Source organism: Leucopleurus acutus (assembly GCF_964270905.1).
Source record: "Leucopleurus acutus genome assembly, chromosome: 13".
In the NCBI taxonomy this organism is placed as follows: Eukaryota; Metazoa; Chordata; class Mammalia; order Artiodactyla; family Delphinidae; genus Leucopleurus; species Leucopleurus acutus.
This window is the reverse complement of record NC_139155.1, coordinates 34105781-34177869: the sequence shown is the minus strand read 5'-3', so window position 1 is coordinate 34177869 and position 72089 is coordinate 34105781.

Genomic DNA, 72089 nt, shown 5'->3' with positions numbered 1-72089 from the left:
TTATTCCTCTCTCCAAAGTTTAATTAGTCACTAATTATAAACAACTCTCTTTTATTATGGATGCATTTGGCCAGGGCTGTAATTTTTTTTACGAAACATGTTCTCATCTCAAGCAAGTTGCAAATGCTAAGGTATCAATGTCAGAAACTGCAGTCAAGCACAACCTGTCCCCAGACCCCAGCCCCTTGAAACACCATGGCTCATTAATAACTTGAAAAGGATGATGACACTGATGCTATTTATAGGGCCTTGCCAGGCAGGTCTGCCAGCATTAAAGAAATTAACATGGAGAAATTGTCAACTGGAAAACATTAGTGTTTATCAACAGATCAATCAAACTTCAACAACTGTAAACCGTGCTTTTAGCTAAGTGAAACGTATTGACAATGACAGCCACTAACGCACCTTGCTGGGGAGTCCTATATCCCCATGTCGGTCCCCAACCAGGCAGACTGTCCCCTTGACACTGCAGCTATGACCCCACTCCTGCCTTTTAGGGAAGAGCCAGTCTGCCTGTGTCCCACATCCAGGAGCAAGCTGGAGTGACTGGGCGGTGGTCTCAGTTGTGTATTAATTAACTCTGACTGCCAGTTTGTAAAGTCTTAAGCAGACTATATTCAATACAAAAGTTAGTGGCTCCAGGAGCCAAATTCTAGATTTATGTGTACTTCATGAAAGGAAGACGCTGATTTAAGGAGTTTTTCTTGGTTCTCTCGTCCTTTTAAAAGCAGTGCTGGACTCTCATTGTTGTATATTTAGAGATGGTTCTATTTTCATTTCTGGGCTACATCGGCGATGATGACATGGCTTCGGAACCTGAACAAAGCTGGAGAGCTCTGATAGGCTGCTGGTGATGTCATCTCAGTGCCTCCAATGCCCTGGAAAAGCACTAGGGACTGACTGTCTTCCTGACTTTTCTTTTCTTTCTTTCTTCTTTTTTTTTTTCTTTTTCTTCCCCCCCACCCAATATGAAATCTCATTTTCACACTAACAGTACGTTTGGAGTTTCATATCCTAGCAACGTTATCACTAAAGTAACCAGTGACCGCTCTGCACAGACTGACACTGCTTGGCTTGAGACACAGTTTCAGCTCTCACGGAGAGGATTTTGTGCGGCATTACACTGAATATTGCTGCTCTGTAATTTCTTGTCATTATAGCAAACCCTTTCATGTGCTCTCTTTCTGTAACCCAGATAATGAACACCTGTCAAATTTGCCTGCTCACACAAATCCTAACCAAAGGAGCCTAACAGTGGTAGAAGGGCTTGAAAACCAACAAAGAGAAAATATGGCCAGGGCACCTAACTTCAAAATTACTATTGCCCCAGCTCATCCCACAGGATGCTTCTTATGTACCGTAAAGCCTCACCAACTGCCACCTTTTGTTCTTCTTATGCATATATTCCTAAAACTGCAGGATGGTTGAAATGATGTTTTCACTGGAGTTTGGGTGGGAAGACTTGGGGGCACCTGGAGTGAAATTAAAGGAGCTCGCTACATCCCTATTTCTAGGAGGGGTTTATTTTTGCATTCAATATATAACAAATTTCATATTCTTTTAAAACAAAACATCAATCCTGCAGTTTTAGTTCTGACATCCTAGACAACACCCTCTCTAAGTCCCAAGTTCTAATCTATTAAGTGAGACAAAAAGACACACCTGTCTGAAGAGTCTGAGCATTTGATGCACTACTGTGTCCACCATGCATGACAGGAGCAAAAAGAAGATCTGCTCCTGCCAATCAGATTCCATTCTTTGTGAAACAAACAAATAAAGATAACCAGGAAAGGTAAAAATGTAAATGAAAAAGAGAAAAGGAAAGTTGAAAACTGCTAAACAATCTCCCCAGCCAGCCAAGAAATCTTAGTCCATTCTCATCTCCAGAGTCCTTTCCTCTCCTTGTATCTCCCAACTGGTCTTCACCGAGGAGTAAAATCTACAGTGCTAGAATTTGAGGGGATGTGAAGGGATGCTAAAATTAAATGCTAAAATTAATTTAAAAAACAGAATTCAGGGGCTTCCCTGGTGTCACAGTGGTTCAGAATCTACCTGCCAATGCAGGGGACACAAGTTGAAGCCTTGGTCTGGGAAGATCCCACATGCCATGGAGCAACTAAGCCTGTGCACCACAACTGCTGAGCCTGTGCTCTAGAACCCACGAGCCACAACTACTGAGCCTGTGTGCCACAACTACTGAAGCTCGTGTGTCTAGAGACTGTGCTCTGCAACAAGAGAAGCCACCTCAATGAGAAGCCCACACACCGCAACAAAGATTAGCCCCCGCTCGCCACAACTAGAGGAAACTTGTGCTCTGAGATGAAGACCCAACGCAGCCAAAAACAAATAAATAAATAAATAATTTAATTTTAAAAAAAACAGAATTAAAAATTAAAAAATTAAATTCAGATGTGTCTCTACCTATAGCAAAAGAATGTGGAGGATTTGAAGCAAAATCCTCCCTATAGGACTTTTATGCAAGAAATTTAGCAGGAGGATCAAAAAAAAAAAGAGGAAACTAGCAGTTGTAAATGGATGTTCACAAAACACTACTGAATTCTGTGAAAATTACAAAGTAAATATCAATCATGGACATTGGCATCAAGACTTAGAATCCAATTTTGTGAAAAGCAAATGAAAATAATAGTTCAAAATGCAAATATGAGTTCAAGATAGCAAAAGAAGATATGTCAAAAGGCAGTGTGTGATTAAATGTCAGTTGCACTGTACATATCATTATTTTATAGGAATTCAAAGGAGAAAGATTTTACCTCTAAATGAAACGGCCAGGGAAGTTTGATAAAAAGATGTGAGCTGTCTTCTTGGCCACAGAAGGTGGGTTTGCTTTAGATAAAGAGTTGGAGGAGGGGGGTTGTTCAAGACAGGAAGAAAAGTGTGAGTGAAACCAGAGGAGAGGTACAGCCACCTTTAGGAAGTGGTGGAAAAACAGGATTTGTAAAAAGGTGTGGTGGGAAATAGGATTGGAAACTTCTGAGGGTTCCAGTTTGGGACAGAGAGCCCTAGAATGTAGCTCTGTGTTGTGTATTTAACATGGAAGACAGGCAGACATTTTCTCTTAAACTCACTTTTATTGCAGATCTGAAATATTCTGTCTGAACAGTGCACACACTGGTTCCTTGTTTTCTGTCCCCCACCACATCTTTGACAGTATACATCGTTACCAACACCCTTCCAGAGAGCAAGTTCTGGACCAGATTCCACTCAAAACTCATCCATTAATCATATATTAACACTGGCTTTGAATGTGTTGGATAATTACACATTCTAATATTCATAGATTGATATATTTTTTTCAGAATGAAAGATGTTGTCCTTGTATTGATTTATTTCAGTGTCCCATATCATTCTGATGTGAAAATATGTGATTTAAATATGGAAAATTTTGCTCAATGTACTATTTAATATGTATATATAATGTTGAAATAATGAACAAATTTTTTAATTGACTTGATTAGCAACTTCAGCATCATAATTCCTTTCATTTTGTACTCTCTTACATTCTTTTTCTAGTTAAATTTTACTTAGTACTTTATTTGAATGTAAGCTCACCTTTCCCATTAGAACAAAATAGAAAGGCCAAGTTATACAGGTTGCTAAAAAATCTAAGTGCAGCCCAAAGAATGATGGAAAACACTGGTGACCAGAATGAGTGGTATTGTACAGATGACAAAGTAGAACATATTCCTGCTTTGTTTACTTTTTGAAATTTTCTGACTCATTCTATAGTCTTCTCTGTTTGGACCAAGTCTAAGTTTTATTCTTTGTTGCTTTTTATCTTTACATTTTAGGTTTATCTGGCTCTTACAATTTCTCACTATCCACTTAGAGCAGTGAGGCACTTAGAAATCTCTTGGCTGTATAAATGAACAAGACACATGCCACTAGGAACAGCTACCCTGAATTGCAAACCCTGAGTGCAGTCTCACTCTCAAGGGAGCAATTGCTGACCCCCAAAATATATGCCTGGTCAGATAAGTTCTGTTTTAGATTGTCCTTGTCACATAGACAGGTGGTTTTGAATCAATATCTTTATTTCAGTATTAACTAAATATAATATTTTCACTGACACATTAAATGTTTTCAAGCAGAAATTTTCATATTCATTAGAGAAAAAATGCCATGATCTTGGGGACAGATAGTATCTTCAAGTGACCTTTCTTTCCTCCATATCACAAGCAGATAGCCCCTGGCTTGACAAGGAAGCAGCACATGTTAAAGTACCTACAAATCACAAAAACTATGTTGTTCTATAAATAAACTATATGTGTGACTGAAAGAGCCCTAAGTTTATCAAGAAAATTTACCCTTTTCAAGCCCAACTTCAAAAGTAGCCATCATACTAGTCATGAAGGTGTATCCATTCCTTCTTCTTTCTTAATTTTCTTGCTTCAGTATCTATTTATTGAGGTGCTAATATGTAGCAGGCACTGTTGGAAACTGGGGGAGTGCTCAGTGAATAAAAAAAACGTGCTTTGTTCTCCTGTATGGTGTTGCCAGAACAGAACAGTTACAGTGACAGAGAGAACAGGGAGGATGCCCAGTGATGACTAGTGATGCTCAGTGGTCAGGGGCCATCTCTAGGAAGAAGTGACATTGAACTTATTCATGAATGCAGAGAAGGAGCCGTTCCTGGAAAGAGCAGGGGGAAGAGTATGTGCAGAAACCCTGAATTAAAAAAGAATTTAGCAAGCATGTTCAAAGGAAGTCTGAGGGGCTGTAGTCCCTGAGTGAATGCGGGGCAGAGAGGCATGAGATGGGGTTGGAAAGGGAGGCAAGGACCTTGTGAGCCAAGGTAGGTAGGTAAAATATATTTCAAAGCAAAAGAGATAATGTTGAATAATTTTAAGTGGAGATGCAAAGTGATCATGCAACTAGTTAAAAAGATTATTCTGATTATCATACAGTAAATGGATTGGACAGGCTAAGAAAGTAAACAGGAGAATAGTTAGGAAAATTGCAGTAGTCTGAGTGAGAGATGATGGTGGTGGTTTGGAGTAGGGTGAGAGCTGTGGAGATGGGGAGGAATATATTTATCGAAATACACATAAGCTTATCCACACCAGGACATGCAGATGAATAGAGCTGGGTGATGAGAGAAGGAAGCAAATTGAGCAGATGGCTGAATGGTGGTAGCATTTTCTGATAAGGTTTGGGATCAAACAGTATTAGGAAAGAGGAAAATTGAAAATGCCATTTAAGTCCTTTTAATTTTGAGATGTCTGTGAGCCATCCAAGTGATGACATCAGGTAGGCAGTTGCTATGCAAATCGGGAGCTCAAAAGAGAGGCCAGGGTTGAGTCGAACTGTGGGAGTCATCAGCATATAGATGCTGCAGGGGAGGAAAAATTATTTTCCTTCTACCTTCCTAGGTTCTCCAGCTGGGACTCTGTAAATCTGAATGCCAAAGATGGATTAACAAGAGAACAGCAGACCTATTTATTTAATATAAATTTTCTGAGATATAGGAAACTTCATAAGTATCTGAAGCCCCAAAGTAATTATTGAACCTGAGTGTTTTTATACTAGGTTTGGTGAAGAGTGGGAAGTCATGGAAAAGTGTGACAGGAAAAAAGGTTATGAGCTAAGGGTAGTATTAATCTGGAGGAAAATTAACAAGATCTGTTTGTTCCAATTCCTCTTGGCATCCCTCCATTTTCTGATATAAGGATGCCTTTCCTCCAGGTATGGGGAGAGCACCGCTCAGATGACGGTCTCATGACCTACTTATGGGAAGGTGGGGGCTGTCAGAGAGTCCTTCTTGCACCTGCCATTTCTCAAATTTCTTTAGATTAAAATATTCAGTATGCCAAGGTACCACACTTTGGGGTAGCATGTCTTGAACTCCATCTATGTCATTTAATGGCATGGCAAGTGATGAATTCACCTAGGGAGGAATTGCAGAACAGAAGTGCCCAGGACTGATACTGAAGGGATTCAATATTTAGATGAGGGGAAAGAAGCAAGAAAGAGGCTGAGTAAAAATGGCCAGAGAAGTGGAAAGAAAATTAGGCATATGTAGCAACAGAAAAGGCAAAATATGGAATGTTTTGAGAAAGCAAGCAGTCAATTTGGGAGAATGATCTGTACAGTAACATAAGGTTAAAAAATCTGATGGTCATAGGCAGGGGCAGAGGCGTAAGTCCGCCCGAGGTTACTTGAGGCCCATAGGTGATATTATGTCTTCGTAGCATCTTAGATTCAAAGTCAAAATGAAAAATTCCCCCAAATATATGTCATTACTTTATGTGTGGTTATATAACATCCCACATAATTGGTCTGTTAATTAATTTTGTGACAAAAATTCACACTGGCTGTTTAATCAAACTTTTCAGTTATTTCTACTTGATAATTTCTTTGTGTGTCTAAATATATACACATCCACAGACTGGGGCCAATATACTCAGCAAACAGGCAAACAGAAACTACTCATTGAAGAGGAACAAAACATCCTGTTCCTAAAAGCAGAAGAAAGATTTGTATTTATTTATTTTATTTTTTCATTATTCTGTTTTTTGTATTTTTGTTGCTCAAATTCAGCAGATAATTAAGTCTTCACAAAAGTAATTCTGTGGAATCTCAGTGTGAAGTTGGCTATACAAAAATGTGCAAAATTTGAACTCCCAGAGAAAGTCCATCCTCTCATATCATCAGACTTCAAACATCCAACAGACTAGAGATTTACCTTTGTCTGTTGAACTTCTCACTATGTCAGTGAATCTACCGCTTCAACAAAATAAGCAGGTATCTGAAAGTTGAAATATTCATGGGCCACATAAGTTTGGAACATTTGAAACATAAAAGAAATTGAGTACCCCCAAAACACACACAAGCATACAGTGCATTATTCCCTAAGATGAGCCATCCAACTTCTAATAAAAAATATGGCCAACAAGCAAGCTATGAAAGCAATGCACATTGTCTGCATAACAGTCTTCTTTTGATGAGAAAATTACTATTAATGAGAACGTGTTCATTTCTGGCATCAGGCTTGAAGAGACACAGGTCATAAATCTCTTTGATCTTCTTGCTAAAGCTAGAATCAAGAAAAGGAGAAAGTTCATTCATTAAAAAAAAATGCTTTTGATTGAAATGATTCCATTTAGTTACAAGTAATCTATCATGTTTTTCTTTCCCTTCCCAGGTTCAGTTTGTTTTCCATTCTCTCACAGTTAAATCTTGGCTAAGTTTCCAGCTACATGTTACTTTAGGGTTTCTTATTTGATGGGGGTCAGGCAAAACTTCCAAGAGAAGTGTGTGTGAGGGGGTAGAGTTTGGGGGGATGAGACAAACAGCAATAAGAATTCATAAATTTTGAACAAAAAATGTCTCTCATAGTTCAGCCTGTAAGCCTCCAAGATGTGCTTTAGATGTGCCAACACTGCCCTCTCTTGCTTATTCACAGTCTACGTTGAAACCTTGATTTCAATGCACAGCCTTACAAATCCTTCTTCCCACAGCTCCATTGCAAATCACCAACAAAAACGAACACAGAGTTCTTATAAGGTTCTTTTCCAGTTGAATTTATTCACTTTTTTATTCAATGTATTTCCTTCTGTATTTCTGTTCCTTGCCTCCCTGGGTGCCTGCTCATGCCTTAATACAAAGTACCTTAGAGGAGCAAGCTCTCACTAGCAAAGTCCCTTTGGAGATGTATGTAATGCAAGCAGTCCTGGCAGGAAAACTGGTGTCTCTCCTTCCTGTAAGGAGGCTTAGTTCTATGTCCAATACCCTCTGAGAATGCCTTTACGGATTGCCATTTTAGATGCAAGGTGAAATTAGGAATCCTTTATTGATCATCTCAACCAAGCTTCCTTACAACCTGAGCCCTGAGCTTCCTTGGTGAAAAGAAAGATGGAAGCTAGAGGTTCACTGTGCAGTCACAGGAGTGTCTGTGTTCCTTTCACTACACAGAGAAGCAAGAAATTACCAAACACTCGTCTATGACCTCTCTTTAGTTTTCAACAAACAGAATTTGAAGGAAGAATTTTTCTTTCAACCTCTGAAAAATTCAGAGAAAATGGGAGGTATTAAGACTCGAGTCACTGATTGACACAGCTATCCCTTTCTCCACTGCTTAGCATTTTTATTTTGGTCGCATGAGTTAGAATAACAGGGCAAAAGAAGTATTAAAAACAAAATGCTCTTTTGAGTCACAGATTCTTAATTTTTTACATGTAAGATTTTGGATTCTCACTCATGGGTTGCAAGGTATTATTTTAGTGCTTCTGAATATACTAATCTGAGATGGACTAGAATGAGGATAAGAAAAGCAGAGTGAAGCTTACAACAGCTGCTGTCTTCTAGGCAGCATATGTGGTTTGATTTGGGTGGGGAAAGGGTTATGGAAAAGTCCCCTACCTGTCCCACCCACAAGATATTTGGATGAACAAGGATGTTAAATAGTTCTCATCTCTCATGTCTATTCTGATTAATTATTGGCTGCTTTTAAAAACATTGGACAGAGAAGGAATCTGGTACTGTGACTGAGCTCAATAAGGAAAAGAAGTTCTGGGATCTATTGATGATGCATGCCATTAAGAGTAAGAATAAGGACGATAAGTATCCAGGATGGGAATCAGCCATAGTAGGTTTAGATTTGGTATTTCTTCTTAGGATGCCAGCACAGGACCTGAAGACTATGCTTTGTATGTCATGTATGGAGTGAATTGGCTCATTTGTTTAGCAGAGGGCAAAAGAGAGCTTTGAGCAAGTGAGATTCAAGACTGGTAACTTCAAGGCAGAGGGTGGTGGGGTGAAATTTATCTCATTCACTTGAAGAGAGAGAAATAGGTCTGTAGGTTCCACAACAGCCAAGAAATAGCAAGAAGGTACACAAAAGCATCACTAAATGAGAAATGGCTGGAAAAAGGGTTAGAGGAGGGTAAGGCAGGTGTTCATTGGAGTAGAATGTTAAATCGAGACGTATGTTTTCAGTATTTCTGTTCCCATTTACTATCAACTTGCTTTCTTTGTTTGCTGCCATTCTCACATTTCAGTATCCAGTGGTTCTCTGCTTTCTCTCCTTGTATATCCAAATCTGCTCTTGGGGAAACCTCTCACATTGGCCATCCACCTGAGATATTTTGCTACTGTAATTGTCAAAATATACCTGTTTCACTTCTAGGCATTTGGAGATGGCAAGGGAAGAGAAAAACAATTTTGTCAAATGCCTATGATATTTTCCTGCTTAACTCCATAGTGTAGACTTTTAGAACCAGAAATGGCCAACAACGTTGTTGAATAGATATTATCAGCTTCTGCTTGCTTGTTGTAATGGAACAAATATGGAACTTGAAGTCAGAAGGTGTATATTCAAATCCTGTGATTCTGTTGCATGCAATCTGGGTGACCTTGGCCAAGTCACTTAACCTTTCTGCGTCTAGATTCCTGTTCTGTAAAATGAGAATAATAATTCCTGCCTTGCCAACTTCACAATATTGCTGTGAAGATCAGATGAGGTACTGTATGTGAAAGTTCTTTGAAACACTACAAAACACTACACAGATGCAAGCTATTGTTACAAAGCTGAATCTCGGTGGGTCCCTGTGGTTTTTGAGCCATACATGCGCATGCTGAGTCTGGTCTATCATTATTTCTAAATATGGCTGGTCTATTGGCTTCTGAAGTTTTCACATGAAATATAGCCTGGGTATTTGCTTGAAGCCTCTGCACCATGTCCTCAAATAATGGGCCATTAAGTATTACATTCGAAGCCAACAGAACCAGAATTTCTGACCTTGTACCTGTGACCTGCAGAAGTACTATTGTATCTCAGAGATAAACGTACCCGAACTGCAAGGTGCTTAAAAGATATATTTAGTGCGTAGGCATTTCATTTGTCACTGAGCAATTTTACAGTGTCTGATATAAGCTGGAGATTTTATGATCTATAATCAAAGGTTTTTGCAGACACTGCTCCTTAATTTGGATTTGTGACAGTATTAAAAAATGAAACTTTCATCTTTGGATCCATTTCACTTACTTCAATGAAACAACTATGTATGCTTTTAAGTGCAAGTCACTTAAAATTTCAGACTGTCCTTAGTAACACAAGAACTCCTGAAACAAACTTGTACTGTTGACTTAAGGGAAAAATATTCTATTTTCTGCCCCTTTTGATCACCCTGGAACTTTTCTTGCACCAGGCTATTTTCACCCTATTAGACTCAATGTGCTAAGGATCTAATAGACAAGGGTAGAGGGGGTTATTTCTCTTGTAATTGTATACAGAGGTTCTAGAACTGAAAGATACATGGCATGATGGAAACAGAACTCAGAATTTAGAACTATTTAAGAACTTTCAAAACACTTTTTTGGAGTCCCATTTTATTTATGTAAAAGCTGAGTCTCAAATAGATTTAAAGGTTTACCAAAAAACACTTTTCCACAAGTGGTGAAATAAGCACTACAATCAATATCTGGTAATGTATCCTTCTAAAGTACAAGAAAGAGCATTTTTATTATAATGATCTCTACAGATAATTTGAGCCATAGAATCTTGCTATATGGCATATGTCACCTTTTCTTGCCCTACTGTAAATGTCATGAAATAATGAGAAAAAGCATTCCTTCCTTCCACAAAGCTATGTGAAGAAGTTAAATCTATGTAAGAGCTCTACCATATATTTATCACCCATTATGTGAATAGATTCCATGCATATACAAACTAAGTAAAACCAAATGACCTCAATCACAAGAGCCATTCTTCCTTTTCTCTCACATTTTATTCATTTTCTTGAGCTAAAATGTAAAATCTTGTGGTATAATTAATTTTGTGTCCATCTCCCAGCTTTCTAGGACTCTGCTGCATGTTCTGAACCTCAGACAGGGCTAGAAATGTTCTTTCCATTTGGCCTCAGTAAAACAAAACAAACAAAAAAAATCACTCCTCCTCTTCACCATTTCATCTCCAGTGGCTCTGACCTTACTTTCTTGGTTATGAATCTGTTCTCTTAGTGTTGGCTTCCCACAACTAGAGAAAACAAAGGTCAACCATCAACAATCATCACCCCCAGCCACCTTCACACAATGTGGGAGGGTGCTTATCCAAATGTGCAAATACTAGGAAATGAGGATTATCAGGGACATTTTGGAGTTTAGTTACTACAACTAAAAGTTAAATACACACACACACACATATATATATATATATATATGTGTGTGTGTGTGTGTGTGTGTGTGTGTGTGTGTGTATACATAAACCCTTATTATATATATTAGCTTATATATATATGATATTACCATATATATGTGTATATATATATATATATATATATATATATATATGGATTGATAGAGTCAAGAAATATTTGAGACCAGAGACCTGAAAAATATTGTGCCTGGTTTTCAAACAAGTAGAGATGCTTGATATTACAAAGTCTGCACCATATTATGTTCTCAAATCCAGCCTAAAGTTTCTTTGGTTTAATGTTGCCCCTGGACTGTATCTGAACACACCTTGGATAGGGAAAGGTGGCAGGAAAAGGAAGAGAACAATAGTAGGCACACCAAGATCAGTCCTATACCAGGGTGAGCCCTGCAGGGCAGCTAGTGACAGACTACTTGTATGTGGAGTCGCAGCAGATAACCACCTCCAGGCCTTGACTTTCTACTTCCCAGACCAAGTTCTATCCACCACCATCAGTGCCTATGCTGTGTTCTCACTAGTTCTTGTGACAAGTGCTGGCTGTCCCTGAGCAGGGGCCAGCCTGAACCACACTCATGTCAAGAAACTGAGACACTATTTTCTCAGGGTTTTTCCATTGCCTCTTCATCTTAAGTCCCTCTGTAGCCTGGATCTTAATAATTAATCTATTAATACTGATTAGACAAATTTAGTAAGAGAATAATCTGGCTCTACGATGCCTCAGAAGCTAAACTCTATTTTCAGACACAATTTTATTAGCAACAGCATCTGAGTCACCTGGGTACAAGGGAGTTCTTCCCATGCCTTAGGCTTAAAATTGGATCTTGAGCCAGACTGTGACCAAGAACATAGTGTGTAGAGGTCAACAGCAAGAGAGGAAATGGCTGTTCTCCACAGGTGATCAAGGAAAATAAAACTAAGATGTGATTTGGCACAATTTCCCCCACACCTAAGCAACTGCTAAACATTTTAATAGAAAACTGAACATAATGGAAGATAGGATGTAAGGCACAAGGAGAAGCTCTCAGGTTACCCAGATTCTCTTAGAGGTATTTTGGAAGGTGAGTTGCTTAGAAGATAATTTCTTCCTGAAGAAATTCCTTAAGGATACCCAGGAGAATAGGTCCCCAGGTCCCTGAACTGGGGCCAAGCTGGGGTCAGAGTTCTTTAAAGAACAGGATTTCAGGAGGAGGAGTAGACACCTTAAATTAAAATTTGGTCTATTTTCAAGAGAGTGATTGGTGAGACTTAGGGGAGGTAATAGATTCTGGGTAAGCAGCCAATAATACCTAATCTTATCTCTGTTGTTATTAATGCAAATAATAACAAAATAAAAAGTTAATAACAAAATATTTTATTTTGGAGCAAAGTTTGATACTTATATAAAGATTTAGAATATTTATGCATTTTGCCACAATTCTACTTCTAGCAATCTACCCTACAGAAATACATGTGCAGACATTTAAGTTCAAGACTACATATTATTTTATTATTTGAAATAATAATAATACAAAAAGAGGATGCAACCTAAATTCACTCATCCATCAGACATCATTGATTACCTGTAATGTTCCAGGTGCTTTTCAAGGCTGTGAAGGCAGCTGTTAACAGTAGAATTACAATCCCTGCTTTCATGGAGTTTATATTCTAGTGAGCTCAATTATTGAAAGCATAATAAAATAGATTGGTGGGTAATGACTTAGAAGGACATCTATGATATTTTGATAAGTAATAATAGGTAAGTTGAAAAATATAATATGCTATAATTTTGGTGTTTAAATAAATAATGATATGTATCTAAAATATCTTTAAAATATGCATCACACTGCTAATTAATGGCTGTTGTACAATGATGAGAAAAGGGTAACCTTTCTCTTGTCCTTTACACACTCTATATTGGTTGACTTTTTTCAATAGGTAAGCACAAATTTAATAATTTTAAAGTCTCTAAAAGAAAAGAAAATATTTAATAAATCATATTTGTAGTGACTTTGGTATGGAGAATGTCAAAGTAGGAAGAAGCAGAAAGTGGGGGAGAGGGAGAGGAGGGAAGGGGGAGGGTAAGAGTTTGAATGTATAAATGTACAATGATCAGATCATATTTTAAAATAGAACTTTGACCAACATCTGCAGCAATCTGCACAGGAAAGCAACCCCCTTATGTACAACAAACAAGCCAGGAAGCCAGGCTGGTATAAGTGAGACTTGCAGGAAGCCAAATTTTTATCTTTATTGACAATCCAGGAAGCTAAATATTAACTTCTGTGATAATTGACCAAAAATGGCCAGGACTTGATTATTAACTTACAGATTTCTTAATTTTTATCCCTGCTTCCAACTAGAGAAAGTTAAATAGCCACTGCTAACCAATTACATATATGCCCCACTTCTAGCTTGCCTAATCACAGCTTTCTCATGCCAACAGGCTCTAATCAAGACATACCTGAAGTCATCCCTTTTTTCCACTCTGAAGTTTTGCCACTCCTCTGTCTGTCTTTGAGTCTGTGCCCAAATGGAAGTGAGATGGCTGACTCCCTTGACACAGAAGCTCAAATAGGTTTTGCTTTACTTATTTGCTGGTCTTCATTTATTTTCACAAAAACAAGAGGTAGATGTAAAAAGAGAAGGAGAAGAAGAGGAGGAAGAGAAGGAGGAAGAAGTCACAACACTTGATTTCACATAATTTGTAAATTTACTGAGATGACAACTCTATCAGACCTTGAAACAATGGGAAAAATATCAGAGAATAGACTCAAAGACTAAACAATTATATGACACAGATTGTAATGTCTTTGAAATTAGGAGAAAGTTCTATAGATTGTAACAACCATCAACCAAGTTAGGCATTTTTCTAAAAATAAAAAATGAAAACAAAAATAGTGCTTTCTCCTAGGGTTGATAGGACACTCCTATTTTGTATGTCCTTTTGGACACTCCATAATCAAGACCTGATATTCAACTCATTATCTACCAAAAAATAAAATGTTTGACTCCTGGTAATCGTCTTTCTCCTTTTTTTTTTTTTTTTTTTGTTACTAAGTCTGAATTTATTGAAAACTCCATTTATTCCTTGAGGGAAAGAGCTGAAAACAATAAAGTTCTGGAATGAAGGGGCTAACTAAAGATTAAAAGTATTTGTATTACTTTTTGTGTAAGCCTGAACTATGGGGTAGATGGGACTGAATTCATGTGTTCCAGTATATTATAATGATTCATTTTACTATCAACATTCAGAAGTGACACACTGTGGGAAAAAGTGGGGTCTTTGGGTTCAAACAGCTCATGGCTCCCTTGTCAAGAGCTCCTATCACAGAGCTCAGGGCAAGGACATTCCTCACAAGAACACTTACCCTGATGAGCCAACATGGTTGCTTGCTGGTTCACTTCTTGATTCTATAATATCCATGAGAGGAGGTGCCTCCTTGATCCTGCCCCCATTATGTCCATTGTAGATCACCAAACTGACCATGCTTTATCTTTACATATTTTTCAAACAAGTGATAACTTGAGTCAAATCCTCACTTCTATTTACTAGCTACAACCTTAGGAAAGATATTTTACTTTTTTAAAACTCAGTTTCATAATCTATAAGATAAATCTAAGAACACTCAGCTCAGGATTGTTGAGAGAATTAAATGAGGAAATATGAAGTGAATAGCGTATTAAATATTGCATCCTTTTCTCCTCAAGGAAGGGGTTACTTAGTATCATCTATTTCCATCTAAAAAGGGAAAAGGAAATAGATTTAAATCACTGAATTTGCACATGAAAAGTTCTTGCCATCAAGACAACAAACCAGTAATGTGTTATTGAGGAAAATTACAAAAATTTCTTAAAAAAAAAAAGAAAATGTATGAAAAGTTCTGGCATTTCAGGTCCAAAATTCTGATTTCAACTTGAGAAATCCTTCTGAAGTAGCAAGGATGGAAGAACTTTCTCAGACTTTTAGGCTACATAAAGCTAGTGACCATTTCTTATGCTAAAACTAGTAAAAAGTTAGTTAATGCTGGATAAATAAACACTCCTGAGAGTATTTACCACCTGCTTCCATCTGATCTCCAAAGCTGGAGGTGAATCTCTACAGAAATCTGCTTTTTCTTCTGTGAGCAGAGGGTTGGCAACTAAGTGATCTCGAATTACCAACTTGCTGTGACACTTCCTTATGATGTCACTTTGAACAAGGGTGAGGGAAGAGAAATAGAAACTTAATATTTACATAATTTATTTCAGTCTTTCCTCATAATTTTACATAGGAAGCATTCTCCTCATTTTTTGGAGAAGGATCCTGAGGTTTGTGGAGTGAGTTCCCAAGGCCACAGAGCAGACAAGGTAAGGAAGGTTTGACCCCATGTCTGTCCAACATAACCACCTTCCTCACCTAACTTTTCTTGAACAAAACTTCTCTGGCTCTCCTTTCCTTATCCGTTGAATAACGTTCTATAACTGAACACATGCTGTAATTATACTTACCCTGTAAAAAGAAAGTATTATTTTTCACTTGGAAAGCTATACATTTCAGAACTTTAGAGTCTAGGATAAATATCAATTATACTTGTGTTAACTAAACTCAGTAATTAACCCAACTATGAGACAATATCAAAAGGAATTTTAAAAATATGAACATGATTGAAATTCATTTATTCATTAATTCACTTATTAGCAAGTGTTTACTGAGTGTCTATTAGGAGCCAAGCAATATTCTAAGTAGTGAGATGGGGAAAATTGCTACAAGTGTGAGCTGTGGACCAACAGCATTGGCACCTCCTGGGAAGATATTAGAAATGCAAAAAAAACTAAGGAAACAATCCCATTTACCACTGCAACAACAAAAACAAAAATTACCTAGGAATAAACCTACCTAAGGAGGCAAAAGACCTGTACTCAGAAGACTATAAGATGCTGATGAAAGAAATCAAAGATGACACAAACAGATGGAGAGAGGTACCATGTTCTGGGAATGAATGAATCAATATTGTGAAAATGACTATACTATCCAAAGCAATCTACAGATTCAATGCAATCCCTATCAAAGTACCAATGCCATTTTTCATAACACTAGAACAGAAAATTTTACAATTTGTATGGAAACACAAAACATCCCAAACAGCCAAAGCAATCTTGAGAAAAAAAAACAGAGTCAGAGGAGTTAAGCTCCTTGATTTCAGACTATACTACAAAGCTACAGTAATCAAGACAGTATGGTACTGGCACAAAAACAGAAATATAGACCAATGGAACAGGATAGAAAGCCCAGAGATAAACCCATGAACATATGGTCACCTAATCTATTACAAAGGAGGCAAGAATATGCAGTGGAGAAGACACAGCCTCTTCAATAAGTGGTGCTGGCATAACTGGACAGCTACGTGTAAAAGAGTGAAATTAGAACACTCCTTAACATCATACACAAAAATAAGCTCAAAATGGATTAAGACCTGAATATAAGGCCAGACACTATAAAACTCTTGGAGGGAAACATAGGCAGAACACTCTCTGACAGAAATCACAGCAGGATCTTTTTTGACCCACCTCCTAGAGTAATGAAAATAAAAACAAAATAAACAAATGGGACCTAATGAAACTTCAAAGTTTTTGCACAGCAAAGGAAAACATAAACAAGAAAAAGGACAACCCTCAAATGGGAGAAAATATTTTCCAACAACAAACAAAGCAACTGATGAAGGATTAACCTCCAAAATATACAAACAGCTCATGCAGCTCAATATCAAAAATAAAAACCCTATCTAAAAATAGGCAGAAGACCTAAATAGGCATTTCTCCAGAGAAGACATACAGATGGCCAAGAGGCACATGAAAAGATGCTCAACATCACTAATTATTAGAGAAATGCAAATCAAAACTACCATGAGGTATCAACTCACTTGATGAAGACTGGCCATCATCAAAAAATCTAGAAACAATAAATGCTGGAGACGGTGTGGAGAAAAGAGAATTCTCTTGTACTGTTGGTGGAAATGTACATTGATATAGCCACTATGGAGAACAGTATGGAGATTCCTTAAAAACTTAAAAATAGAACTACCATATGACCCAGCAATCCCATTACTGGACATATACCCTGAGAAAACCATAATTCAAAAAGACACATGCACCCCAATGTTCATTGTAGCACTATTTACAATAGCCAGGACGTGGAAGCAAGCTAAGTGTCCATTGACAGATGAATGGATAAAGAAGATATGGTACATATATACAATGGAATATTATTCAGCTATAAAAAGGAACAAAATTGGGTCATTTGTAGAGACGTCGATTGACCTAGAGACTGTCATACAGAGTGAAGTAAGTCAGAAAGGGAAAAATAAATATTGTATATTGATGCATATATATGCATCAAGAATTCCATATAGATTCTATATGGAATCTAGAAAAGTGGTACAGATTAACTGGTTTGCAAGGCAGAAATAGAGACACAGGCACATAGCACAAACATATGGACACCAAGGGGGGAATGAATGAATGAGGGGGTGGGGTGAATTGGGAGATTGGGATTGACATATATACACTACTGATACTATGTATAAAATAGACGACTAATGAGAACCTACTGTATAGCTCAGGAAACCTACTCAATGCTCTGTGGTGACCTAAATGGGAAGGAAATCCAAAGAAAGAGGGTATATATGTATAAGTATAGCTGATTCACTTTGCTGTACAGTAGAAACTAACACAACATTGTAAAGCAACTATACTCCAATAAAAATTAATTATAAAAAATAACAACAAAAAAAGAAATGCAGAAACTAAGACCCTACCCAAATCAGAATGTGCATATTTAACAAGATCTCTAGTTGATTCATATGCACATTAAAGTCAGATAAGCTCTGTATGAGAAAACAAGACAATCACTAGCATTTAACTAAGAAAAAGATTAAGAACAAAATACCATAGAATTTTATTTAGATTATATAGAAAAAATATTCATTTGTATACTTATTAGCATATCATTATAATATGATCATATTATAACTGAGCTAATTCTTAACACTGGATTACCCTTTTGGGGGAAAATTGAGCTGTTGATTCTTTTACCATGAACATCCTAGATTCCTTTATTTATTCCAATTTATCTTTCAAAACATTTAATTACTTCTTGCATACAAAATATTTAAACTTTGGGGGAAAATGGTCCAAGGTAACATATATGGCATTTTAAACACCATGACTAACTTAACCAGGAAGACTTGCTGGAAAGCATTGCAAAGCTGTCAAAGTGCCAGCTAGGATGATGCCCAGGGAAGGTGTCTACCATTTCTTACTTAGAAAATATTTTCTTCTGGCTTACACAGATAACCTCAACTTTCCAAAAGTTTGTTTTATGCCACTTTACTTTAATGAAAGATCTACATTAATGCCTGTTTTTGCTAACCAAAATCCAAAGGGGTTTTTTGCTTTTGCAAAGAAAGAGGAAAAGTGAAAATAGCATTTGTTTTGCAGGGTCTGTTATAGAGGCAGTGCCCACCCCAAGCAGTGAGAAAGGCACCACTAAAGCCTCTTCTCCTGGAACTACACTCAGCATCATCAAGCCCTCAGAGCTTTGAGCTGTGTCTGTGAGCATCTGTGCTTCACCTCGATTTATTTTGTGCATCTGTTAGCAACATGTGTCCTAAGGTAACTGCTTCTTTGCTTTATGCTATTTTGGTTTACAAAATGTTTCATAGACATGCTTTACTTTCAGGTAGTGGGGGAAACCTATATACAATGAAGTAAAGCACCTCTTCTGGCTCTCCAAAATGAGGCTTTGGATAGTTGCAGATCCTGGAATACAGCTGGTTAAATGGAATATTCATTTTATCTTTCAAAATACAGACTGGAAATGTACCCAGTGCCCACTAGGAAATATCAAGGAAGTTAAATTGTTGGGAAAGACAGATTTCACCTTCTTCTCTTCTCTGGTCTCTATGCTTTCCAAATCTAAGCTCTCTTTTCCATTTTCTTCCTCTTTGGGAGCATTTTAAGAAGATAAATACAGATTTATCATTTTTAGCCCAAATGAATGTTTGCAAAATAAGTGGTCGTTCTATCTGCCAGCAGTAGGCACCCCTGTGTTCACTAGTAAAATTCTGCCAAACCCTCAGCTCTCATGGGCACCTTTACACTCTAATTGTCAAAACGTCAAGGAAAAAAAAAGCCTCACATCCAGTATGTGGCACCCAAGGGATAGAAAAGCAAAGATTATGCGTATGAACAGTAACATTTTTCAAAGGAGAAACATAATTTCCTGGAGTAGTGATAGGTGAACGGTTTTTTTCTACAGACACTGTCTCTAAAGTTTAGGCATTAATAGCATCACTTCCCAGGATAAAAACTTTCACACATGGGACCTCAAAATGACCTGGTGGTGACACCCAGATATCCACCCTAAGTTCAGAGCCTGGCCATGAATTAGGTGGTCCTGCAGGTTCCTTGCTGCCCAGCTCCGTTCACGTGGACTCTGATATGATTGGCACCCCGAGGCTGTGCAGCATGGCCACCTGGCACCTAAGATCCCTTCTCAGCAATAGTCTTGTCTTTCATCAGAAAATCACTAGCATCCCAGCATGACCTTTCACCTCCTCCCATCTTCACCACAGGTAGCTCTAAATTAGGTGAAATGATACAAAATTCATAATGTAACTCTTTTCTACTCATTCCTTCTTTTAGTCAGTGCCACCTAATTTGTACTTCTAATTGTTTTCTAAGCTGTCTCTCCTCTAGGACATCCAAAAAACAAAAAAGGAATTCTTAAGGACTTTGTTTTTTTTGAAATTCTGTAAAATAGTGGAATGATCAATGAATAAAAAGATGCATTGAGTAAACAATGTAAGTGACCCGGGATTTCTGCAAATCTCAGACCATGGAATACATTTGCAAACAAGACTGTCTTGCCACTTATAAATTTCATGTGGAAATTCCTGTAGTGTTTGGAGGACTCTGCTATCTGCCACAGACAAAGTTGTTTATCGAAGCTTTTTTCCCTACCCTGATTTGGGGATAGTTGCATTCAATACTGTAAATGTATTCTTTTAATTTTTATGTAGACTATATTGCTTTAAATATCTCATTTATGTGGATGTAGTACTCCACTTTCAATAAGCAGTGAGAATAGCTACTCAATGATATTTGAAGAACAAATAATCAAATGAAAGAATGAGTAAATGAGACTGTGAAACATGGTGATGGGGATTCGTTGGAGCAGGAGTTAAATGAAGGAAAATTTAAGACCAAGTTTTCATCATTGAGGAGTTTGACATTTATCTGAGGTTTCAGTACCATGTCAAGTTAAAATATAAGCTTATGCCAAGGTCCAAACAGATAGTAGACAGTAGACATAATGATGCTATAAGATTTCAAGGTGGAGATGCAGAAGTCATGGGAGCCTGATCGATCTGCAAGTTCCCCCCAGGAAGTGAAGTTTGAGCTACCCTTTGATTAATGTGTAAAATTTGCTGTAAACTGTGCTAATTTACACTTACCCATTTATAAAGATGGGTAGAGGGAGACACAAGAAGGAGGAGATATGGGGATATAAGTATATGTATAGTTGATTCACTTTGTTATAAAGGTGTTAAAAATAAATAAATAAAAATAAAGATGGGTGACCTTAATTCTTAATGGCTGAGGAATGTTCATTAATAAAGAAGCCAAGAGACTCAGTATTATTATGTCACCATAATGTTTACCAATGTGAGCACAGTATTTGCTTTACAGTTCTAAAGACTTGAAGACGCCATTTCTTTAGGGTGAAGCAACTCTCTGAAAAGTATAATCTGAAGGCAGATTATACTTTTACCACCTATCTTTGCTTTGCTTTAGGACACAAGATAGAAAATTTGGTGGAAATTGGTGCTAAACACAACAGCCCTTCCATGCAACTTTCAAGTAGTATGTGTAGTATGTTAATCCAGTTAGTGGAGAAGAACCTTAGTCCTAGTGTCAAGACTAGAGGAAGGTGGGAGTGTTCCTGACCAAAATTCTTCTTATGGTGTAGTCAGTAGGCACACATATGGTGGTATTCTTAAAACTGGTCTAATCAATAAGCACAGACATAGTGATCAGTTTAGCATTCTTAAATGTAGCATTGGTATAAAATAAATGCATCTCATTCCATTCCATCTATCTCCCCTCAACCCATTTTAAACCTGCCCTTGATCCAGGTTTCCAAACAATGATCAGATTGGAAAAAGAAAACAAATAAAAGTGTTTTTTTTTAAATTTTATTTGAATGTATTTATTTCTCTAAAATAGTAGCCTTGAAAGCTCTATGTGTTGCCTAGGTAATACATAAAGTATCTAAACACTCGGAGTTCTGGTAAAATAAAACTGTACAATAATGTGTGTGTGTATGTGTGTGTGTCTTTTTTAAAGCCTGTCTTTTTAACAATAATGCTTCTTTAATGATTTAATGTTGGATACTGATGGTTAGGGGCTGCCTTTCTCCCTTAACAGTGTAAAGAAAGAAACAGGGCATCTGTGATACTTGGGTTTATAAAGCTCATGACAACAAGCACCCTTTGGATTTCCCATCACTCAGAAAGCACTATTTATATTTCCCCTATGTTTTATTTATTTGTCTGAGTGTTTCATTTCACTTATTTTCTATTTTCTTTACTTTTGAGGGCATTGACCCACCTCTTTCTTAAGAGCATATGAATGAAAATGAAGATTAAAAAATAATAATAATTCAACATTAGGCCTTTCACTTCCCCTAAGGCTTAGGTGAAATTTTAATAGCATTTGAAACCTGATACTATCCTTCATGTCCAGGAAGGTGTTAGTATCTTGCCCTTTTATTTCCCCATCCAGTATGAATTCTTTCTTTTCTAAGGGAAGATTATCCAAGAATCAGCCAAAATAATTTTATTCCATTTCAGAAATGTCCCCTGAGTGAGATCTGGGAGAACTCTCCTCCACACTGCCGTGGTCCTCAGCCTGGTCCCTGGGAGGGAAGTGTGAGCCATTAGATACATCCAGGGGTTTTATTCCTGCAGCCCCCAGGGCTGAGCAGAATTCAGCATATATACCTGTGCCTCATTGCCCTTCACTGTCCCTATTTTTCATCCTTTGCTCTCGTGGGATTTTAATTTTATGGTCATGATTTGTTTGCCAGGATCTCTGAAAAGATAGATCAACAGAGCTGCTTTCCTAATAGACTAACACCTTAAGAATATGCTTTCTTTCATCAGGAGGCCTCTAAGTCTCAGTTTCTTCATGTGTAGAATTAAGATAACAATACTCGCCTTGTGTGGTTGCTGAGGGGGTGTTATGAGATTCAATAGTGTAATAGATGTAAGATGTATAATTGTTCCCACATTTAGCTGACCCTCAAAGACTTTAGATTCTTTCCTTTCCTCAGACCTCACTGCATTTCCACCATAATGTTAGCCATGGAAATCCACATACATGTGGGAAGTTCTTTGGAATTAATGGAAAATATTAATATTTCTCACATGTGACTAATGATAGCTCTTCAACCAAAGCTGAACTTTGAAGTCCTTCCGGAGCTCTCTCCTCTGTGTGCATTATGACAGCCGCTCACATCAGAGCATCTGTCAAAAATTGCAGTGGGACACATTTGGCAGTCTTTCCCCCTCATTCATTTAATGTTATCAATTAAGGGGCAACCATAATCAAAGAAGTGATGGTATAAATGAACATACTGAGCCAAATGAAATTTAATTTTTTAAAATAATATTAAAATAAAATATATTTTGATCACTGCCCTATGTCTGTGAGATGTGACTCTTGCCATTACAGGATGTGCTCTAATTTGTGGTTCAGTGTATCTATAATGGGTCCCTGAAATGTGATTTTGTTACTAGAAGTGCAGAGAGAACCATTCAGTACCATGGGATTAACTGTAACTAGGTCACAAGGCATGGACCTCAAGGATAGTTTTACAAATACAAATGTGCAAATGGGATTTCTCTGTTTATGGTGGATTAAATCAATCTTGTCTGTAATATTTTAGCAAGTCTGTCATTCTGTTAGGAAAAGGTGTTTCAGAACATCCATGTTTTCTGGTCTCTAAAACAATTTCTCCTTTGTTTTGTGAGTGAATTTGCTCTTCCCCGGGATGGAGTCAATAAGGGCAATGACCTAAAAAGCATTGTCACCTGAGGTGTCTGGGTACATTATCAGGCTAGTGAGAGGAAGAAACAGTCACATTAGATTCATTTCACATCAATTGTATTGCGTAACATAGACAGTAGCAACAAAGTGAGGAGAAAGATGTCCTGCTTGAAGCCTTGGCGATTCAAGGGGTACCACCTAGCATGGGCAGCCTGAGCTGTTGGGAGGCAGCCTTGTGCTATGCCTACCTCTCCTTTGGAAGCTGTGTTCTTCATGCTAACAGCACCTCTTAGCACTAATTCAGATGGTAAAATAGTACTGACTCTGCCCTGCATAATCAAATTGCGGAAGGAACATGGCACCAAAAAGCCCAGGCATGAGGAGGTAATAAATATGTTTCAAGATGACAGTTTCAAGGAGCCTGAGTCTGCACAGCAGAGTTGAAGGCAGACAGCTCCAGATGGCAAAAGCTGCCGAGGAGATGTCTTGGAGACCAGCAACGTCTGAAAGGAAAGAGCAGAACACAGGCCAGGTCTGGATCAGAAGAAAAACTCCAGAGACATATGAGGAGATGTGCTTTTTGAAACAGCTGGGAGAGAATAAGAAATAAGAGACTGAGCTAGTTCAAGCATTCTTGTAGTAGGATAAGGTTGCTTTATTTCTGTATCTGAGATCAGTTCCCTTTCAAGGCATTTCTTTTTACTCGACTTTGCTTTAGCCCCTGCTTCCTAAGTCCTGTTTCATAGTTCATCAAAACGTCACAAATAAAACCACTTTGGAAACTCCCTCCTCAGTCATCTTGGGGGCATACGTGATAGGCAATGTTGTTATAATTCAGCCTTTTATATGTTTTTAACTACCCAACATAAACCCAAATTTAAATGTCACCAGTAGCAAAGCCAAGAATAAATTCACAAGCACACTTGCATTCAAGTACAGGTAGCACAAGCAGTCACGCCCACACACGTGCATGTGGGCGTGCGCGCGCACAGACACACACAGACTCACAGTTGTACTGAAAACAAACTTGCCAATTTGCAAATGGGACATCAGAATCCATTAGGACAAAGGTAGCCCTATGGTTTAAAAGTAAATAATTGGTTTTTTGTCCTGTGTCATGTTTTAATTAAAGATAGCAATGCAATCTACACTATATCTAGAAATTATTAGAAACCTTTTTTCCCAGAGGCAAAAAGGATCAATACCTTTTTGTCTCTGTGGCATAAAACATATCAGGTTACTTTGTCCCTGTTTATTCCAGTAACTCAGGGTTGAAAGTACACATTAAATTGATGAGGGTGAAATCATATTTTGAGAGCAAATGAGGACATTTTGAAATTAGCTAAATTGTTTGCTTCAATAGTTTTCAAGACATGAATCTGAAGGCCTTTGCTCTAGGGATAGAGACAAAGAAAGAAGTAAACAATTCATGTGAAGAGAACAGTCAAAACTCTTCGATAAAGCCGAGAGCTAAAAGTCAATGGAAATGAACAGTAATAACTCATCCCATCTCTGGATGAAACTATAACAATTCAGCAAGCTCTGTACCTGTTTCTTTCCATAAAATGGGTTTTCAGAATTTGCTGCTTCTTCTCAAGATGATGAAAACAAAATATCATGTTATGATCCTAAAAGCTAAATGCTGTTTCTGTGGAAAATGTTGTGAGAGGTCAACAAATGCGGAGGTGGAAGCCTATCTTCAGCTGCCAAAATGAGCACTTGTCGAGGCCGTCCCCACTGAAGAAATATAACTGAAAGCATTTCAGCACACTTCGACAAGAGTCGAAATGGAGTAAATAGAATGACCCTCCCATCATTATCCATAGAACATTATGCTGATAAACGGTGGTATTAATGACCCAAATGAATATGCATCCTTTCTCCCTGCAGTTATTTTGATAATACTGGAATCTACTAAAGTGCATGGAATTAACAATTAAAAGGGGTTAAGCAGTCACTTAATACTTGTTCTATTTTGCACAATTTGGCAGTAATGCATCTGCTGTAATCAGGATTTTTATTTCTCTTTGGGGAAAAAAAGGAAATGTTTATGTTTTGAAAGCAAAGCCTCCAGGATCTGTGGCTCCTCGCATGTGTATGTTTGTATTGTGTGTCGGTAGCCCCGCCGGCTTGGCTGGCCTGCTTGGCTTTCTCCTTTTGCAACAGCTCCACCTTTTGGGCTTCTAAAGGGAAAGGTTTTTTTTGCTAAAGGATGTGAAAACTGGCAACAACTAGAAATATGCACTGCATCTTCAACCTTTTGTTCAGTTAAACCAAAAAATTAAATTATTTTCCTAATCAGAAGGACACAAAGAAAAAAGGGAAGAATGGAGGGAGAAAAGGAGCATAACAAGGGATGTCAGAGAGAGGTAGAGAGGAAAGAGGGAAAGAGGAAAGGAAGAGAGAGCAGGAAGGAAAAGGGGAAAGCTTCCCTTTTGAACAGAGGAAGATGCAGCAGCTCACTTAATTGTCCTTTCTTAGATGCTTCCTGCCTGGATTGCAAACATCTGAAAGGCTCTTGTTGACCCTGGGTCCAGGATCCCTGTTTCAGACTTCCTCACCCCTGCCATTTTCTTATTGCTTTTTTATAAACTATAGCACCAGATTAATAAATGAGAAGCTAGGGGAGAATTTGGGTTTCTGTTAAGCTCGTTCTTTTTTAAAAAAGAATTAAATACAATGTGTGGTAATATTCTTACTATTTCTTTCTGAATGCTCAACAGTCTTGGATTCTTTCCAGACAAATACAGCCTCACTCCCAGGAAGCATGACCTTGGCTAACTAAGGATGAGGGAATGAACACAGAGAAACTTCTTAAATTCCACTGTCAACTAAATCTCAATCCTTAGATGTGTGAGGTTCAGTTAGAGATGTATCCTGGGAATAGACAATCCATAGCTCAGGTGGCAGAGCTAGAGATCTAAGCAAATCTTTGTCTAGGGGAATTGGTGTGGATCTTTTAGCATGAAAAGATCAGAAAAATGTATACTCCAAATTCTGTGCCCTGTAAGGATGTAGATTTTTATAATCAAATTTATGACGTTATGAAAAACAAATGTTGTAAGTAGAATGGAAGTAGAAAGGAAGAGACATTTTGATGTTTCAGATTAACTGCAGGATCCAAGCAAGTCCATGCACTCTGCTTTGGAGCCTTTAATTCTGACCTTCATAGTTTCAAATTTGGGTTAGTTCTCATGATCTTGACTACTTGCTATCTATTCTCTGAAAATCACCTTGCATAGTTCACCCAGACCCCAAATCCAGGAGTGCCTCCTTCAAAAAATAACTTCCTGTCAAAATTATTTAAGTTCTTCTCATCATTCAGAGATTAACAATCATATTTCTCAACCCCAATACCAAGGTCTTTGAAGGTCTGCTCCTAAGCCCCTCTCCCAATAATCCCATTTAGGGACTGTCCTTTCCAGACCTTGATAGGCATTCAATCCATCATCCCCAAGACCAGTCTGAGCTTTCTTTCCATGATATGCTCCCTCAAGATACACCTGCAATCCACCTGCCTTGTAGATGGCACTCCTGACCAACCCATTCATTGAAGCATTCACTCCCTCTTATAAATCTGTAGTGCTGATTGTGTCAATTTTCATTGAAGATATATACTTTATAGGGGATGATTCCATTTTACCTCAGTATCTGTGTATGTATGTGTCTCATATTTTCAACTCAGTTGGGTTATAAGTTTTTGAAGGCACATCTTATGCCTATTTGAATCTCCTTGTGACAGGATAATGCTTTGTATCTATGAGGTACTAAATTTTAAAAAAATATTGATTGGTTGCATTGACAAGAAAATGAGTGTTCCAGGTTTTGTGCACCCAAATGCTTATATCTGGCATCTTTCTTGATAGTTTAAGAAGCCAGTAATTGAATAAGTCTGACTTGCAGCAAAGCAGGCACTTTCACTTTTAAATGTACTATTGAATATGTAGCCAGTCCCTATTGCAAAAATAAGTAGGCTTTTTATATTATCTCTTATCTTACACCTCCCAGCTATATTTACACGTTTTTTTAAAATTTATTTTAAATATCTATAAATCTTACATAAACTGAAATCATAAAATAAAAGTCTTATTTTGGTGCACAGTTTTTCATATACCCTATTTTACTGGAAGCAAACTTAGCTCCAAGAACTATTATAACTCCTGACAATCACTTAGGCCACAAATGTATCCAGTATATACATTTTGCTCCCTATTACACATATCTACATTTCATTTATTTTAATTTGGCTAAAGAATAATGTATATCCAAAAATCATTGTTTGTACATTATCCATCTAGAAGTCATTCTATATTTCTTTTATGTTCTAAGAGAATGTTCTTTCCTTAACTATGGCATGGTGAATTATTTCTGAAATAGGGCCTTTATGTTTCTGTTGGTCACACACCTGATCACAATGGACAGCCAAAGCCCTGGATGAAGATGGATGATGCCTTGAGGGCATTTCACAGCATGGATGCTGAGGGAAGGCCCTGCATCACCCCAAGGAGTCTTTTCATCACCTCTGAGGAAGGTGGACTTTGAATGTCAGTGTTGTGGAGGAAAATACATCTTTACCAGTCAACTGGTATCTGTCTTGCTCATTTTGTACAAAATGTTGTGATCGCAGAAGAAACGTTGGTCATAGCTTCTGCCCTCAAATTCTGAACAAGTCTATAGAGTCTTAAGACTAACACCTATGAAGCAACAGTGGTTTGTAAGAAGTAAATTGTATGTAAAAGGCCATCCACACTTGAGGACTTGGAGGAGAACCTCTTCCAGATCTGGAATTAGAAGGGACATACCAGACCCATGGAGGATTGTCAATATTCTCCTTCCTGAAATTGGATTTAAGTAAAATAGGTTTTTTTTCCTACATACGCTATGCTTTTCTTTTCTTTTTTTTTTTTAATGTGAATCCTAGAAAGGTGCTGGATTCATGAATACACATCTCTCCACTCTCTCATCTTAATATTTTACTTGTAACCATGTTTATCTCCTCCTCCAGACTGAATTACTCACTCCTCATTCTAGGCTTCTTGTATATACTTTTATTTTATAAAAAAATTATTTATTTGATGTGTCTCTCAGTAGGTATTTATCAAGAGCAAGAAATGGGTCATATATATCTATGTATCCCCTTTACCTAGAACACAACCTGGCATATAAGGGTGATGAATAAATGCTTGTTAAAGTGTTCCAGTGAATTCTAAGCTGCTTTGAGAGAGGGACTTATATCTTGGCCACATTTACATCCTTAACATGCTGAAAACAATGCTTTGGAAATAGGTAGAACTCAATGACTATTTGTTGCTTTAAAATTAGGAGGAAATACATGAGCTAAACTCTAAAAGATGAATGCTAAATTAGGACAGAGCATACCTAATTTCAATGTTCGGGGCTCAGATATACAACCCAGGCACTTAAGTGATATGAGAAATATATCAGACAACATACATTTACCTTTTCCTTCATCAGAATAGTGTACCTCAAAAATTTTCTTTTAAAGAAAGACGTTGTCATTTATTATTGTGGCATTTCATGTTTGCTTTCAAGTTCTGCTTCTCAGCCTCAGATTTAGTGAAGCACTGTTTCTCTGTAACTTGTGCCACTCTGGTAAGTGCTAACTTCCTGTCAATGGGGCAGTTTAAATGTGTCTGAGGAATAATTGTACCTGGCCTTTCACCTTAATGCCCTTAAAATGAACTCTGCTTTGCTTTTAAAGGTGACTAAGACAGTTTGATATCATAAAGAGATGAGTAAGTATGCAAGGCAAATGCATTTCAAGTCAGAGGTGGGTTGGCTCCCTACCGTTCATATTATAAATTCATATTGTGGGTCTCTGGAATAGAAAAACAATTGTTTCTTGCTGCAGTTTTATTCCACCTCCCCAGGCTATTTATATCATGACTGCTCAGTACATGTAAATAAATATGACATTATCCTTCTCATTTTCAGAGTAAGAGCAGCAAGGTAAGAATTGCAGAAAACAATAGGACATAAGCCTGAATGCTGTGGGTCTTTAGTACCTGGAAATGCAGAAAATCCCTCTTTTCACCATGATCTACCAAAGTTACAGACATGGTATATTAGTTAGGATTCTCAGAAACAGAATCAATAAGATAGAGAGAGAGAGAAAGAGAGGAAGAGAATTAGTATAAGGAATTGGCTTATGCAGTTAGGACGCTGAGAAGTCCTAAGGTCTGTAGTCAGCAAGCTGGAAACCCAGGATAAACAATGGTGTAGTTTCCTTTTGAAAACCAGCAGGCTCAAGACCCAAGAACAACAGATTTTCCAGTTCAAGTCTGAAGTCAATAAATGATTGATGTCCCAGGTTATGTAGTCAGGAAAGACGAGTTCCCTATTTTTCATCCTTTTTGTTCCACTTAGGTCTTCAGCTGGTTGGATGAGGCACACCCACATTAGAGTAGGCAATCTGCTTTACTCAGTCTGCTGATTCAAATGTTAACCTCATTGACAAATACGCTCACAGACACACCCAGAATGATGTTCGACCCTGTGACTCAGTCTAGTTGACACATACAATTAATCAACACACTTGGTACTGCTGAAAATGGTTCTTAAATATATGTGTACAAATATTTATATATATATATATAATTTCTGTTTTATCACTGGTTATCTCATTGTATTTACTTATATTAATGCATTGAAAATACAGTAAACATCTGTTTAGTGTTTAGCAAGTACTTGTTTTACATACGTGACCTAATTTATTTCTCAAGACTATCTTGCAAGATAGGTATTCTCATGACTCCAATTTTATAGATGTAGAAACCAAGTCTGAGACAAACAAAATAAATTTCCCCCAGTAACAAAACTTATAATTCACATGCCAAGACTAGAATCCAGATCTATTTAACACCAAAGCTCTGCATTTTTACTCTATTTTGCACAACATATTTAAAAATCATGACACATTGAAAATCTGCATTACATGCAGAATCCAAAGATTTGTATGTAATAGTCCCATTTTGAGGAATAAGTTTTCTGCCCTAGAAACCAATTTGTAAGAAAATATCATTAGAAATAACACTATTTAACCATTTGTACATGTAGAGGAACAACAATGAGAAGGGGGTATTTCTGAGTTATAAAGCTTGGAAGGAGCATGCTGAATTAAACTCCTGTAAACTGGACCATTGATTTTCTCTAGAAGGAATAAATATTCCCTATACCAGAGTGTTCAACTTTCATTTCTCTAAACAACATCTAGGTTAGGTCTAATTTTGGTCTACTTATGGAAAAAAAAATTAAACAGACATGCTATGATAAAATTATCATGATGTTAAATTTTTGTATAACAAGCTATACAATAGACTTAGCTACCTTTTAAATTTTAGAGGGAAGAGCCATCTAAAAAGTACACATGATACACATGAGCTTTTGTTGTTTTCCAGACCTTAATATGGCTTTTCCATGATAGAGTTAAAAAAAAAAAAAGTAGCACATGATCCTTATGTTCCTTATGTGATAATGATTCCAGTGACCATATTCTCTGTCAAACTAACCATCTAATCATTACAAGTTCACTTTTGAGCCTACCAGGTTATTTGTTTGGTTACTTTATTTGCCATAATTCTGTAACCCTAGACCACATCACTAGCCTTCACAAGGCATTTTATAAGATCCCATGGAGATTTTTGCCTATAGTTATGATGGAATAATTGGTACCAGACTACCCTTCTCAATTATAAAATTGGACAAAGCATATGAAGCATACTGTTTTCAGAAAAAGGGTAAGAGGTCGTACATGACTATAAGCCTAAAAGAAGATTACAATTGCTGAAGAAGACAAGCTCCAGAATTACCCAGTATTTCTTCCTGGAAACACCTTCCAGACCACAGAATGTGAGAAGCTAAAACAGAGCATGCATCATGAAACAAGAGACAAAGAATAAAATTTGGGGCTGTGAAGGTGGCTGAAATTCACAGAGCATGGTTTCAGAGAGGAAAAGCTCCAGAAATCTACATAAGGTCCCTTTGAATTTTTAAATCAATGTTAAACAGAGCATGTGCAGGATGAAATTATATAAAGCACTACCATGGAAAGAATAGTTATGGGGGAATTGTGACCAAAACAATTTCTGGGACTAAACAGTACTGGGAGATTTTGAGTTCTGACAGTCAGAGTAAAGAGAAATTGTTGAATAGCTAACATGTTCAGTAGCAATCCCAGAAAGACCAAACCTTTGGAGTAGAGCTTATCTGATCCTAGAGTAAAGGCTAATCTAGACTCAGTCTATTCTAATTTAAAGCAAGCCTGTAAATTACACATACAAGTGATATCATATAGTATTTGTCTTTATCTATCTCACTTATTTCATAAGCATAATATTTTCAAACAGACTCACAGGTATAGAAAACAAAGTTGTGGTTACCAAAGAGAAGAAGAAAGAGGGGAGGGACAAATTAGGGGTATGGGGTTCACAGATACAAACTACCACATATAAAATAGACAAGTAACAAGGATATGCTGTATAGCACAGGGAGTTATACCCATTATCTTGTAATAACCTAAAATGGAATATAATCTGCAAAAATACAGAATCACTATGCTATATACCTGAAACTAACACAATATTGTAAATCAACAATATTTCAATAAAAAAATAAAATAAAAACAAGCCTTTAAAGAAGCAAGCAGATCTATATGTAAACTAATTTTCTGCTTGAATGAAACTTGATACTATTCAAAGAAAAATTTTAAAAAAAGATATTCAACAACATAGAAATCATAATATCTGACACACATTTAAAATTTACTAGACATGTGAAGAAAACTAAAAACTAGGAGAAATAGACCATGAGATGATGGAACTGGCAGACTAAGGCTTTAAAAAGAGCTATTACAATTATGTTCAAGAATGTAAATAAAAAAAAGAAATGAATATCATGGAGGAAAATGAAATGTCTCAATAGAGAAATAGAAATCATATATAAAAATCCAGGTGGAAATTCCAGAATTGCAAAATATAATATCTGAAATTATATATGTAAATTATATATGTAATCTGAAATTATATATATTGTAAAAAGACAACACAATTTTTAAAATGTGTGAAGAACTTTAACAGGCAGTCCATAAATGAAGATATACAAATCTATAATAAGAGCATGAAAAAACACTCAACATTACTTCTTATCAGTGAAATGTAAAATGAAATCCCAATGCATGGTTTGATTAGCATTCAAAAACATACCAATGTTATACACCACATTAACAAAAATAAACAAAAATATCACATGCCATTTCAATAGATGCAGAAAAACATTGGAAAAACCATGATATTCCTTTACGATTAAAAAACTAAATAAACAATCAGCAAACTATAATAGAAGGAAATTTGTTTGACCTGATAAAGGGCAACTTTGCAAAACCTGTAGCTAAATTCACATTTAAGATCAAGAAAAAAGAAAGGAGTTTACCTCTCACACCTTCTATTTAACATTGTACTAGAGGTTTAAGAATATTCAGTAAAAAAAGGAACAAAGAAGAGGCATATAAATTTGAAGGAATATGAAAGTGTTTTATTCATAGACAACTGATAATTTATGTAGAAAACAATCTCTAAAAGGTAGTACTAGAATTAATAAGTGAACTTGGCAAAGTTGTAGGAACAAGATTAATGCATAAAATTCAATTGCAATTCTATGAGTATTTTAAAATTGGAATTAAAAATTAAGTAGAGAATTTTATTTATCATAGAACAAAATCCATAGAATAAAAATGTATAGCTTTAACAAAATATGTGCAATATCTGCACACTGAAAACTTAAAAAGCTTAAGAATTAAAGAATTAAAGATGTTCTAAATAAATGTTTATGGAGTAGAAATGACAACATTAGGCTGTCTCTTCTCCAAAAATTAGTCTATGGGTTCAATGCAATCTCAAACAAAAATCACAGCAGGCATTTTGTAGAACTGATAAGCTATGTCTAAGATTTATTTGGTGTTGAGCTCCATGAGCCGTTTGATTATTTTGGAGATTATTCATTTGTCCATTGTTTCATTTGCAAGTATTTTCTCTTATTCTGAGGGTTATCTTTTTGTCTTGTTTATGATTTCCTTTGCTGTGCAAAAGCTTTTAAGTTTAATTAGGTCCCATTTGTTTATTTTTGTTTTTATTTTCATTACTCTAGGAGGGGAGTTCAATATCAAAAAACAAGCAACCTAATTAAAAAATGGGTGGAAACCTAAATAAACATTTCACCACAGAAGACATACAGATGACCAAAAGGCACATGAAAAGATGCTCAACATCACTAATCATTAGAGAAATGCAAATCAAAACTACAGTGAAGTTTCACCTCACATAGGTCAGAATGGCCATTATCAAAAAATCTAGAAACAATAAATGCTGGAGAGAGTGTGGAGAAAAGGGAACCTTCCTGCACTGTTGGTGGGAATGTAAATTGATACAACCACTATGGAGAACAGTATGGAGGTTCCTGAGAAAACTAAAAATAGAACTACCATATGACCCAGCAATCCCACTACTAGGCATATATCCTGAGAAAATCATAATTCAAAAAAGACATATACCACAATGTTCATTGCAGCACTATTTACAATAGCCAGGACATGGAAGCAATCTAAATGTCCATCTACAGATGAATGGATAAAGAAGATGTGGCACATATATACAATGGAATATTACTCAGCCATAGAAAGAAACAAAATTGAGTTATTTGTAGTGAGGTGGATGGATCTAGAGTTTGTCATACAGAGTCAGAAAGAGAAAAACAAATACCATATGCTAACACATGTATAGGGAATTAAAAAAAAAGGTATTGATGAATCTAGTGGCAGGGCAGGAATAAAGACGCAGACATAGAGAATGGACTTGTGGATATTGGGTGGGGAGAGGAGGGAGAAGCTGGGGCGAAGTGAGAGTAGCATCGACATATATACACTACCAACTGCAAAATAGATAGCTAGTAGGAAGCAGCAGCATAGTACAAGGAGATCAGCTCAGTGCTTTACAATGACTTAGAGGAGTGGGATAGGGAGGGTGGGAGGGAAGTTCAAGGGGGAGGGGATATGGAGATATATGTATGCATATGGCTGATTCACTTTGTTGTAAAACAGAAACTAACACAGCATTGTGGAGCAATTATACTCCAATAAAGATGTGTATAAAGTAAAAATAAAAATAAAAAAATAAAATCTGTTTGGAAATGCAAGGGACCTAATGTGAGCAAAGTAATCTTGAGAAAGAACAAATTTGAAGGATATGCTACTGATATTCAGGTCAATCTATATATTAATCTAAGCAATGTGTTATAACATAAAGAAATGCAAATAGATTCATGGAAGAGAATGGTAATTTCAGAAATAGACCCATTAACATCCATTCTATTGATTTCAGAATGTCAAAGCAATGCAATGAAGAAAAAGAAACCTTCAAAAACTCTTCGGGAACAACTGCACAGATAGAGGGAAAAGAGAGAGAGACAGAGAGAACTCAACCTCTAACTTAACACCACACAAAATTAAATTCTAGATGACTTATAGTGATAAACTTAAAGTTAAATATATAAAGCTCTAGAAGAAAACATAGGAGATCATAAGGTGGGCAACAATTTCTTACAGCATAGCAAGCATAACTATACTTAAAATCTGATACATTTTACTTTATCAAAATTAAAAAGTCCTTTCATTAAGAAACATTGTTAAGAAAATGAAAATGTAAACCACATATTGAGAAAAAAATAAATTTGTAATACGTGTGATAAAGTATTTGTCCAGAATGAGCAACCTAGAAAAGTCAATGTAAAAAGACAACACAATTTTTAAAATGTGTGAAGAACTTTAACAGGCAGTTCATAAATGAAGATATACAAATCTATAATAAGAGCATGAAAAAACACTCAACATTACTTCTTATCAGTGAAATGTAAAATGAAATCCCAATGAGATAATGTTATACACCCACCAAAATGGCTAAAATTAAAAATAGTCGGTTGCATCATTTGCAAATATTTTCACCCATTCTGTGGGTTGTCTTTTCATTTTGTCTATGATCTCCTTTGCTGTGCAAAAGCTTTTGAGTTTAATTAGGTACACCTGAAACTAACACAACATTGTTAATCAACTACGCTCCAATATAAAATAAAAATAAAATTGACAATATCAGATGTTAGTTGGAAAGAATGTTGTGCAATCAGAGCTCTCAAGCTTTGCTAGTGGAATTGTAAAATTGTTCAAACACTTTGGAAATAGATCTGGCAATTTCTCATAAAGTTAAACATACATATATTCTATGATCTAACAATTGCATTCTTAGGTATTTACCCAAAAGAAATGTTATGTCCATAAAAAAATTTGTCAAGAATGTGCAAAGCAACTTTAGTCATAATAACTAAAAGGTAAAACAATTCAAATGTCCAGCAGTAGAAAAACATATTAAAAATACATTATGTTTAATTCACACAAAGGAATAATATGTACCAATTAAAAGGAACTACTGATACATGAAGCAACATAGATGAATCTCAAAAAAGTATATTGAGTGAAAGAATAAGACACAAAAGAATACAGCATGATTCTGTTTCCAAGAAATATCGGAATAGGCAAAATGAATTTATGGTAAGAGAAATCAGATGAATAGTTGTTTTCAGGGGATGGGGACTTATAGGGCAGGAAAACTTTCTGGGGTGATAAAATGTTCTATATCTTGATAGAGGCGTGGGATACACAGATGCATGCTTTTGTTAAAACCAATGAAACCACACTCTTTAAAAATGTGCATTTCGCTGAACATAAGTTATACCTCAATCAAATATTCTTGACCAAAAATATCCAATGGAGGGCATGTCTGGTACATAGTAGGCACTCAGTAAATATGTGTTGGATGATAATTCCTTCCTAGGAATAATCCTAAGTAGAATCCCAGATAGTGATTTTTTCCTGCAAAGAACTACATTAAGGAAACAACTCAAAGAAAATGTCAGTTGCATAATCATTGTTCATAATGGATATCAAAATTATTTTTACAGTATTGATTTCTGTTCAGAGTGAAACTAAAACAGACCAAGTTTTTCAATCTGCAGAGAGATTTAGGTAGTGTTAATGTGGCTCATTGGGAAAGTAGAAGCCTAAGCAAACACAGATCTCTCCGCCTGAACTCTACCCTTATTAAACCCAAGCCAAAGCCTGTGGTTGCATTCATTTGACAGACAGGAACTGTCAGTAATAGTCATACTTAGCAGAAATTCATTAACCTGCAGACCTTTCCGATTTGAGGAAATATTTTCTCAGTCTATTGAAAGCATACTCATTTCTCTAAGAACTACCTCACATACACTTCTTCCTTGAAGACTTTTTCAAGTTTGCAGCCTAAAATGATCTCTACATCTTCTAGATCTTAGAGTAATTTCCTAGTGCCTCTATTATGAAACCCATCACCTTCCACTTTATATTACAGCAATTTGGGTATCTGCTTTATCCCCTCTTGTATTGCAAGCTGCTTTAGAGGATAGAGATTGTTATTCATTTTATATTTCCACAGAACATACCACACTGTAGCTTTCTACCTACAAATCTTCCAAATAAGTGCATGAATGGAGAAATATTTGGATCAATTATGAGAGAGAAAAAAACATAATTATAAACAGCTGAATGTGATTTTGTATAGTAGTTTTTCATTAATTTTGTTAATTATCTTTTATCAAATGTATTTATTGAGCACTGTTATTTGACAGACATTGTTCTAGCTGGGCATTCTGGGTAAAAAGTGAAATAGACATAGGCCTTGCCCCTCAAGGACATCACAAATAGGAAAGGGAGATGGATACATAAGTAATTGTAATTTTAAAGCAATGTATTAAGACATTTAATGGAAGAGAGTTCAGGAGAAAGTGGCAGCACACACCCACACACAAAATGTAATTATACCAAATGGAAATTGGAGAATTTACGGAAGATATTTCAGACGACTTCACAGGGTCTGAATAATAACTGGCACTATATATAAAGAGCAAACTAGGATACGTACAAATGTTTCACCCTCTCAACAACCCCAAAAGGTACTATTATTCCTATTTTACAGATGAAGAAACTGAGGCGCTGATATTAAGTATTTTGCACAATGCCGTTTGAATAAATGGTGGTATCAGGATCTAGGTAAAGAAAATTTAACCCCAGAGCCTACATCCTCAGTCATAATGATCTGGGTCTTGAAAAATGAACAGGCAGTACATCTGCTCTACATGTCTGGTTTGTGTGAGGATGTGAATGTGAGGTTAGAATGGTTTATCAGTCTAGGTCCTTCGTTGTTTTACTCAGGTTGAGGAAAGTTGAATCTTGCTACCTCATGCAGAAAGAGAGAAACTACCAGAAAGATATTAGGACTTATCAGAGTATCCAAGCACGTTTTGAATATCCAAACCTTAGGAAAGGAAGAACTATTTTGGATTAATGGGTTTTAGTAGCTCAGGATAATAGGACTTTTGGTATCTTTTAATTCTTGAATCATGTGTAAATTCCTGGATCAATGAATTGTGGTCAACAGCAGGCTCATATTGTACCAGGGCCACTGCTTACATAGTCATATGGCATAGCATTTACATTATAAACTATATACAGGCAATGTGGGAGATGTCACCTGGAGTTGTACCATATTTATACTCACGTGGCAGTTCCAATGGTAGTCATGTGACTGGTGGAGTGGGATGTGACTGGTGGAGTGGGATGTGACAGTTTCTAAAAGAAAGGGAAGATTTGAACACTTGAACAGAAACAAAGCAAAACAATAAAATAGATATATGCTGCGGGAATTTGGGGCTTTGGGGTGGAGACAAAATTTAGCATTCTAATATATAAATGAGCCTCAGGTATTTTTAGCATCTAAAGTCAGGCCATCTTTTTCTTCTTAGTCCCTGCTTGCATCCTATGTACTTTAGCATTTCTGACAAAAAAGGCCTCATTTTTTGTGATTTTTGTGTTTTTAAAAGTACAAAATTATTTTAGACTGATTTCATCTGGATTAAAAAACAGTACATTTTCCCCCTGACTCAACACATTACTTAGAATTTTACTGACTACTGACACCTGGATTAAAAAACAGTACATTTTCCCCCTGACTCAACACATTACTTAGAATTTTACTGACTACTGACCTTCACATTCTCAGTAATTTTGCATCGTTGTGCAATGGGGTACATAACTAATAAACTGAGTAGCCCATGATTTGAGTCAGGTAGTGGAAGATTCAAGATCAGAGCACTGTATCCAAAGGCAAGTCTAGAAAAAGGCTGTTCACTCACACTAGTGATGTCAATATTTCTTAGCTGCTTTATCTTCTTTGTCTTTGTGGAAAAAGGAAGCAAACACAGAGAAAATAAAATAGTAGTATAATACTACCATGTATTTATTAAATACTAACTCCTGTATGTGAATTATTTTACTTAATTCTCTCACTGCAGACAGGTTTTCTTTTCCTTATTTTATAAATGTGAAAACAAGCTGAGGGTGATTAAGTAATATGCTTACAGTTACACTGCTAGAAAATGGTGCAAACAGAACTAAATTCATATCTGTGCATTTTCCATGTCAGGTCTACCTGAAAAGACATAAGGTCATTGACCAGATTCTGTGGCTGCAGCCAGAAACAGTAGGACACTCCAGGTTTATTCACATATGTAGTACATTCACAAAACCCAAATCAACCAGCACAATCATCTTTTAAACTTAACATTTTCTTCACTTCAAAGGTATATTGTAATATTGACATTCAAGCAATTCCAACTTAGTAGAGAAATTGAGGTTATTTGGTAAGCTCAGTTACAAATGCTACATTGCTTTTTTGAAGTGGTAGAATTATGATTTACTAAATTACATAATTTCTGTCATTGGCAACTTTTATCCAGCAGATCTGTTGTTATTTTCCTTAATCTCTTTCTCCTTCAGTGGGTACCATATTCCTCATCTTAGTGTTGGTTATAACTAGAGTTAATAACAGCTCACTTGAAGAGTGACTTATTCAATCAGTAATACTTAACTAGACTTGAAAACAGAGAGGAACTCTAAACATGTAGTAGAATAAATCCCATCAAAGGAGTTAGGAAGTTCTACTCATATGTTGATTTATCAATGACTTATAAGGTGAAGTCAAATAATGCAAATAATGTGCAAATAATGCAACCACTCAGGTCTTCTAAAAAGTTTTATATATCAAGTATATATCAATTATAATACATGTTCTAATCTGTAAAAGAAGGAGCAAAGACATGAATGAGTAAATATGTGTGAAATTGCTTTAGCTAAATGCAAAACACACTGTTATACATTGCTGTTCTTTACCTTGACAGACATTTTAAAAGAATCCACTAATTCTTCACATTTTTAAAGTGGAAAAATATAGAAAGAGGAGGGTAAAAATAGAAGACATATCTTTCAAGAGGCTGGTAGAGGAATTAGAGTCTGGAGAGGGTCCTAGGAGCCAAACAGCCAAGTGGGATTTGTGCTTAGGCAGGCTGTCTGGCAGGCGGCTTTTCAAGACAACAAAAATAAAACTTCAAGAACCCACTAACTTCAGCTAATAATGTCTAGGATTATATACCCCAAAATGAGAAGATCTTCTACACTCAGCTGCCTATTGGCCTTTGTCAGATTTTTGCACACTAGATGATATTTGGCAAAATCCTCCCTGACTTTCTCCCGTCCGTGTACCTCTCAAGAATGTGAAGCTATTTTGAAAAATGTACAGTCTAAAGTATCAGAGGTCAGAGGCAAGGAGCTCTTCTGGCCTGTTAATAGAGATTGGAACAGAATGACTCGCTAGTCTCTTTGAGATTTTGTTTTATGTAAATGTTCCTATCTCCTGGAGAGTCCTCCCTTATGACTTTGTTAGAAAGACCATATATTTCCAGATTTCATTTAGGGAAAACATTTGTTCATTCAGGGAAAGAGAAAAACTAATTTCCTGGGGAGCACTGACATTGATGAGAAATAAAGCCAGAGCCCAACAATGGTGCAAGACCAGGAAAGTATCAGCATTGTAGAATGAAAGTCACAAGATGTTTCAACTTCACACAAAGGAAAGGGCGGGACCTTGTGAGAAAGTAAAACCACCCACTGGAAAGTTCTCTTTAAGTGTGTATTTTGGGGACAGAGAAAGTGAGGGCAGGTTGTCTCCAGAAAGGTACCCCTTAAGGTCTTCAGAGCCAAACTTTTTGTCCAGCCATTTTGTTGAGGAGTGTTAAGTCAGTCTGAAACAGCATCAGCTGACTGGAAAACTATTTGACCTTCATTGGATCGTTAGTCATTCTTTTGCTTGAGTGGCTGAATGAAGAGTATGTCATTCTGTCATAGCAAAAATCTGGAGAAGGGGAAAAAACTTAAATCGATCCTCTCCATCTAAGAAAGGCTTAGTTTCATTGGCATCTAACTGACACAAACACTCTTCACTGGGTTTCTGTTTACTGATAGTAATTAAATATTCCTGTCTTCAACTTCACAGTCAAATGCCCTGGCTGATGAGTAGTACAATACTCTCCACTCTTAAAGGATGGGACTGGAATTATGCTTATTTTAAATTCCTCTGAACAGACATGTCTGCCTGGGTTCTCTCTTTCCCTTTATAAAATCTGTCCCATTCACCAAATGCAAGAAACTATTAAAATAAAAAATAATAAAATCTGTAGTGTGCAATACATCGACATTTGTAGTCCTGCTGTGGCTGTTAATTAAAGCTTATTCATATAAAAATCTGGATTGCAGATGAAAAATTAAAGCAATTGATGAATGTACAGGTTTTCAGTTATTTATTAAAACATTGAAAAATGAATAAAAAAGAAAAAAATGTAAGGTGACAGTAAGGCAAGCAAGACATCTGAGTGACATGACTTATCATCATTTTGCCACAAAGTGTTCCAACTGTGAGACCTCGATTGTCTTACATTTTTTTCTTTGTTTGTCTGCTTGCTTGTTTTGTAACCACTGCCTCCCTGAAGTTAGATAAAAGTGAAATGGTAACGTGAGTGACCACAGTTTTGGGAAAAAAGATGATGGTAAAATTTGGAGTCCTCTCTCCTTTAAGAAAGGAGTGAATAGCAATTGTCCTGGGTGGCTTTCAATAACTAGTAAGATTAACCCCAGGAAAACCTCTTGTAGTTGGGACATTGATTGTTCTTTCTCATCTGGGGCAGAGTCTATGTGAGGAGCCTCAGCCCCATCTTTAAAAGGGAAGGGGATGAGGTGAAGGTCAGGAGTTATGCAGTCTCATTTTCTTCTTTAGAATTCTTGTGCTTGGGACAGTTCTTTATACACAATCTAGTTGGGAATTGGGGGCATCACCTAGAGACTTTGGACCCTAAAAATGCTTTATTTAGAGAATTATATACTTTAGAGAGTTTTGCTTTGTATTTCTTGCTTCAACTTACCTGAAAATTACCTTAGGACTCCTTTTCGCTCTGCTACAATTGATCAGACCGCAATCTTCCTACTTTATTCAAGAAATCAAAGGTCCGAAACTAAGCAACAGGAAATGAAGGAAAATCCAACAAATACTAGATGCTTGATAAATGGAAGTACATTTATCAAGGTCTCAAAATGAGACTTTTCTTTTCCCTTTTTTCCTTTTGTTTTCCTGATTTATACAATTTTATGAATTCTTTCATTTTTATAGAAAGCATGTGAATTAGATTCTTGGAAGGGCCAAGTGTTTCTTTTGGATCATCTTTCTTGTCGATACTCAAAATATATATATATATACTGAATCTATTAGCATTTTGAGCTCTTATTTAACTTTAGTAATTAGAGCAATGTAAATCAATATAAGAATGCTTGATGAAAACCATTGAGTTCAGAAGATTTGAGATTTGAGCTGAGCTGGAAAGAAATTTGTGTGAGTAAAAAAGGAAGGGGAGTCTGTGTGTGCAGTGCTTTTCTCTAGCTTAGGTAACCACACACCTAAATTATCTCTATATTGACCTTATTTTCTACCTTCTATTCTCATAAATAGATTTGCATTTATTAGGTTGTTTTGTCTACATCCTATGCTAGACACATTGTATCTTATCTCTGATCTTCATCACAACCCTGAAAGTCAATATTCATCAACCTAGTTTATAAAACATGTGACACACCTTGAAACTGATCTATCTTGCTTTAAAGTCAGTACTGTTCCAGTGCACCGTACTGCTTCTATGTGATTGATGATATGGCAATGGAAGTAAACATGGTTGTTTAAAGAATGCTAAAGACTCTATGATGACTAGATTAAGCATATGCATTGGGGAGTAGATGAGTTAAGTTTGAAGACATTGTTTTGGATCAGTTAAGGGTGGTCCTCAAATATCAGAGGTGAAGACCATACTGTATTCTGGAAGCTACAGAGAGCCATTCAAGAAGAAGCAGAGTATGAATGCTACTGACATCATAAAATATAAGTCTTCATTGATTAATTTTAATGCCAGAGGCAGGATTTGAACCCAAGTTCCTGTCATTCCTGGACACTCACTGAGCAATGATAGGTTAAGTACTGGCCATTTGCAACAGATATCAATCAGGCATCTGCTATTCAAAGCAAATATATATTGAATACATGCTATAAAAAGAATAAATTATGTTGCTCTTTAGATACCAAGGAGTTTACAAATAATGCCTCCCTTTGAAAATACTTAAAATCTTCCTACAGGATTAGACTTAATCATTTGGAAGCTCTATTAATTAAAAAAAAATGAGCAATAGCAGTTCACTAGTAAAAAAAAAAATAAGGAAATACATGAGTATACAGCAAGTAATGACTCAGATAATATTGGGTAATTTAATCCTTATAACAAACCAAATTTAACGGCAAGTGACACCTGTTAGGAATGTCAGAATGTTAATCATATAAGCTGCACAGGTATATTTGTGAATTGAGTGCTTAGAGTATTTCTTACCAACATATTACAATTGCACAAAAACAAATCTGAAAAATTGTACATCTGCTTGGTGAATTCCAAGTAAAGAGTATGTTATTATTATTATTTTTGTTTTTAGGCATTGACTGTAACCTTAAGATCACAAAGAAAATGATTCACAGAAGTGAAAGAGATGACCTAGCTCTACCCTGTGACTTGGTAATCACACCCTATATCAAAAGCAAACATACTCAATGAAGCTAACTCCATGGCCTCTTCTAAGAAGGCTCTTTACCATTATCATCCCTCCCAATCTCCACATTTTTTCGAGACCCATATTTTTTCATTTGTTGAGAGACCCTCCTACTGATATTTGGGCCTATTAGGTAGCCATAAATGGACTTTAAGTAGTGCTAATTTCTGCCTCTGGTTTTCCCCTCAGGTTCACTGTAACCAGTTTTGTTTACAGCACCCCTTCCTGGGTCTTAGGTGTAGCTATTATGTGTGCCCATGTAAGCCAGCTTGTACTCCATCCAGGCAAGAAGGTCATCCCTTTTCTCATGGTAGAGCAATCACTTTACCAAAGAAATCACACTATCAATGAATAGATCACTCCTGGCTAACTACTCCATATATATATATATATATATATATATATATATATATATATATATATATAGCAGGTTATTCAGCCCATGTCTTATCTCAAATCTAGGTCTAGCTCTACATATTGGATAAGAATGTGGCTGTGTATTATCAGGGGCATTTGAAACATACCCACATCCCTAATTGATCTCCAAAAGTGTAACTCCCTGCAGTTAGAAGTTTCTGCATCAGTCAGCCCTGCCTAAGACAAACATTCAGATGCAAATGTTCTCCTTGTAGGATGACATTCATGTATATCAGCAACCTCAATTTTTGGCTGACATAAAATCTATGGTTAGATTTATCCTATAAATTAGATAAATTTTAACAAAATTGGAGGATTATAAAAGATGCAGCTGGGATGAAAATAGCTGATTTGAGAGATCTACAATGGGAATCAAGAGAGGTTCACAAGACAATTCTATGGGTATTTGGGAAGGGAGGCAATTTTAAAAGAAAGTGTTTAGCACTGTAATGACCCAATTTATTATTTTCCACAATCTAGCCAATGGGCTGCCTACACAATTTACCTAAGAGATCTGAGATTTTACAGCACTTAGAGACAGTTGAGTTACTGAGTCCCTTCCATTTATCTGTCCTTCTAAATGTTAAGAACATTCTGTTAATTCTCAATTTTAGATATTCTTCCACCATTAAAACCATTAACAAGACATATCAGGTCCCTTTAATGCAGGTGGAATTCACTGAAGACCATTGACTCTGGTATGGATGAATGTTGGTTAAAGTATTCAGACCTAAGTCTGCCTTTTTATTTTAATTCATTATGTAAACCCTGAAACACTTCTTCAGATATATTCAAACTCTTCCTTATGTTGTAATCTATATGATAATGCCATGAAAATCTCATCAAACATTTTACCCTGCTCCTTTCTTTGATGATTTACAAACTGATGGTACTTGCTCTACCAAAGGACACTTCTCAGCCACATTCAAGGTGCTTGAATTATACGTCTCTATTACCTGTCAGCCAACAAGAAGTGTGATCATATTTGTTTACACTGGTAAAAGTATGTAAAAGCAAAGAGGTTATTGTAATCATTTAATTCACCAGTAATTTATTGGACTAAACTTTTGCATAACAGTGACCTAAAGAATACATTTTATTGTTAATGGAAGGGAGAGAAGCTTAACGATAGTTACCATTTACTTTGTTCCAAGCACTTTAGAAAAAATATTTTATTTTCCCAGATCCTAGTTCTTTTCTTTTATTTTTTTTTAAGGTGAGAAGACTGGGGCTTAGTGACATTAAGTAACTTTCACCAAAGCCACATGGTTACATAGTGTTAGAACTGGGATTCAAACCAGATCTGTGACCCTAAAGCCAGCACTTGGCATTGGGCTATAACACCCCCCTCTAAATAGCTCTCTTACCACTGCAGTAGTTCAAACTCTCTAAACAGACTTGAGAGCGATCTCTGAAATGGTGAACATACAGAAGTGTTGAGTGGTCTGCTGAAGAAGCCTCATCCTTCCAATCTTTGTTTTTCACGTGAGCTATATCCAACAGAAGCACCTTAGGTAGACCCAAACCACCTCAGTTTCCAATCCATTGTCAGGAAAGAGGAACTGGTGAGCAAGCTCAGTCACAAGGTGAGGTTTAGTAACTTCTTCCTAACTATAGGTGTAGCTTCTTTGGAGGAATTTACAGCTATTTTCTTTTCTCCTCTATTCCTCAGCTAAACTAACACCCATAGTATGTCTGCCTTGAATCCCATTTTATCATTCTCCTAATTCACTCTTCCTCTCCTGTTGAGGACACTCCAGGACATTTAGCCTTTATACCTAGGATAAATATTTCTGTCCAGCTAGTACCAGTCCCTCCAAATAGAGCAGGGTTTATCACAGAGTTCATTAGAATCATCAGGGAAAATTGCTTCCTCCTGCTCTGCTGCCCATCCCTAACGTTTCCCATTCTGATTGGTAGGCCTGGATTGGGTTGCAGTTTTCCTATGACATCTCAAAATTTGAGAACCAAGTCCTAAGAGATTACAGTTCTCACGTCTCTAGCTGTGGTGTGTGATCATGTCATGAATGGAAGAACTCTAGTAACCTTGACATGTTTATGCCTGATTACATTACTCATGAAGTGAAAAAATTCACTTTACAAAACCATCTTTCTTGTCGTTAGAGTCCATCAGTCTTGGTCATCGGTATAATTTGAAAGTTACTTATGGAGCATGATGTACAGTAAGTGCTCAATAAATATTTGATTAATCTGAATCAATGTTGGGAGACTGAAAGGATGAAAGAATGGATGAGTGGAATGCCTGTTGACTGGACTACCCTGTTCTTTTCTCCCCACTGCATACACCTGGTCCCCAAGATAATAACTTTAAATGGCTCCTTAGAATTAAGGTGTTGTTACAACACATCAAACTCATCTATTTTACAGGACCCCTGGACAAAATATTTATTTGTTTTATTTTTTTAACATCTTTATTGGAGTATAACTGTTTCACAATGGTGTGTTAGTTTCTGCTGTATAACAAAGTGAATCGAATTTACATATACATATATCCCCAAATCTCTTCCCTCTTCTGTCTCACTCCCACCCTCCTTATCCCACCCCTCTAGGTGGACAAAAAACACCGAGCTGGGGCTTCCCTTGTAGCACAGTGGTTGAGAGTCTGCCTGCCAATGCAGGGGACACAGGTTCGTGCCCCGGTCCAGGAAGATCCCACATGCCGTGGAGCAGCTAGGCCCGTGAGCCATGGCTGCTGAGCCTGCATGTCCGGAGCCTGTGCTCCGCAATGGGAGAGGGCACAACAGTGAGAGGCCCGTGTACCAAAAAAAAAAAAAAAAAAAAAAACAAGAAAAAACAAAAAAACACCAAGCTGATTTCCCTATACTATGTGGCTGCTTCCCAGTAGCCATCTATTTCACATTTGGTATTGTATATATGTCTATGCCACTCTCTCACTTCGTCCCAACTTACACTTCAACCTCCCCATGTCATCAAGTCCATTCACTACATCTGCATCTATATTCATGTCCTGCACCTAGGTTCCTCAGAACCATTTTGTTGTTGTTGTTGTTCCATATATATGTGTTAGCATATGGTGTTTGTTTTTCTCTTTCTGACTTACTTCCCTGTGTGACAGTCTCTAGGTCCAGCCACCTCACTACAAATAATTCAATTTAATTTCTCTTTATGGATAATATTCCACTGTATATATGTGCCACATCTCTAACCATTCATCTGTCAATGGACATGTAGGTTGCTTCCATGTTCTGGCTATTGCAAACAGAGCTGAAATGAACATTGTTGTACATGACTCTTTTTGAATAATCATTTTCTCAGTGTATATCCCCAGCGGTGGGATTGCTGGGTCATAGGGTAGTTCTATTTTTAGTTTTTTAAGGAACATCCATACTGTTCTCCATAGTGGCTGTATCAATTTACATTCCCATTAACAGTGCAAGAGGGTGCCCTGTTCTCCACACCCTCTCCAGCATTTATTGTTTGTAGATTTTTTGATGATGGCCATTCTGACCTGTGTGAGGTGATACCTCATCGTAGTTTTGATTTGCATTTCTCTAATGATTAGTGATGTTGAGCATTGTTTCATGTGTTTGTTGGCAATCTGTATACCTTTTTGGAGAAATGTCTATTTGGTCTTCTGCCCATTTTTCAATTGGGTTGTTTGTTTTTTTGATATTGAGCTGCATGAGCTGCTTGTATTTTTTGGAAGTTAATCCTTTGTCAGTTTCTTTGTTTGCAAATATTTTCTCCCATTCTGAGTGTTGTCTTTTCATCTTGTTATAGTTTCCTTTGCTATGCAAAAGATTTTAAGTTTCATTAGGTCCCATGTGTTTATTTTTGTTTTTATTTCCATTCCTTTAGGAGGTGGGTCAAAAAGGGTTTGTCATAGAGAGTTCTGTCTATGTTTTCCTCTAAGAGTTTTATAGTGTCTGGCCTTACATTTAGGTCTTTAATCCATTTTGAGTTGTTTTTTTTTCTTTTTCTTTTTCTTTTTTTTTTTTGGTAGTGTGTTAGGGAGTGTTCTAATTTAATTCTTTCACGTGTAGCCATCCAGTTTTCCCAGCACCACATATTGAAGAGGCTGTCTTTTCTCCATTGTATATACTTGCCTCATTTATCAAAGATAAGGTGACCATAAGTGTGTGGGCTTATCTATAGATTTTCTATCCTGATCCATTGATCTATATTACTGTTTTTGGGCCAGTACCATACTGTCTTGATTACTGTAGCTTTGTAGTATAGTCTGAAGTCCAGGAGCCTGATTCCTCTAGCTCCATTTTTCTTTCTTAAGATTGCTTTGGTTATTTAGGGTCTTTTGTGTTTCCATACAAATTGTGAAACGTTTTGTTCTAGTTCTGTGAAAAATGTCATTGGTAGTTTGATATGGATTACCCTGAATCTGTAGATTGCTTTGGGTAGTAGAGTCATTTTCACAATGTTAAATCTTTCAATCCAAACACACAGTATATCTCTCCAACTGTTTGTGTCATCTTTAATTTCATTCATCAATGCCAAATAGTTTTCTGTATACAGGACTTTTGTCTCCTCAGGTAGATTTATTCCAATGTGTTTTATTCTTTTTTTGCAGTGGTAAATGGGAGTGTTTCATTAAATTCCATTTCAGATTTTTCCTCATTAGTGTATAGGAATGCAAGAGATTTCTGTGTGTTAATTGTGAATCCTGCTACTTAACCAAATTCATTGATTAGCTCTAGTAATTCTCTGGTAGCATCTTTAGGGTTCTCTATGTATAGTATTATGTCATCTGCAAACAGTGACAGCTTTACTTCTATTCTGATTTGGATTCATTTTATTTCTTTTACTTCTGTGATTGCTGTGGCAAAAACCTCCAAAATTATGTTGAATGATAGTGGTGAGAGTGGGCAACCTTGTCCTGTTCCTGATCTTAGTGGAAATGCTTTCAGTTTTTCACCATTGAGAACAATGTTGGCTGTGGATTTGTCATATATGGCCTTTATTATGTTGAAGTAAGTTCCCTCTAGGCCTACATTCTAAAGGATTTTTATCATAAATGGATGTTGAATTCTGTCAAAAGCTATTACTGCATCTATTGAGATGATCGTATGTTTTTTATCCTTCAATTTGTTAATATGGTGTATCACATTGATTGCTTTGCATATATTGAAGAATCCTTGCATTATTGAGATAAATCCCACTTGCCATGGTGTATGACCCTTTTAATGTGCTGTTGGATTCTGTTTTCTAGTATTTTGTTGAGGATTTTTGCATCTACGTTCATCAGTGATATTGGCCTGTAGTTTTCTTTTTTTGTAACATCTTTTCATGGTTTTGGTATCAGGGTGATGGTGGCCTCCTAGAATGAGTTTGTGAGCGTTCCTCCGTCTGCTATATTTTGGAAGAGTTTGACAAAGATAGGTGTTAGCTCTTCTCTAAATGTTTGATAGAATTCACCTGTGAAGCCATCTGGTTCTGGACTTTTGTTTGTTGGAAGATTTTTAATCACAGTTTCAATTTCAGTGCTTGTGATTGGTCTGTTTGTATTTTCTATTTCTTCCTGGTTCAGTTTTGGGAGGTTGTACTTTTCTAAGGATTTGTCCATTTCTTCCAGGTTGTCCATTTTATTGGCCTATAGTTGCTTGTCATAATCTCTCATGATCCTTTGTATTTCAGAAGTGTCAGTTTTTACTTCTTTTTCATTTTCAGTTCTGTTGTATTGAGTCTTCTCCCTTTTTTTCTTGATGAGTCAGGCTAGGGGTCTATCAATTTTGCTTATCTTCTCAAATAACCAGCTTTTAGTATTATTGATCTTTGCTTCTCTTTCCTTCATTTATTTTTCATTTATTTCTGATCTGATCTTCATGATTTGTTTCCTTCGGCTGCCTTTGGGGTTTTTTTTTGTTCTTCTTTCTCTAATTGCTTTAGGTGCAAAATTTGGTTGTTTATTTGAGATTTTTCTTTTTTCTTGAAGTAGGATTGTATTGCTATAAACTTGCCTCTTAGAACTGCTTTTGATGCATCTCATAGGTTTTGGGCTGTCATGTTTTCATTGTCATTTGTTTCTAGGTACTTTTTGATTTCCTCTTTGATTTCTTCAGTGATCTCTTGGTTATTTAGTAATGTACTGTTTAGCCTCCATGTATTTTCATTTTTTACAGTTTTTTTTTTCTGTAATTCATATCTAGTCTCATAACATTGTGGTTAGAAAATATACTTGATATGATTCCAATTTTCTTAAATTTACCAATGCAGATATGTGACTGAAGATATGATCTATCCTGGAGAATGTTCCATGAGCACTTGAGAAGAGAGTGTATTCTGTTGTTTTTGGATGGAATGTCCTATAAATATCAATTAAGCCCATCTTGTTTAATATATCATTTAAAGCTTGTGTTTCTGTATTTATTTTCATTTTGGATGATCTGTCCATTCGTGAAAGTGGGGTGTTAATGTCCCCTGCTATGATTGTGTTACTGTCTATTTCCCCTTTTATGGCTGTTAGTGTTTACTTTATGTATTGAGGTGCTCTTATGTTGGGTACATAAATATTTACAATTTTTATATATTTTTCTTGGATTGATCCCTTGATCATTATGTAGTGTGTACTTTGTCCCCTGTAATAGTCTTTATTTTAAAGTCTATTTTGTCTGATATGAGAATTGCTACTCCAGCTTTCTTTTGATTTCCATTTGGATGGAATATCTTTTTCCATCCCCTCCCTTTCAGTCTGTATGTGTCCCTAGGTCTGAAGTGGGTCTCTTATAGACAGCATATATATGGGTCTTGTTTTTGTATCCATTCAGCCAGTCTGTGTCTTTTGTTGGGGGCCATTAATCCTTTTACATTTAAGGTAGTTATTGATATGTATGTTCCTGTTTCCATTTTCTTAATTGTTTTGCGTTTGTTTTTTGTAGGTCTTTTTCTTCTCTTGTGTTTTCTGCCTAGAGAAGTTCCTTTAGTATTTGGTGCAATGCTGATTTGGTGCTGCTGAATTCTCTTAGCTTTTGCTTGTCTATAAAGCTTTTAATTTCTCCATCAAATCTGAATGAGATCCTTGCTGTGTAGAGTAATTTTGGTTGTAGGTTTTTCCCTTTCATCACTGAATATGTCTTACCACTCCCTTTTGGCTTGCAAAGCTTCTTCTGAAATATCAGCTGTTATCCTTATGGGTATTCCCTTGTATGTTATTTGTTGCCTTTCCCTTGTTGCTTTTAACATTTTTTCTTTGCATTTAATTTTTGATAGTTTGATTATTTTGAGTGGTGGCTTGTTTCTTCTTGGATTTATCCTGTATGGGACTCTCTGTGCTTTCTGGACTTTATTGATTATTTCCTTTCCAATATTAGGAAAGTTTTCAACTATAATCTCTTTAAATATTTTCTCAGTCCCTTTGTTTTTCTCTTCTTCTTGTGGAAGCCTTATAATTCGAATGTTGGTACATTTAATGTTGTCCCAGTGGTCTCTGGGACTGTCCTCATTTCTTTTCATTCTTTTTTGTTTATTCTGCTCTGCAGCAGTTATTTCCACTATTTTATCTTCCACGTCACTTTTCCGTTCTTCTGCCTCAGTTATTCTGCTATTGATTCCTTCTAGAGAATTTTAAATTTTATTTATTGTGCTCTTCATCACTGTTTGTTTGCTCTTTAGTTCTAAGTCCTTGTTAAATGTTTCTTTCATTTTCTCCATTCTATTTCCAAGATTTTGGATCATCTTTATCATCATTACTCTGAATTCTTTCTCAGATAGACTGCCTATTTCCTCTTCAATTTTTTGGTCTAGTGGGTTTTTCACTTACTCCTTCATCTGCTGTGTATTTCTTTGTCTTCTCATTTTGCCTAACTTATTGAGTTTGTGGTCTCCTTTTCACAGGCTGCATGTTCATAGATCCCTTTGTTTTTGGTGTCTGCCCCCAGTGGGTAAGGTTGTTTCAGTGGGTTTTGTGGGATTTCTGGTGGAGGGGACTGGTACCTGAGTTCTGGTGGATAATGTTGGATCTTGTCTTTCTGGTGGGCAGGACCATGTCTGATGGTGTGTTTTGGGGTGTCTGTTAACTTATTATGATTTTAGATAACCTCTCTGCTAATGGATGTGAATGTGTTCCTCTCTTGTTCGTTGTTTGGCATAGGGTGTCCAGCACTGTAACTTGCTGGTCCTTGAGGTGACCTGGGTCTTAGCATTGAGACGGAGATCTCTGGGAGAGCTTTCAGCATTTGATACTACATGGGACTGGGAGGTATCTGCTGGGCCAATGTCTGAACTCATGTCTTCCACCTCAGAGTTTCAGGCCTGACACCTGGCTGGAGCACCAACATCCTGTCAGCCACATGGCTTAGTGACACTCAAGCAGAGAGGGCAGCAGGCTGAGCTGACCATCCACAGAGCAAATCTAGGGGCACCATTTGGCCAGGGAACCTGGCCTGCAAGTCAACTTGAGTTAAGACCATGAACCTGGACAAAATATTTATAAATGATTCTAGTCAACCTAGGTGAAGTATCAAATTCTTCTATAGCTCATCTTTGTCTTCTGAGGAATTGAATTTATGTGTAACACAGTGATTTACCTAGGTGACAAACATTCAAGCACACATTTTCCCATCCCAGTTCTAATTGTTTTGTTTTGTTTCCATTAGAAGTCCTAATCCCTATGGACCCAGTTCCATTTTATTCAGTTTACAAAACCTGATGAGGTTTTAGGTAGAAGTGGTATGGCCATAGGTCCAAGTGTATATCCATATGAAACAGTATTAGTAAAAATATGACTGACCTTTATGATAGATTTCAAATTAAATTTTCAATTACTTAAAAGTTTTCTTAAAATGTGTACCATGGGGGTTCCCTGGTGGCACAGTGGTGGAGAGTCTGCCTGCCGATGCAGGGGACATGGGTTCGTGCCCCAGTCCGGGAAGATCCCACATGCCGCAGAGCGGCTGGGCCCATGAGCCATGGCTGCTGAGCCTGAGCGTTTGCAGCCTGTGCTCTGCAATGGGAGAGGCCACTGCAGTTAGAGGCCTACATACTGCAAAAAAAAAAAAAATGTGTACCAGGTACTAAAGTTTTTTTGATATTTATAAAGAAGTTTATTCTACGCCTGAAATCTTTGGTTATCAGGCTCCTAAAGAATATGATGCAGAGAACACTTACTGCAAGGAAAATGTTCTTTTATAGCATCCTTTAGTGTGCATTATAGCTCTAAAAGAAATGGAAGTCAAGATTTCCAAATATATTAGGTTCCTGAAGTTATCACTCAGCAGTATTTGACACAAGGAGAGATGATAGGTGAAGTTTGTATAGTCCTTGTTAAACCCTGGGTTTAATTTTTTTTTTTTTAGGACAGTTGTATTAAAACAGGCTTGTTAAAAATATACTGCCATTCCAGCAGCATAAAAAATGCTTACAATAAGTTCACCCAATGCCTACAGATAATGACTCAACAAAATAAATGGTGAAATGAAACAAGCATTGCTCAAACTGTGTTTAAAATAACCTTTAGGCATTTGGGGATTTTTATTGGCAACAATTTAGTGGCAAACTACTCAGTGTAAAAGAACAGTTTAAAGGCTAATAGGAAAAAATCTGGCATTAACAATGTGGTAGATTACAGTGAGAACAATAGTGAGGTTACTGCAGAGAGCAATGTATCTAGATAATTAAACTTAAACCATTTTGGTCCAGCAGCAGTGCAAGATATGCCTGCTGGGAACATAAGAGACCCATATGCAAAGCTGACTCTGAGAGTAAGAAATTGGCTTCTCAGTTACACAGGTAGGTATAAATGGAGAGTTGAGCAAGTGCAGAGAAGGAAGGCAAATTATTGGGAATCACTTATCATCCTTTCCCTGCTTTATTTTTCTTGAACTTCAAAGGTTATTATGATCATTTTAGTCATTTATGGTGTTAGACATCATATCTCCCTCTTAATCTGTTTTAAAATTATTAACAAACAACTTGAAGGTGTCAAAAACCTTGGAGATTCATACCAAGATAATGTGTAGATAGAATTATCCATAGTCTGAAGTTAAAGTTTTAAGCCTGACACAGTTACTTTTTACAGTCTTTCATGAAGAGTCCAATAACATTTTTGTGTCTCCGTTGCTCAGTCTGCATGATAGTGAAACAAATGTTAATCATGATCTTGTGATGCAGAGTGATTAATTAATAATCAATTAGGTCTTATGCTAAAAAAATGATTTTTTTGGCAGTTTTGGATATATGTTGCTTAGAAGTCCACTGCTGTCTGCAATTACTTTTGACAAGCCATATATGTATATGAACTATAGGGTTTTATTAATGGCCACAGCATAGCAGGAAGGAACCTGGACAATACGCAAAATAAGGTCACGGCTCTTTACATATCAATGTTGAAAGACACAGTTAAAAGCTACTGAATTGCTGATGTGCAAAATAATAACCATGGGATCATCCAATTTAATTTATTCTACTTGGTCTTTTAAAGTACTTTTTATTCATAGTCTTTATTATTGTTGTTTTTGTTTATTGCTCTCCATCATTTTTTTAATTTAAATTTATTTATTTTTATATAGCAGGCACTTATTAATCATTTCATAAATATTAGTGTATATGTGTCAAACCCAATCTCCCAATTCATCACACCACCATCCCCCATGCCACTTTCCCCGCTTCGTGTCCATACATTTATTCTCTACATCTGTGTCTCTACTTCTGCCCTGCAACCCAGTTCATCTGTACCATTTTTCTAGGTTCCACATATACGAGTTAATATACGATCTTTGTTTTTCTCTTTCTGACTTACTTCTCTCTGTATGACAGTCTCTAGATCCATCCATGTCTCTACAAATGACCCAATTTCATTCCTTTTTATGGCTGAGTAATATTACATTGTATATATGTACCACAGATCCTTTATCCATTTGTCTATCGATGGGAATTTAGGTTGCTTCCATGATCTGGCTATTTTAAATAGTGCTGCAATGAACATTGGGGTGCATGTGTCTTTTGGAATTATGGTTTTCTCTGGGTATATGCCCAGTAGTGGGATTGCTGGGTCATATGGTAATATTATTTTTAGTTTTTTAAGGAACCTCCATACTGTTGTCCATAATGGCTGTATCAATTTATATTCCCACCAACAGTGCAAGAGGGTTCCCTTTTCTCCATGCCCTCTTCAGCATTTGTTGTTTGTAGATTTTCTGATGATGTCCATTCTAACTGGTGTGAGGTGATATCTCATTGTAGTTTTGATTTGCATTTCTCTAATAATTAGTGATGTTGAGCAGCTTTTCATGCGCTTCTTGGCCATCTGTATGTTTTCTGTGGAGAAATGTCTATTTAGGTCTTCTGTCATTTTTGGATTGGGTTGTTTGTTTTTTAATATTGAACTGCATGAGCTATTTATATATTTTGGAGATTAATCCTTTGTCCATTGATTCATTTGGAAATATTTTCTCCCATTCTGAGTGTTGTCTTTTCATCTTGTTTACGGTTTCCTTTGCTGTGCAAAAGATTTTAAGTTTCATTAAGTCCCATTTGTTTATTTTTGTTTTTATTTCCATTTTTCTAGGAGGTGGGTCAAAAAGGATTTATGTCATATGCTGTGATTTATGTCATAGAGTGTTCTATGTTTCCCTCTAAGAGTTTTATAGTGTCTGCCTTACATTTAGGTCTTCAATGCATTTTGAGTTTATTTTTTTGTACGGTGTTAGGGAGTGTTCTAATTTCATTCTTTTACATGTAGCTGTCCAGTTTTCCCAGCACCAAATATTGAAGAGGCTGTCTTTTCTCCATTGTATATTCTTGCCTTCTTTATCAAAGATAAGGTGACCATAAATGTGTGGGTTTATTTCTGGAATTTCTATCCTGTTCCATTGATCTATATTACAGTTTTTGGGCCAGTACCATACTGTCTTGATTACTGTAGCTTTGTAGTATAGTCTGAAGTCAAGGAGTCTGTTTCTTCCAGCTCCACTTTTTTCCCTGAAGACTGCTTTGGCTAGTCAGGATCTTTTGTGTCTTCATACAAATTTTAAGATGTTTTGTTCTAGTTCTCTAAAAAATGCAATTGGTAATTTGATAGGGATTGCATTGAATCTGTAGATTGCTTTGAGTAGTATAATCATTTTCACAATATTGATTCTTCCAATCCAAGAACATAGTATATCTCTCCATCTGTTGGTATCATCTTTAATTTCTTTCATCAGTGTCTTATAGTTTTCTGCATACAGGTCTTTTGTCTCCCTAAGTAGATTTATTCCTAGGTATGTTATTCTTTTTGTTGCAATGGTAAATGGGAGTGTTTCCTTAATTTCTCTTTCAGATTTTTCCTCATTAGTGTATAGGAATACAAGAAATTTCTGTGCATTCATTTTGTTATCCTGCAACTTTACCAAATTCATTGAAAAGCTCTAGTTGTTTTCTTGTGGCATCTTTAGGATTCTCTATGTGTAGTGTCATGTCATTGGCAAACAGTGATAGTTTTACTTCTTCTTTTCCAATTTGTATTCCTTTTATTTCTTTTTCTTCTCTGATTGCCTTGGCTAGGACTTCCAAAACTCTGTTGAATAATAGTGGCGAGACTGAACATCCTTGTCTTGCTCCTGATCTTAGAGGAAATGCTTTCAGTTTTTCACCATTGAGAATGATGTTTGCTGTTTTTTGTCATATATGGCCTTTATTATGTTGAGGTAGTTTCCCCTATACTCACTTTCTGGAGAGTTTTTATCATAAATGGTGTTGAATTTTGTCAAAAATATTTTATGCATCTATTGAGATGCTCGTATGTCTTTTAATCTTCAATTTGTTAATATGGTGTATCACATGATTTATTTGCGTATATTGAAGAATCCTTGTATCCCTGGTATAAATTCCTGTTGATCATGTTGTATGATCTTTTTATTTTTTTATTTTTGTTTTTTTGTTTGTTTGTTTGTTTTTGGCTTTTTTTGTGGTATGCGTGCCTCTCACTGCTGTGGCCTCTCCCATTGCAGAGCACAGGCTCTGGACGCGCAGGCTCAGCGGCCATGGCTCACGGGCCCAGCCGCTCCATGGCACATGGGATCCTCCTGGACTGGAGCACAAACCCGTGTCCTCTGCATCAGCAGGTGGACTCTCAACCACTGCACCACCAGGGAAGCCCTGTATGATCCTTTTAATGTGTTCTTGGATTCTGTTTGCTAGTATTCTGTTGAGGATTGTTGCATATATATATTCATCGTGATAGTGGTCTGTAATTTTCTCTTTTTGTAGTATCTTTGACTATTTTTAGTATCAGGGTGATGGTGGCTTCATCAAATGTGTTAGGGAGTGTTTCTTCATCTGCAATTTTTTGGAAGAGTTTGAGAAGGATTGGTGTTAGATCTTCTCTAAATGTTTGCTAGAATGCACCTGTGAAGCCATCTGGTCCTGAAATTTTTTTTGTTGGAATATTGTTAATCACAGTTTCAATTTCATTAGTTGTGATTGGTTGGTTCATATTTTCTGTATCTTCCTGGTTCAGTCTCAGAAGGTTTTAGCTTTGTAAGAATTTGTCTATTTCTTCCAGGTTGTCCATTTTATTGCTTGTAGTAGTGTCTTAGGATGTTTTGTATTTCAGTGGTGTCTGTTGTAACTTCTCCTTTTTCATATCTAATTTTATTGATTTGAGTCCTCTCCCTCTTTTTCTTGATGAGTCTGCCAATGGTTTATCAATTTTGTTTATCCTCTCAAAGAACCAGATTTTAGTTTTATTGATCTTTCTTACTGTTTTCTTTGTTTCTATTTCATTTATTTCTGTTCTGATCTTTGTGATTTATTTCATTCTACTAACTTTGGGTTTTGTTTGTTCTTCCTTCTCCAGTTCCTTTAGGTGTAAAGTTATATTGATTTTTTTTTGAGATTTTTCTCGTTTCTTGAGATAGGATTTTATTTGTATAAACGTCCCTCTTAGAACTGCTTTTGCTGCATCCCTAGGTTTTGGATATTCGTGTTTTCATTGCCATTTTTCTCTAGGTATTCTTTGATTTCCTCTTTGATTTCTTCAGTGATCTCTTTGTTATTTAGTAACATGTTGTTTAACCTCGGTATGTTTGTGTTTTTTACGTTTTTTCCCTGGTAATTGATTTCTAATCTCATAGCATTGTGGTCAGAAAAGACGCCTGATATGATTTCAATTCTCTTAAACTTACTGAGCCTTCATTTATGACCCAAGATGTTATCTATCCTGGAGAATGTTCCATGTGCACTTGAGCAGGTGTAATCTGCTGTTTTTGGATGGAATGTCCTATAAATATCAATTAAATCTATCTGGTCTATTTTTGTCATTTAAAGCTTGTGTTTCCTTATTAATTCTCTGTTTGGATGATCCGTCCATTGGTGTAAGTAAGGTGTTAAAGTCCCCCGCTATTATTGTGTTACTGTCAATTTCCTCTTTTATAGCTGTTAGCAGTTGCCTTATGTATTGAGGTGCTCCTATGTTGGGTGCATATATATTTATAATTGTTATATCTTCTTCTTTTGTTGATCCCTTGATCATTATGTAGTGTCATTCCTCGTCTCTTGTAATATTCTTTAATTTATAGTGTATTCTATCTGTTATGAATATTGCTACTCCAGTTTTCTTTTTATTTCCATTTTCATAGAATATCTTTTTCCATTCCCTCACTTTCAGTTTGTATGTGTCCCTAGACGTGAAGTGGTAGCACTAGGCAGCATATATATGGGTCTTATTTTTGTATCCATTCAGTGAGCTTATGTCTTTTCGCTGGAACATTTAATCCATTCACGTTAAGGTAATTATCGATATGTATGTTCCTATTACCATTATCTTAATTGTTCTGGGTTTGTTTTTGTAGGTCCTTTTCTTCTCTTGTGTTTCCCACTTAGAGAAGTTCCTTTAGAATTTGTTGCAAATCTGGTTTGGTTTATCTGAATTCCCTTAACTTTTGCTTGTCTGTAAAGCCTTTGATTTCTCCATGAAATCTGAATGAGATCCTTGAAGGGTTTCTTCCTTTTCATTACTTTAATTAGTTTAAATAGATCATGCCACTCCCTTCTTCCTTGTAGAGTTTCTGCTGAGAAATCTGCTGTTAACTTTATGGGAGTTCCCTTGTATGTTATTTTTTGTCTTTCCCTTGTTGCTTTCAATAATATTTTTTGTCTTTAATTTTTTTTTTTTATTACTGTGTATCTTGGCATGTTTCTCCTTGGGTTTATCCTGCCTGGGACTCTCTGCACTTCCTGTACTTGGGTATCTATTTTCTTGCCCATGTTAGGGAAGTTTTCGACTATAATCTCTTCAAATATTTTCTTGCATCCTTTCTCTCTCTCTCTTCTCCTTCTGGGACCCCTATAATGCAAATGTTGCATTTAATGGTGTCCCAGTGGTCTCTTAGTCTGCCTTCATTTCTTTTCATTCTTTTTTCTTTATTCTGTTCTGCAGTGGTGAATTCCACCATTCTGTCTTCCAGGTCACTTATCCGTTCCTCTACCTCAGTTATTCTGCTATTAATTCCTTCAAGTGTAGTTTTCATTTCAGTTATTGTATTGTTCATCTCTATTTGTTTGTTCTTTAACTCCACTAAGTTTTTGTTCTTTAATTCTTCTAGGTCTTTGTTAACCATTTCTTGCAACTTCTCGATCTTTGCCTCCATTCTTTTTCTGATGTCCTGGATCATCTTCACTATCATTATTCTGAATTCTTTTTCTGGAAGTTTTCCTATCTTTACTTAATTTAGTTGTTTTTTCTGGGGTTTTATCTTGTCCCTTCATCTGGTACATAGACCTCTGCCCTTTTATCTTGTTTATCTTTCTGTGAATGTGGTTTTTGTTCCACGGGCTGCAGAATTGTAGTTCTTCTTACTTCTGCTGTCTGCTTTCTGGTGGATGAGGCTATACTAGGGGTTTGTTCAAGTTTCCTGATGGGAGGGACTGGTGATGGGTAGAGCTGGGTCTTGCTCTGGTAGGCAAATTTCAGTAAAACTTTAATCTGCTTGTCTGCTAATGGGTGTGGCTGGCTTCCCTCCCTGTTGGTTGTTTGGCATGAGGCAACCCAAAACTGGAGCCTACCTGGCTCTTTGTTGGGGCTAATGGTGGACTCTGGGAGGGCTCACACCAAGGAGTATTTCCCAGAACTTCTGCTGCCAGTGTCCTTGTCCTCACAGTGAGTCACAGCCACCCCCTGACTCTGCAGGAGACCCTCCAACACTAGCAGGTAGATCTTGTTCATTCTCCTATGGGGTCACTGGTCCTTCCCTTGGGTCCCAATGCACACACTACTTTGTGTGTGCATTCCAAGAGTGGAGTCTCTGTTTTCCCCAGTCCTGTTGAAGTCCTGCACTCAAATCCTACCAGCCTTCAATGCCTGGTTCTCTAGGTATTCCTCCTCCCATTGCTGGACCCCCAGGTTGGGAAGCCTGATGTGGGGCTCAGAACTTTCACTCCAGTGGGTGGAATTCTGTGGTGTAAATATTCTCCAGCTTGTGAGTCACACACCCAGCAGTTATGGGATTTTATTTTATTGTGATTGTGCCCCTCCTACCATCTCACTGTGGCTTCTCCTTTGTCTTTGGATATGGGGTATCTTTTTTGATGAGTTCCAGTGTCTTCCTGTTGATGATTGTTCAGAAGTCAGTTATGATTCTGGTACTCTTGCAAGCGGGAGTGAGGGCACATCCTTCTACTCTGCCATCTTGAACCAGTAATTCCTGCTCTCCTTCATTTTAACATTGTCATAATCCTAGATGAGAAACAGACTGTCAGACACATTTTAAATTGTGGGACCCTAGAACTCCATATTTAAGGAGAAAATGGCAAATATATTTAGATTCCAATTAGTCTAAGTATGCCTTCAAAATCATGAGCTCAAAATTTGTCAAAGACCCAATGTTTCCTCCTGCCTGAAGATCACAAGAAACTTTTTCTTATATATTATTCATATTTCATATTTCACTTAGTAATCACAGCAGCCTTATAATTCTGTAGCATAAACATGCTGAGCTTGTGTGATTTGACAAAGAAATTTAATCCCAGGTTGGTCAGGAAAATGTTTTACATAGAAAATCAGGGCCTTGGACCCTGAGACCCTCCATGGTTGAATTAGACATGTAGTCAGTTGTCATGATATAAGGGAAATTTGGAGTTTGGATATAGTTATAGTTTCACAAAATACCTACCAAAACATTCAAATAGAGAAATTTTAAAACAGGAATTAAAATTTGAACCCCAGGTTTAGTACTCCCCCAACCACCACCCCTCACAACATACACACACTTCAGCAAACCTGGTCCATCCCAGGGAGGAGGCCGGAAGAAGCTAGCTTCAACTCTGCTTCACTTTAACAAATGATCCTGAATTCAGATCTGTGACGTTAACTTTCAATAACATTATACATAAAGTCACTAGCCATAGAAAAATGTTTTTATTAGATCCTGGGTGCTATTCTCAAATAAATTTAGTTTATATCCCAAAAGCCATCCCCAAATGACCAAGAAATGGCAAAACAAAAGAAGGAAAAGGAGAAGAAAATAGGAGGAAGGAGAGGAAGAAGAGGAAGAAAGAACTCCTCCCAGTCCCCTCTGTACTCCTGACCTTTATAACCACAGACTTAATGTCATGATGCTCTTTAGATTCAATTCAGTGGGGTTTGGTTCTTAGTACAAAGGACAAAGAAAGTGCTATGCTTGCCCAAAACAGCAACCACACGTAAGGATCTCTTCTTGATACCCTCTTCCCTCTTTTGTTAGTGTCCTTTGTTTTTGCTTTATTAAAGCAACAGATATCTGAAGGAGTGGGGGTGGGGTCAACTGGTAGATGGGAAAAGAAGAAAAGAAGTAACCTGACTGCAGCTTAGCTTTGTGAATTCAAGAAGTGTGTGTTTGAAAAATGAAGTGCATATGTTAGCATAGCTCCAGTGCACCGGCTCCTCTAGTGTTAGCATAGCTGACACACTGACAGTTTATATGGAATTTATGTGCCTATTTCCTCTGTTTTTATGGGAAAACATGTTGTTACCTTACAGCTGCCCACATCACATGCTGCCCATCCACCTCTGAGCCATACAGTACCTTTCTCAAGGAAACATACATACATCAAGAGCTTATGTATTTTTTACAATGTTGTAAGGGGAAAATAATAAAATATGGGATATTGTGTACACCATTCCATGGTGTAATTTTTTTTTTTATTTCACTGGTTTAATTGACTCTGACCATTTTTATTTTCCCTTTCCCCACCTCATCTTGCCATTTTCATTGTTTACGTGTTTGTGTACAATTGGCTCACATCTGGAAAAGGACAGGAGCTGTAACCACAACTTAAAAGCCAATTGTAGAGCTTTAAAAAGTAAATAAAGCATTTAAGCTGCCACATCGGGGGAAGATAAATGCAGATATAAACAGAGATAAATGTATGTTTTAAAGTAAAATGCTTAAAAATTAGCTCTTCTTTTCAATCACCAACAGGAGTCCTGGATCCTTTGTGCTCTCTGGCTGGTAGAAGCAGTGCACAGGGAAATATGGCAGGGATCTCATTCTGTCACTTTCCTTTGACTCTGTGCTGCTCTGTGTGGGCCAGAGCATGCACCTTCACCTGAGCACACCTGAGATGTCCTTTGCCCACATTCCTGCCATCAGCCACCCTGACACCCTCACTGTGGCATTGTAGTGTTTCTTTCAGGAAACATCCCATTTTCTCTTTTTCTATCTATTCTTATTCTTATGAGATGCTAGAAGAAAAATAAACAATTTATACCAATTTACATTTCCCAGAGTTACATATTTTTGCAAATATGACCTTATTCTTGTGAATCAATCTTAAATTGGGAAGTAAAGAATATAATACAATGAGAGAGAAAAATGGGGACAGATTTGCTAACGCAAAGCATAAGAGGCAATTTCTTTGTAATACACAGGACTGACTCTTGACCTTTCCAAAGGCAATAAGTATAAATATTATTCAGCATTCATCTTGTCAAACTCCATCAAAATTGTCTGTTCAAGCTTCTTTGGCTATCCCTGATTATTGCATAATACTAGTCAAGAAAACATAGGGGAGAGTTTCACTTAAAAGAGAAAGATAATGTATGTGAATTTAACATTCAAATTGTTGGTTGGATCTTAAATGATGTAAAAAATTCTCGCATTTCTCCATTCTGTGTGTGTGTGTGTGTGTGTGTGTGTGTGTGTGTGTGTAGGTAAATTTGAACATCCCTGCTTGATAATCTTGCCATAGTGAGTTCTCAGAAGGTTTTGTTGTTGTTGTTAAATTTATTTCTGGGTATTTTTGTTGTTGTTGTGGCTGTAAATGGGATTGTTTTCTTAATTCTCTTTCTGCTAACTCATTGTTAGCATATAGAAACACAACAGATTTTTGCATGTTGATTTTGTGCCATGCAACTTTCCTGTAATCATTTATTATTTCTAATAGTTTTTTTGGTGGCATCTTTAGGGTTTTCTATATATAAAATCATGTCGTTCACAAATAGTGAAAGTTTAACTTTTTTTCTTTTCCAATGTGGATGCATTTTCTAGCCTAATTGCTCTGGCTAGGACTTCCAATACTATGTTGAATAAGAGTGGAGAGTGAGTGGAGCCTGGTGGACCAGAAAGAGGAAGGGAAAAGAAGGGGCAGAAAAAAAAAAAAGAGTGACAAGAGTAAGAATCCTTGTCTTATTCCTGATCCTATAGGGATAGCTGTGGGCTTGTCATATATGACCTTTATTATGTTGAGATACATTCCTTCAATACTATTTATTGAGAGTTTTTATAAATGAGTGTTGAATCTATCTCTCTCCTGCTTCTGGGACATAAGTTATCCTAATGTTGCCCTTCTTAAAAGAATTTGATAGTTCTCATAGAATTTTTTCTCTCCCTCTCTCTTTTTTTTTTTGATCTTAATTCTCTCTCCTCTTCTAACTGTATCATTTCTAGATTTCTATCTTTGAACTTGCTAATCCTCTCTTCCATATGGTCTGCTCTATTTCCAGCCCTTTCTAATGCACTCTTCATCTTGCTTACTGAGTTTTTCAGATCCAGATTCCTGTTGGGCTCTTTTATAGATTTCCAGTCTCTTCAGTAAAGTATTTCTTCTGTTCATTAATTTCATCCCTGAGTTAAAATTGGCTAATTCATTGGGCATATGGAGATTTTAGCTGCAAAGTTTGCAGTCCTCCACCAGACTACCTTTTGAAAACAATACTGTCTACGTGTATAGAGAAAAAAGTTATCTAAGATGCTGGCACAGGAGGAAGCGCCTTGTAGTGGCAAGAGGCATTGTCTGTGCCTCCTGCAACCTGCCAGTGATATTCCCTTTTCTCTAGGAGCACCAGTGAAGTATGGCAAAATCAGTGTTGTCTTCTAGTGTTTGTTCCTCTCTCTGTAATGCTCTGTCCCCCAAAATCACACATCACCTTCCTTTAGTATTCTGTACCAAAACTGAGACAAACCTAAACTATGTAACAGGTACCAAGGATCTGTAATAACAAAGAGCAAATAGAGACAGATATTTTCATGAATTAAGTTGCTCTTTTACAAGATCCGGTTCATTCACCTTTGTGTCCTCTCACTTTGGGGTCAGTCCCTTCTCTAACTCCTAGCATGCCTCCATATGGCAGAGGTTCTCTTTAAACCTGCCTGCTGGGCCTCCTCAAAGTTAAAGTCAAGAAAAGTCAAGAACCCCAAGTCAGTCCATGTCAAATATATGAGACCTTATCATATGGAAGAGAAATTTGACTTGTTCTTTGGAGCTCTCGTATATGAAATTATTATCCATGAAAGTGACATGGTGATATAGTTCAGCCAAGGATGAAGAAGAACCCTCTAAAGAGTAGCTCTGGATTATGTGGATTGAGATGCTTTAGGATACTGGGAGTCAGAAGTAAAGTTTGAAAGACCAGGAAGGACATAGTACACTCACATGTAAGGGCTGGAGTGGTTCATAAAGTTACCTGGGGAAATCAGTCCCTCTTTATCTGAAAGTCAATGACTCTTCTATAGTTTCAGTTTAATGTCAAGATTCTTAAAGACATAGCTCCAAAGGAAGAGGACTTACACTGATGTAACTCATCCTACTGTTAGGTAAAGATGGCATTTGCCAAACTCTAGGTCTGAATGAATGTTGAATGTGGAAATAAATACTAGGAGGACTCAGTTCCCTGAAGCACATATGTCTCTGTGATATCAAAGGCCGAGGAGGTTGCATTTGTTATTTAGATGATATCTGGGATACATTCTCAGTTTGATTGTATCTAGTATTGCTTTAGGTTTCATGTATGCTTATACTATTTATAAAATGGTGTATATGTCCTAGCTCACGGCTCTCTTAACATTGTTTCTGAGGGCTAGAAATATATTCTGCCTTTTTCTTGCACTACAGTTTTTTCCTCCAGACCAGGAATATATACAAGAAGAAATATGACAAACGTAATCTGCTCTCATGTCAACCTGCATTTATTTAAAGTGAAAAGCCAAAGACATCATAAAGCCTATGTACCAAAATTTGTATAATCAGTGCCACCTGACACTGACAACAGAAAGAACAAGAAACAACTTCAACTTCCTGCAACAAGAAATATGATAAACAAAGAGAACACAGTCCATCGTGTGTGTGTGTATGTGCATGTGTGTGTGTATATACTTTCTTTGAAAGAAGGCATTTGACAAGCAACTCATTTTTCTAGAATTTTTTCCTATTCCCTAAACTTAGTCTAAAGACAAAGACAATAAAAACATAGAGAGGCTGATCTGAAAGGAATCCCAAAGAATTTCCCATCCAGCTGTCTCATTTTACTGACTAGAAGCCAGAAGACCAGGGGGTGAAATGTATGGTCCACAATTGTACTGTTTTTTGATGGCAGAACCAGAGCTTGGCAGCAATCCATTGATCCTTCTCCCATAACAGCCCTTAGACGAAACACTGATGGGTTTCCAGTGGCTGGAGTAGATTGGTAGTTTAATCAAAGATCACTATTGAAGTTAATTTCGTACATTTACTATAGTGATTTATGGGTTTCAGGACACTGAGGACCATACCTAGAAGTTGCTATTCACAGGCATCCTGGTGTGCTACTGGTATGAAACATGTTAGTTTCTGATGATAGGTGAGACTTCATAAAAGGATTACTTGTAAAAAAAAACTGCTAACATTTATGGAATCCTTGTTCTGCCAGTCTCACTTGTAAGTGTTTTTACATATTAACCTTATGTGATCTTTCATACAAAAAATGTTATAATTAACATAATGTTTCCACTTTACAGAAAGAGAAAACTGAGATTCAGGATATGTGTCCAATATCACAGTTAGTAAAGGACAGGAGTAGAATTGCAGTCTGAGCAGTAGGGTTCCAGGGGCTGCTTTCTTAACCACTAATCCATTTTGTTGCCTGCAAAATTAATGTACCATGGACATTTTGCAAATGTGTTATGTAAGAAAAGTACTATTTAATCTTATTACCACTACACAGTTTATTACAAATAATTGTCACTTTGAAATGCAAAGCTCTAAAGGAAACACTCAGGACAGGTAAGTTTTGAAATGTGTTTGGTAGTATAGCTAGAAAAATCCAGACCCTATAAGGACTTATCTGGAAGGCCACATTAAGATGAAATTATACTGGTAAGAAGCTTCAGGAGTCTTGGGATAAATAGAAGGCACTGGAATTCAGAAGGGAAAGAAAGCAAGAAAAGTAATAGAAAAAGCAAGGAATTGGCAAATATATACACAGATATATATAGGAACATTTGTCCCACAGTATCCACAGGGGATTTGTTCCAGGACCCCCTACAGATACCAAAATGCAAGGATGCTCAAGTTCCGTATATAAAATGGCATAGTATATGCATGTAACCTACACCTCCTCCTGTACACTTTAATAATAATCCCTAGATTACCTATAATATTTAATACAATACAAATGCTATGTAAATACAGTGTGAATGCTATTTAAATAGTTACTGGTTCATGGCAAATTCAAATTTCGCTTTTTGGAACTTTCTAGAATTTTTTAAAGTATTTTCAGTTCGTGATTGGTTGAATCCACAGATGCAGAATCTACAGATATGGAGGGCCAACTGTATATTGCATACATAACTAATACACTTCATTATATATATGCATATATAGTCTACATTACAATTTATGCTCCCATGTGCAGTGGTTTAACTCTTAGAACTGAGGTTGTAGCATACGTTCATCCCTCTTATCCTTCATTAACTGAAGTCCCAGTTGAAACTTAATCTCTTCTGTCTGTTCTTTAAATTCCCCTACCCTCAGTGAGTGAGGTCCTTAGTCCCTCAACTGTGGGTTGATCCATTAGATTGTATATTGTTTGATGATTTCCTCTTTCAAACACTGCCTCTTTTTTCTCTGATCCCTCCTACTCCATTTCAATCAAGCCATTTGCTAGCTCAAATGTTTTCCTTAAGTTTCACCTTTCTAAAGCATAAAGCTGTTTATCATAGCATTCAAGCCCATCCGCAATCTAACCTCTACATGCCTTTTAAGACATGACTCCTTTGACATGTCCCATCAAATAGATCCACTGACCATTCTCAAAATATTCTCTGTGTTCCTGCTTTTGAATCTTTGCTCATGGCATTTCCTCTACTTAAGTCCTCTCAGCTTCAAAATTCTACTTCTTCTCAGTGCCTCACTGAACTTCTATCTCCTTCTGGAAGCTTTTTTTTTATTGTCACAATCAGAAAAATACTTTCTGGTGAATTCTAAAGGACCTTTAATGATGTGACATTGATTGCAGGCTGCCTTGAATTGTGGTTACTTGCATGTAAGTTAGGAATATGCAATAGTGTCTATCTCCAAACCCCCTTGATTGTTGAACATGTTCTTCTTAGCCCAAATCACATTTTTTCACTCCAACTCTCTCTCTTTAATTGTGCATGGAATTAGGCTCCACACACAGACACTATAAATGAAGTTTTGTTAGATGAACAGATGACAAATATTCCATGATCTGTCCATTTATTAGCTTTCTGACATCATCTCTTTCTAGTCACTCCCATATTCATTTCTAGTTGCCATGGCCCCCTGTGTTTTTCCACAAACCTTCAAGAATCTCCCTGACCCTGCATTTTTCTTTTTTAATCAATTTATCATCATCTGACATTTTATTCATCCATTTATTTCTTTGTGGTCTGTTTCTCCCAACTGAAAATAAAACCCATGAGAACATGGAGTTTGTGTTACTTTGGGGGATATGAACAACAACTAATAGGAGCTTAACAAATATCTGTTGAGTTAGTGAGTTATTTAGTTGTTAATTTTTTATTGTTTTTAGTGGGACATGAATTGAGGAGAACACAGAAAAAAATCACTATCTCTAAATCAAGGTAACTTTAAATAAAACTGTAAAGCAGAGTCATGCAGTTTAGATGTGTTTACCTCAATTGTTAGTACATGCTGTTAAAGGGGCTTGGCTCAAAGGGCTCAAATACAAGTTCGATCCATTCATGGATCCAGCTACCAGTTTGTAGGGAATTCTAAGGACAGAAGAACATGTTGAACTGTCCTGTGAGTATGCACTCAGCAGCATGAAACCTGTGGGAAACTCTACAGGTCAAATGAGCCAGATTTTCAATAGATAAATTATAAAGACAAGAAGTGAATGAAGGGAGAATTTGTAGAACAAAAGAGATATATTGTTTAAAAAAAGACAAGCAAGACTAACTAAAGTAAACTAATCAGGAGATGCACATTTAGGTAATAAAGCCATAAAGCAATGCATAGAAGTAATTACTAAGAAAGTCATGATATCTGTCACTTTTGGAAGGAGGTGGGGAGGGGCTGAATTGGGACTCAGCCCATAGAGGAGATTCTATGCTAGATGGCAAAGTTAAATTTCTTGACCCGTTGGTGGGTCAGGAATATTGAGTTATAGTAAGTAAGTAAAAGTCATGCATTTTGTTTGTATATGGGTTGCTGAATCTGTTTTATTTTAAAATAAAACCAGGAAACAAAAGGCTTGGTCTACACTTTAAAATTTCAATGCACACTGCTGTGTTATCTGTTCAGTGTGGTCTGCCTGGTGCCTTTGTCTTGAAACTCCCCCATGAATGTACTGAATGATAAATTTGGTGAATTTTGAGACTTAATCCAAATGCTTCATCACCACCATTATCTTCCTCTCTCCTTCACTTTGTACTCATCATTTGAACCACTGAAATCAAGAATTAGCCTGCAAGCTCAGTGCCCTGTCACTTGCTTCACTTGTTAGTTAGGGTGCCTTAAGAAAATCACCTTCCAATTTCCTCATTAGGAAAAGAATGAGAGAGAGAGAGAAAAAGAGAGAGAGAGAGAGGATGAGTTGAAGGAAAGAAAGAAGGAAGGAATATAAAGAAGAAAAGGAGAGGAAAAGAAGAAGAGAGGGTGGGAGAGAGATGGAAAAAGAGGAAAAATAGTTTCCTATCTATATTGTGTCTTTGTCCATAGCCCTATCTTGGGTGAAAGGGAGAGGGAGTAGAGTCTTAATGAGAAATTTGTTTATTCATTTATTTTTGAAAAGCTGGAAACTTTGATCCTCAAACAGTGTCAAGAATAATTAAAACAATGTTGAAATGTGTTGATCCATTCCAAATTTCCTTACAGGAGTGATTAATTGCATTTTGGACTTTGAGAAATTCCAAAGAAGATTGCAAGAGAAGAGGATCTTGATCTTGGACTCTGTTTTTTTTTCTCCCTTCTTACTGTTATTAAAATTACAGCTCTGGATACATAAAGACAGAAATGTGCTTAGTGCTTAAGAAGATTTAAAGAATGACCCCTACAGGGTCACAGTAGATATTTTACAAAGTGCTGGAGACACCCAGTCAATAATTTAGGAGAAAACTATCAATATGTGGACACTACATAAGCCCATAGCCAGAGTGCCTTGTGAAACTGATGTCATTGGAGGGATTTGGGGGTTTTTTTGGCTTCTTTTTGATACTGCAATGGCATAATTTAATTTAACATGCCCAAGTTCTCAATCTTCTGCTGGTAGCCCATCAACTGGTTCATGGAGTATGTGTTCTAAAGCAAGGGTATTCAGTTAAGGGAACAAACCAAATAGAATCCAGAGGAAAAGGATGCACTTTTCTACCAGTGGGTTTGTGGTCCTTGTAGCTCCTTTAGCTCTTTTCCCTGACCAGAAGCGAGTGTTATGTCACATCTCTAAAACAGGCAGATTACACATGGCTAAGAAGCTAGGATCCTTCTCTGTGTCATAAAAGTAGTAACTAATATTGACCAACTGCTCTAATAATGCTAGACAATGAGCTAAGGCCTCAGATTGAATCCTCCCCACAGTCCTATGCAGGAAACCCTACTACAACTATTACATGTACATGAAGACACATAAGCTTAGAAGGTCCAGGAGAGTGGACACAGCCAACACAGGAGCTAGAATTTTCCACCAAGTGGAGCACTCCAAAGCCTGTGCTCTCAAAAGCAAACCACCTCACTATTTGTGGTCCTGCCAAAACTGTAAATTATTCCTCAGTTCACCAAATACCATATAGGTGAAATTCTAACACATGAGCCTTTGAGATGATAATGAAGGGGAAATTCCACAGCAACTGGCATCAGAAACTTGGAGCTTAAGTCCAGGCATACAGATTTACTGTGATCTTAAACAAGTTTTTTTATCCTCTCTGGGCCTTGTTTTCCTCACACAGTTGGGGTGAGAAAGTGGAATAGACTATGTGAAAGTTTATCATACACTCTGATGGGTCATGGGAATATGAGTTGTTGTCTATGAGAATGAAACTGAGGCTGGGAAATATTAAGTGGCTAGCCCAGAATCACACAGCTGGTTAAGTTGGTGAAGGCTTGAACAGATAATACAAGTCTCTTCACACACATTTGTAAACTTTCCTTCAAAAGGCTTGTCAAAATTAAATTGAATTAATATCTATTAGTCTTCAGGCTTTTACAGGTAATTTGTTTGCACTGTGCTTGGCACAATGTGGTTACCTAATAAATGTTAGACATTATAGTTAGTAATATTACTTTCTCTCAGCTTCGTTGTGGAGAAGACATTAGATGAGAAATATGAAAAGAATTTTTAAAACTAATACACAATAGTAATAATTTTAGGCAAAGTTAAGACTTTATACTCAGTATTATATTCAGATGTAATAGCTCTCATCACCAACACTGCATTTAGCCTTGTTTGACCATAATGCTATTAGAAAGGAATAACTAACATTTTCTGTAAAGGGACTTACTTTCTGGAGCAATGCAATGTTTAATCTGTGTATGTATCATAACCCCAATCTATTGATAATACAAATACCCAATACCTTTCCTTATCCTCACCAGCCAATGTAGGTTCAGAAGTCTTTAAAGGAAATTCAAGTATTTTCATCTGTTGTCATAACCGTGATTGTGTCTCCCTTTAAATTGTCTATTTCAAATGTTGGAAGAGAATATTAGTCTAGTAAGTCTTTAATTTCCACAAAAACTAACCACTCCTTCAATGGTTCCTTGAGCCAGAGGTCTTTTCCAGGAGCAAACAGTATGGATCATTACTTAGCATGTTCACTCACACTCCAGCAGCCTCAGTTGGCATCATTTTTGTACTGGTGAAAGTAGGTCAAAAAAACAACAAAAGTAGATACTGAGGTATTGTAGAAGATGGGAAGAAAGAAGAAATTAACAGTGCAATTAGGGTAAAGGCTGTTCCCATTACTCTACTCCAAGATGCTGGTGTGGGCAGGGGGTAGAATGACAATGTGTTATTAGTCCTCTTTCAGTTCTTGCCACCTCCTTGTGAAGTTCCCTGTGGTGACCTGAGCATCCTCAGATCTAGCACCTCATGATAGCCATCAACTGTAGACCAGAGTTGAATTGTGGCCTGGCAACTACCATCTCTGGGCTGCTCCAGACTGCATTTGAGCTTCAAATAGCTGCTGAAGTCATGAATCAGATACATGTGGGTCTAAATTAATTGGCCTGATTACTCCTCTACCTACAGCAAGAAATGTGCTCCCTTTCTGCTTGCAGGGAACAAAAGCCTCTATCAAGGGGCAAGGTTTCTCCAAGTCATGAGATGGCCACACAGCTGGATTAAGCCAGTGACAACACCTCCCCTGAGCTGGGGGCTTTTCTCATTTGTTTACTTTTTTAATTTATCAAGCCTAAGCTGTCTCTCTGCCTTTTGAAAAGGACATAAGAAGTCTGAGCCCAGGGAGCTTCTCACCAGTAGTGCCTGCCAGGAACTGAAAGGGCCAATTAGGGGGGTCCCCCTACATGGCTATCTCCTCCTCTAGCTAACTTGCTGGGGACTCACGAATTAGCCATGCTGAGGCAGACGCCAGACTCCGGCACCTGCTCGCAGCTCTTCAGACACCACAAACCACCGTGAGCTTCCCTCTGAGAGGGCCTGTGGGCCTTGCGCTAAACTTGCCTCAATTT